Source organism: Erpetoichthys calabaricus, chromosome 8 (assembly GCF_900747795.2).
Source record: "Erpetoichthys calabaricus chromosome 8, fErpCal1.3, whole genome shotgun sequence".
NCBI classification, from domain to species: Eukaryota; Metazoa; Chordata; class Cladistia; order Polypteriformes; family Polypteridae; genus Erpetoichthys; species Erpetoichthys calabaricus.
The window spans coordinates 2,898,061-2,970,149 of record NC_041401.2 but is presented as its reverse complement, the minus strand read 5'-3'; the positions used below and the strand labels follow the sequence as shown (position 1 = coordinate 2,970,149).

The 72,089-nt window shown below is 43.5% G+C and overlaps 2 protein-coding genes across 2 annotated transcripts in view; one reads left to right on the top strand and one right to left on the bottom strand.

The window, feature by feature from the left end:
- LOC114655300 (transient receptor potential cation channel subfamily M member 2-like) overlaps positions 1-8,611 on the bottom strand; it is a 74,679-nt gene extending 66,068 nt beyond the window's left edge. Inside the window, 1 exon segment of the mRNA XM_028806193.2 lies at positions 8,111-8,611. The gene's annotated coding sequence lies outside the window, so the exon portion shown is untranslated.
- A 45,423-nt stretch (positions 8,612-54,034) lies between these two features.
- cfap410 (cilia and flagella associated protein 410) lies at positions 54,035-71,226 on the top strand. Its single transcript, XM_028806191.2, has 7 exons — positions 54,035-54,198; positions 59,650-59,668; positions 61,976-62,022; positions 62,145-62,374; positions 65,866-66,043; positions 68,136-68,232; positions 70,497-71,226. The coding sequence occupies exons 1-7, from the start codon at positions 54,122-54,124 to the stop codon at positions 70,641-70,643; spliced, it is 795 nt and encodes a 264-aa protein (XP_028662024.1). The 5' UTR covers positions 54,035-54,121; the 3' UTR covers positions 70,644-71,226.
- Positions 71,227-72,089: the final 863 nt, after the last annotated feature.

Below are 72,089 nucleotides of genomic sequence, written 5' to 3'. Positions count from 1 at the left end.
ACAATGAAAAAGCAGAACCAGTAAGTTCTCGAGTTACATTTCGCATCGCAAGCGCCAGTAAGCCGGAAACAACTGCCGAAAAAAAATCGGCTTTTAAGCGCAGCTGTCGATATGCTGCAAACACTGTAAAAAATGTTAGCAAAATTGATGGTAAAAATACTGTAAACGGTCAAAGTAAAATACCTTTTCTGAAAAAAGGAGTTTGTGTTCTACTGGAAAATCACCTCTATATCTTAAACAATACATTTTTTTTTTTTTTTTTTTTTTTTTACAGCCATGTTCTGTAAAATCGATATTTTTATACCTTCAAAATATGCTACATACATTTACTGATGCGTTACAATTGCACTGAAAAAATCTATTAATTTGACATAAAACTGTTAAATAGCGAAGGTAAACAACCGTAAAATGTAAAAACAGTGAAGCGCTGCTTCAGTAACACCGAAGTTAAGATATTTGCATAAGGACACGCCCCCTTTTACCGTACTGTTCCTGGTGAACCGCACGTCTTTGAACAAGAAACTTTGACATCGTTAGCGCAGTTATTTTTTTCCCTGCGTGCTGAAGGTTTTTTAAAATTATGGAAGCTAATTTATGGTGGGTTGTATTCGATAAGCTGGCACACCAGTAGGCCACCAAACACCGCAAAAACAAACTTTACTTGCCCACCGGACAATGTGCCGTACCTTCCTTAAACATTGAATGGTTTTCAATGTGTATAATTAAATGGTACCCGTTTGTTATTTTATTGATGCAAACTGCGTGCAGGGCTTTGACCCTAATAGTACTTTCTAATGGTTAGTTGATTGGCATATTTATTACAGTGCATGGATTTCTGGTTATGGTTAGACAATTCCCTTCGTTTGGAAATGTGTTGTAAAGAAAAAAAAATTTACTACAAAGTTATACCGTAGACCTAAAAATATTGTCACCTTATTTTATTACAGTATTATAGTAAAAATAACACTATTTATATATTTATTTTTACAGTGAAGGGCTGGTAAAAAAGAGGCAGACAAGCTCAAAACAATAGCTCTCTCCCTCTCTCCAGTAATATGATCCAAAGATGAATAAGTGATACAGTATGGTAGAAGTTATTTATAAAACTTGATTTTTGTTCGACTTCAATTAACAAAAAGGACATGCAAGTAGTAAAGGAGCGTCACTATTATACATCATAAAATTTTGACAGGTGTATGTCCTGCCCCCCTGGCATTTCTGGTACCCACGGTATGCCACCTGGTTACTGGTTAGTTCCCCCACACACACTGGTCTCTGCCCGTTGTCGGGTGCGTTGTTTGACTGGCATCAGCCCTTTTGTCAGTCGTGTGTAAGGAAAATGGTCGGCTGATCTTAGCCTTGATCCTAAAAACTGGAGTCTGTTGATCTTTGTGATTTGAGACAGACCTTCGGAAAGCTGTAAGGTGACAAAAAGGTAAATCAGCAATTGGGGCAGAGCAGGCATCCTGCTCCTGGCTGTGTACAGAGAGTACTGAGATCTCGAGTCACAGACCAGAGAGAGGAGGTACAAGAAGACTTTAGAGAGAACCTACTACACACCCAAGGAGCCTGGCAGTGCATTCCAAACACGCCTTGGGCATCCCGTTACCTCGCCCACCGTGTAAAACCATGCCCTTTATAAAGCAAAGGCATATAGTAGATGATACCAAGGTGTTTTAAAACAATGGTTTTCAGAGTGGATGTACAAGAAAAGTTTTAGAGAGAATCTATTACACAGACAAGGAAAGCTCAGTATTATTGAATTACTGGTGAAAGACGGATCAACTCCTATGAAATTCTGAAGTCTCCCTTGAAGCTCTACCAGGAGGTGACGAGAGCAGCAAAATCAAATTACAGGATCTATCGGACTTCATTGCAAATGTCTGCCTCAAGAACTGGAGTGCTTTTTAACACCATGAACACTTTCTTTACCCCACCGGTCAGCAGCTTCTCTGTGAGCTCACCTGAGAACTGCGAGTTATTCCTGAACTTCTTTCCTTCAGGCCGGTGCAGAGCCGCTTTATGTTGTTTCAATCAGTTTCCAACTCCCAGCTAACTGATCCAGTCAACCATTTCAAACTTCCACTCATCCTCTTGATATTTAACCTGCACATCTGTTTAAAGATTATTTTGGAGACATCGGTACACTTGCCCTCGCACAGAATTAATCACCGTTTACAAGTGTGGGCAAATGCCGGACAACTTCAAGCATGCGATGGTTCAGTCACTATTGGAGAAGCCTACTCTGGACCCCACAGGGTTTTCAAATTACAGGCCTATCACTAAGCTCCCCTTCCTGTTCAAAATTATGGGAAAAGGTGGTTAGTGTGCAATTACTGTCATATTTGGAGGAAAACAATCTATAGGATGTACAGTATTTCAATCTGGTTTTTAAAAAACCTCACAGTACAGTAGTACAAAAACTGATGGAGTGTAAAGATATTAAACTTTGGATGGTGCAAAATTAAATATTGAATTTTGCTTCAATAAAATGTGTTGTATTTAAGACACTTTAGTATCTACTACATTATGACTTACATATAAAGGACATGGTTTTACAAGGTGGGCGAGGTAACGGGGTGCCCAAGGTGTGTTTGGGCTGTACAGCCAACTTTCCTTGCCCGTGTAATAAATTCTCTCTAAAGTTTTCTTGTACATTCACTCTGAAAGCTATTGCTTTAAAACAACTTGGTATCATCTACTACAGGGGTCCTGGAGGGCCGCAGTGGCCACAGGTTTTCATTCTAACCCTTTTCTTAATGAGTGACCAGTTTTTGCTGCTAATTAACTTCTTTTGAATTCATTTTGGGCGGCACGGTGGCACAGTGGGTAGCGCTGCTGCCTCACAGTTGGGGGACCTGGGGACCGGAGGTTCGCTTCCCGGGTCCTCCCTGCGTGGAGTTTGCATGTTCTCCTCGTGTCTGCGTGGGTTTCCTCCCACAGTCCAAAGACATGCAGGTTAAGTGGATTGGCGATTCTAAATTCTAAATTCTAAAGGGCGGAGTGGTGGCTCTGAGGTTAGGGATCTGCGCTGGCAATCGGAAGGTTGCCGGTTCGAATCCCGTAAATGCCAATATGGACTCTGCTGTGTTGGGCCCTTAAGCAAGGCCCTTAACCTGCAATTGCTGAGCGCTTTGAGTAGTGAGAAAAGCGCTATATAAATGCAAAAAATTATTAAAATTATTAAATTGTCTCTAGTGTGTGCTTGGTGCATTTGTGTGTGTCCTGCGGTGGGTTGGCACCCTGCTTGGGATTGGTTCCTGCCTTGTGCCCTGTGTTGGCTGGGATTGGCTACAGCAGACCCCCCATGACCCTGTGTTCAGATTCAGCGGATTGGAAAATGGATGGATGGATGGACTCAATGTTAAAATTGATAGAATATTAAAAGTTTGGAACAAAGAAATGAAAAGCAGGAGACGCAGAATGTAAAATATCTCCATGCGTACTGAATCACAAAAAAAGAAACATCCACCATATGAGCGGCAAGACTCCAGTCTTAACTCACCCAGCGACCCTGCTGGCGGTAGAGAGTGTCCAGTGAGTGGACTGGGATTGCTTAGGAGATGACTAAGCCCCTCGTCTCAATCCCTTCAAGTCCCTGTCACTGTGAACAAGACTTGTGCCGTTGAGCCAGCACTGGGTATACTGGTCTGAGATTTCTTAAAAAGATTTATAACCAGTATATTTGACTACTGCGGTGGGTTGGCACCCTGCCCGAGATTGGTTCCTGCCTTGTGCCCTGTGTTGGCTGGGATTGGCTCCAGCAGACCCCCGTGACCCTGTGTTCGGTTTCAGCGGGTTTGTAAATGGATGGATAGATGGATGAATTCATTTTCTTTGACTTGCTCTTGGAGACTCACTTGCTCTTTGGAGCAGCCAAACAATAACGAGACACAAAATGAGACAAAACAGGCCCAGCAAACTGTGACCATCATACAATATCTGAAAATAAAGAAAGGTGAAGGTCTCAGGAATGCTGATCTGCTCTTAGAAAAGAGAAAATCCCTTAATTTTGGAAATGTCTGCTATTGCACAATGAGAGCGGCAACAAGCCATGGAATTAAAGAACGGGTTTAATTAACGACGAGACTCAGCGCCTCATTAAGCAGCTGGTTGGAGTGAAATTGGTTGGAGTTCGAGGCCCTGACTTAGCTGGCCTTCTGTTGGCTCACTCACTTCACATATCACTTCACAGTTGGTGCCATTTAAGGAAAGAAATCAAGCAATTCAGAGGAACGACGAAGAAATTCAGGGAAACATTTCTTAAAAACCAAGTCAATTAAACTTAATCCAAAAGAAGTTAATTAGCAGCAAAAACAGGTCATTAATTAAGAAAAGGGGTAGAATGAAAACCTGCAGCCACTGTGGCCCACCAGGACTGGAGTTGGGCACCCCTGATCTACTATATGCCTTGCTTTATAAAGGGCATGGTTTTACACGGTGGGCGAGGTAACGGGATGCCCAAGGCGTGTTTGGGATGCACTGCCAGGCTCCTTGGGTGTGTAGTAGGTTCTCTCTAAAGCCTTCTTGTACCTCCCGTCTCTGGTCTGTCACTCGAGATCTCTGTACTCTCTGTACACACCGTGGCGCTATACACAACCAGGAGCGGGATGCCTGCTCTGCCCCAATTGATGACTTACCTTTTTGTCACCTTACAGCTTTCCGAAAGTCTGTCTCGGATCACAAAGATGAACAGACCCCAGTTTTTGGGAACAAGGCTAAGATCAGCCGACCATTTTCCTTATGCACGGCTGACAAAAGGGCCGATGCCAGTCAAATAACGCACCCGACAACGGGCAGAGACCAGCGCGTGTGGGGGAACTAACCAGTAACCAGGTGGCATATGGTTGGGTACCGGAAATGCCAGGGGGGCAGGAAATACACCTGTCAAAATTTTATGATGTATAATAGTGACGCTCCTTTACTACTCATGCGATTCATTCCGGTGCACTCAAGAGATCATGGGAAACGTAGCTGCACTGTAACTAATAATAATAATAATAATGTTGAATATACGGTAAAGTGCTGGTAGCTGTGGTTGCCAGAATTTTACCGTAAAAAAAAAAAAAAAAAAAAAAAAGGTGACAATATTTTTAGGTCTACAGTATAACTTTGTAGTAAATAACTGTTGTTACTTTCCCTATACTTCATACACGAGAAAGTATTGGAATCCTCCAAAAACTCCATTTGGAGATTTTGATGAATCTCAACGTTTTAGACCTCCGAGTCCGTCCGTCTGTGTAAACTCGAGAATTTGAGTACGTAATCACTTCGGTCAATCAAATTTTGCATACAAGTATTTGGTAAACGTAGATTCTGATCAATTTTTGAGCTATTTCTGCTAACCGGAAGTGCTACTTTTTTTTTTATTCATACAGTTGCCGAGTCCAATGTCTTCAACTTTTATAATAATTGTCAAGTATAATCATTAATTTGTTGTTGCTGGTTCTTTAATGTACATAATATAAAAATATAATCATTGTCTTGCAGTTTACTCCTCCTTATATCCATCCCCATATCGGAACATATGAGAAAGTCGAGGGGGGACCATTCCCGATTTTTTTCTTTACAGTCACTCAGTCATTATCTGACCCGCTATATCCCAACTCAGGGTCACGGGGGTCTGCTGGAGCCAATCCCAACCAGCACAGGGAGCAAGGCAGGAACAAATCCCAGGCAGGGCGCCAACACACCGCAGGACACACACAACACATTCTAATTGAAGTGAACGTTTATTCATGCACTATAATAAATATGCCAATTAATAAACCCTTCGAATATACCGTCAGGATCAAACCCCTACATAGTTCGCATCAGTAAAATGATAACAATCGATGGCAAACATGTATCATTTAATTATACACATTGAAAAGATTTCGATGTTTAAGAAAGTTATGGCGCATTGTCTGTTGGAGAAGTAAAGTTTACTGTTGTGGTGTTTGGTGTCCTACTGGTGTGCCAGCTTATCGAATACAACCCACCAGAAATCAGCTTCCATAACCTCAAAAAACCTTCAGCACGCAGGGAAATACAAGTCCGCTAACTTTGTCGAAGTTTCTTTCCGTACTGTTCAAAGGTATGCGCAGTGCAGGATTTACGTATAAGCTACACAAGCTATAGCTTAGGGCCCCCGCCTTCTTGGGGGCCCCCCAAAACAAATTGTCTGAGTGAGCAATTGTCATATATACTTAAATATACTACAGCATTATTTGTCCCAATCAGGCCCGGCCTTAGGCATAGGCGAAGTAGGTGACCGCCTAGGGCCCCGGCGTCCAGGGGGCCCTGGATTGACTTCTTGGTCTAATTTTCATGCATTTCACAGTTGCTTCCAGGGGGGCTCTGCCCCCCCTCAGGGAGCCCCTGGACCCCCCTTTCGCCTAGGGCCCCATAATACCTAAGACCGGGCCTGGGTATGCGGTTCACTAGGAACAGTACGGTAAAAGGGGGCGTGTCCTTATGCAAATATCCCAACTTTGGCATTATGCAGCAGCGCTTGACCGATTTACATGTTACAATTGTTTACCTTCGCTGTTTAACAGTTTCACACGGTAAAATTAAGATTTTTTTCAGTTTAATGTATCAGTAAACGGTATGTAATAATTTTATTGATAAGGCACTTTACATTTGTAGTAAACCTCAAAGTGCTACATAAAATTTAAACAAAAGGCACAACAAGATAAAAAACAAAGATAAAACAATTATAGGTAATTTTGTTAATATGCTTTCCTAAATAGAAAAGTCTTTTTTTTTTTTTTTTAATTTGCTGTATTCTCTGGTAGGTCAGTCAGAGACGTGGAGCAGCGACTGTATATAATTTGAAGATAGAAAAATATGGATTTTACAGAACTTGGCTGTAAAAAATAAATGATACATTTCATTAAGATATACAAGTAATTTTCAATAGAACACAAGGTATCTTTTTCAGAAAATGTATTTTACTTTCACCATTTAAACCAGCGTTTCTCAACCTTTAAAGTATTTGCGACCCGAGTTTTCATAACAGTTTTAATCGCGCCCCCCCTAACTTTTTTTTTTTTTTTTTTTTTTTTAAGGAACCCACTAATACCAATTTGTTCTTTTTTAATTAATGATATATCATAGATGCATATTTTATTATACCTACTTTTATCGACATTTATCCAACTATATTTATTTTTCTAGTATCAGAATGTAGTTTAAGTTCATTTGTTTTGGTTTCAATAGATGGATTTTCATGTTTTCGATTCTTGTTTTCTTTTTTTTTCCACATCTTCGCGCCCCACAGTTTGAGAACCACTGATTTACAGTATTTTTACCTTTAAATGGACTGACTTTTTGTTCAGTGTGTGTTTTATACGGTAAATTCCGAGCTCGCATTGTGCCGTGTTAGCCCGAGCCTCTTCTAGCAGCTTCCTCCGTACGTATTGTGACGCGCACTTGTTGAAGAGCCCTCGCTGATTCGATGGTCTCCATCGCCCTCGAACCCCCAGTCTTTAGCGGCTTGCCCGAGCCCTGTAACCAACCGTTGAATAGCCTCACCTTGCTTTTGTGTCAGTTAGTCGAAGGCTTGCCTTTCGCAAGTCGCGTTCATCTGCATGGAGCACCACCGTAAGTGCCGAACGCAGCTAAAGCGCGGTCGTAATCCGCCGGCCCACCGGTATTTTCTAAAGTAGAACGCGCATCCTGCACATCCGAATCCGCGTGGTACAAAAGTAGTGCCCGCCTCCGAGCTCTTAAAATAAAGTTCTTTGCCATCCGCGAACGACTCAAACGCGGCTAGCCGTCTTGCCCAACGTAGTAATCGGATTTCAGTTCAGACGTTTCCATCTCGAATAAGAGCTCGACTCGCTTTTTAGTGCGAAACACGACCATTTAGCAAAATGCTCGTCACCAATGTTCAGTCCTTGTCTTTGCCCCAAGACTGCCGAATTAGACAGGACACCGCTTCATACTTGAACGCAATGCTTCTTTTATATAAGGCGTTAATACACGCCTTCATAAGGCATTTGTGGTTTTATTTTAGAAATCATGTCTCGAAACCCCCGGCTCTTTATTGCGAACCCCCCAGATGAAGACGGCTAGCACTTCGGACACTCCAGTATTTCAACGCCCCCCCCCCGGTGACACTCACTTCAGGTGGCTGCCGGGATTTCCTTCTTCAGCACACCGCTGCTCATTCGGGGTTTTATGTGTTGCCTCGGGTGTCCGACTTTGCCATCCGGAGCCCGCTTCTCACCAGTAAACTTTAAAGGACAGACTGAGATTTGCTGCCGAACTTTTTAGCTTTAGCCGGTTGCTGCGGTCGATGCTTCAGAGAGTCGTTTCTATTTCAGGAACCCGCGTCCCTCGTGCGTTGGTTCGTTTTTCCTTTGGGTCCTGCGGCGTTTACGAGCGCATCATCCGAGTTAAAGCGCCCCAAGCATGGATGTCAGTGAGGCGCAGTTGGTCGAATACACGCGGGGCTTAGACGCAGCTCTCCCGGGAGGGATTGTTACCGGGCGACAGGCGGCAATCGGAGCACTAGAATAAAACACCTTTCGGAGAGACCGCAGGCGTGACGTCGACTGTTAGCCTGGAAACAGGACAGGTCGGGGAAGTGCATCCAAAACCAGGGGGAGGCGCTGTGCCCGTCGCGGATTGGTGGAAAGTTATTGCAAGCGGCGATGAAGAGTGACGGAGATGAGCGGAGCGCACGCTCGCAATTTGAAGTGCATATAAAGCACCGCGCCGCCTATAATTAGCGTTGCTTCAGGATACCCAAAGCTAAACAAACGTCGAGATTCCCACCTCCACAGCAATTACAGAATAATGTGTATTTTAAAATCAATTTATTGACGCAGTTCGTCCGTTTGGCCCCGCTGCCCGATACGTACAGTATGTCCACGTACGCTGCAGGACGGATCGCCCCCGTTCACTTTGTGGTACGCCAGCAGCGCTTCTGTCACTCGAGGACTGGCTTCTAAATTACCTGCTCGTCTGTCTTTACCTGTCACAGTCCGTTTGTTGACTTGTGGTACTTTGGCGACGCTTCTTAAGTCCTACCTGTGAAGCCACCTTTCACTCGAATGACTCGCCGCTCCCTCTTCAGATCTCCCCTCTCTATTCCATTTCGCAACTCCCCCAAACACGCAGAAAGGAGTGTCCCCTTTGTTGTTGTCCTTACTGGTTTTAAATTGACATCGTCCTGCAGGGTTTTCCTATAAAGCACCAGAAGCATTGTGCGCGGTCTCTTATCTTATCGGGACTTTCTTGTGTGCTTTCAATAAGTAGCGAGACTGGCGCCCCGTGGAGAGCAGATTGGACCCCGTGCCCACCTCTCATTAATGGGTGAAACGTGATCAGAAAATGGATGGATGAACTGATTTACCGATGAGTCAACCTCACTTCATAATCTTCATAAACTAGTGACACCAGCGATCACCCCTCATATTCATAAAGACCCCGACACTCAAACTATTGAGCACTTGGCTAACCAGCTCACTACTGACGGTGCAGCCATCGCTCGGGAATTCGAATTCTGGTGCGCCACACGCTTTACTGCCCCGTAGTTCGATCCTAAAAATACGTTAAGCCCCCACTCAGCCTCAGCTCGTCGGATTTCCGTACCAACTTGCTACCAATGGCTTGTTAAAAGTGGAGCATCATCGTTATTTACTGCATATAGCGCCTTTCCTGTGGAATGAGGTCTAATCATATCATCTAGGCGATTAGCTGTCGGACACTTTCAACGCCCCCTTCTCTCTCCAGTGACGTCGGGATTCACTTGATCAGATATACTTCATTAATCCCCTCAGCACACCGCCACTGATTCGTGACTCGTGTATCGCCTCGGGTGTGAATTGTGCCCGATTTTCCCATCTGGAGCCAGTCCTCGAAATCGGAGGCCGCTTCACACGGCTAAACTTTAATAACAGTCGAGGAATGGGGAACGGAGAACTGCAGCGGAACCTTTTAGCTTTGAGCTGCAGTTTGTGGAAGTCACTTCTCGTTCATGAACCCACGTCCCTCGTACATGCAGACACATCGGCAGCTCATTTCCGCCTTTCGGTTAACACTTTTCCTCACTTCGGCCAGTAAGTGAGGAGAAAATGATGAGAGACACACGCTGATCTGCCATAAAGAAAGTCCGCTTGGCCGATCGCTCATCTGCTTTAACTACCTCAAGTGACCGGGGTGCGCGGGCCCGTGGTGACACTTGGTGACAGCGCTAGCAGCGGATCGCATGCCCCTCTCTTGGCTTACTTTATTCTCCGATTGATGAAAATGACAGCCCGTCTCCGGGCGCATTTTCAGGAGCTGAGAGATGAGCCTCGCACTCCCGCGGTCATCGCCTTCACCTCGTGTACTCACCCTCCGATGACTCGGCCTTCCTGCTCTCTGCTTTGACGCGGTGGACCCCAAATTCAAGTGTGTGCTCTCGTCCTTCAGCCAGCATTCACGCCGTTTGGATTTCCACACTTGACACAGTCCACTCGGTGCTCACTCCCGCTGACCCTAAACCGTCTCACACCCTGCACACGACCACCCCACGTGGGCTCCGCCCACCTCACTGGCCCGGGGATGGACGCGCTTTTCAAGTTCTCTTTCTAGGAATATTCACAATGATGAAGGAAACGCACGCCAGCCACCACAGCAAAGATCGAGCGCGTCTTGTAACCTGAGCAGTGAAGGAGGAGATCCCAGGGTGTGGCCGCGTTCAGACACCATTGTGAGGGGCGACCCGGCCAGGGTTGGGGTGCACAGTACGAGTCAAAAAGCCTGGAAACACTCCGAACATATTTTTGATCCAAGTGGATACCCTGTTTGTGAAGATGTTGTCAAATTGGTTTATAAATGCTAATGGGATAGTGCTGGGAATGATTGACTTGTAATTTATTATTCACGTCTGACTTCAAAGCCCCAGCCGGTCCTAATGGTCAACTCCCTTCACTTCCCTCTTTAATTAGCCATCTTTAAAAGCTAACTGGTTACACTGCACAACAAAGTTTTTGCTTCTTGAACACAGTTGGGTGTTTCTTACAGATTTTTGGGTGCTGATCACGAATATCACATCATAATTTACCCATCACGTACCGTTTCAATTTTGTCATGATTTTTTCTTTTATTTGTATCCAAACGTTTTCGCTCCCGTAAGTGACTTATCAACAACGGTTTGTGCAGCCTGGGCATGTCCAGGTTGGAAGCTGTTCTGTGGAAGTGGACATCCTGGGCAGGTCTGAAGGAACTTGACGCTGTCTCACATGTTATAAAGGTGGCTGGCATACACCGATCCTGCTCCTTGGGATAATATCGGTAGTCAGTGTGTATGTCGAGTATCAGTACAGTTGAAGAACTGAGGATATGCAAAGCCACCTCTCCCTCCAAGAGGGGTGTTAATGTGACGTTTGTTTTACTGCAGCCCTTGGCAAAGCCCCCTCCTTGAGGACAGGCCTTCAAAGATGGGGACCACGTCGAGACTGCAATAACTTCCATCAATCCATCCATTTTCCAACCCGCTGAATCCGAACACAGGGTCACGGGGGTCTGCTGCAGCCAATCCCAGCCAACACAGGGCACAAGGCAGGGAACCAATCCCGTTCAGGGTGCCAACCCACCGCAGGACGCACACAAACACACCCACACACCAAGCACACACTAGGGCTAATTTAGAATCGCCAGTCCACCTAACCTGCATGTCTTTGGACTGTGGGAGGAAACCCGGGAAGCAAACCCAGATCCCCAGGTCCCCAGGTCTTCCAACTGCGAGGCAGCAGTGCTACCCACTGCGCCACCATGCCGCCCGACTGCAATAACTTGTAAAAAGTAATAGAATGTGGAACACTATATTGAATGTAGTGAATAACCAAATGTTATCATGGCTTATAAGATTGTAAAGGATTTTTGTTTTTTTTCATATATGTGAGCAATGTATATGTAAATAAGGTGTAATAGGAATGGGGTAGTGTAAGACTGTATTAGACTACAGCTGAATACAGTTGTTTCTAGTTGAATTAGTAGATAGTTATAGGTTGTAATTGTACTAGATTGTGTTTTATATATACTGTATCACCCAAACATATATGGAAATAAAGTATATTTTTTCAAAAAAAAAAATCAGTATAGTATCACAATATAACAGTAAGTACGCTTGATGCTGTAGACCAGTGGTTCTCAATCTGTGGGGTGGGAAGTAACAAAAAGGGGGGCGCAAAGAAAACAAGAATTGAAAATATGAAAATCCATCTATTGAAACCAAAACAAATTAACTTAAACTACATTCTGATACTAGAAAAATAAATATAGAGTTAGATAAATGTCGATAAAAGTTAAGTAGGTATAATAAAATATGCATCTATGATATATCATTAATTAAAAAAGAACAAGCTGGTATTAGTGGGCTCCTTTCAAAAAAACGTTGGGGGGACGCGATTAAAACTGTTATGAAAACTCAGGTCACAAATACTTAAAGGTTGAGAAACGCTGCTCTAGATGTTTTGGTGTCTCGTCAATGTCGTAACAGTCGCGATACATTCTGCTCTATCTGTGTGTAGTGAATATCCACTTGTTCCTCAGAGACGTTGGATGACTGTTCCTGTGAAGAAAGCTTATCATCTGTATTTCGGCTGGTGATCAAGACAAGGAATGGGCGCCTCACATTAGCTGTGTAACATGTGCTGTCAGTCTGAGAGCCTGGCTCAGAGGCGCTTGAAAGACGATGCCGTTTGCTGTTCCGATGATATGGCGAGAACAGAAAGACCATGTGATGGACTGTTACTTCTGTTTGACTAATGTGTCTGGTTTCTCTGCCACAAACAAGAAGTCAGTTGAATCTCCTAATCTGCCTTCAGCAATGAGACCCGTGCCACATGACTTACAACAGTCTTCCAATTCCGAAACCACCAGAGGATTGGACCTTAGACGAACAAGATGAAGAAACTGCAATGCAGGGTACTGACAGTGACATTCACGTGGATTTTGAACCGTGCTCATCAGGCGATCCACATCTGCTATCACAGTCCGAATTGAACGATTGGGTCAGAGATTTGGGTCTGTCAAAAGCAAAAGCCGAGCTGCTGGGTTAGAGACAGCAGGAATGGTGTTTGCTGTCACCAGGTATGAACATTTCTGTGTTTCGAGGCAGACATCGTGATATAACCAAATTTTTTGCACAAGTCGACAGTCTCTGTTTCTCTTGTGACATTGAAGGATTGTTCTCGGCCTTGGGTTGTGATCACAACCAGGAAGAGTGGCGTCTCTTCATTGATTCATCAATGTTAAGCCTGAAAGTTGTTCTGCTACACAATGGCAACGTTTATCCTTCAGTACCTGTTGGCTATGCAGCACACATGAAAGAAACGTATGAGAATATGGAACTGTCACTGAAGCACGTCCAGTATAGCAGGTACAACTGGAATATCTGTGGAGATCTTCAAGTCGTTGCTCTGTTACTAGGACTGCAGCTCAGCTCTACAAAGTACTGTTGTCTCATCTGTGAACGGGACAGCTGTGCCAAAGAGTCAACAGAACTGGCCACTCCGTAAAAAATTAGTTCCAGGACACAAAAGTGTGGCCCATGAATCACTTGTTGACCCGGCAAAGATATTTTTGCCTCCTCTTCACATAAACCTGGGACTCATGAAGAATTCTGTGAAAGCACTGAACAAGGAAGGCGAAGATTTTCTTTATTTAAGACAGATGTTCCCAAGAATAACTGACGCCAAGATCAAAGAGGGCATTTTTGTTGGCCCCCAGATCAGACTTGTTATGAGTGACAAGCAGTTTGAAGATCTGTTACTTGGGCCTGGAAAGCCTTCAAAGACGTTGTTGATAATTTTCTGGGCAATTACAGAGCCCCAAACACCATTCAGCTGGTAGACAAACTTCTCAAAGCATACAAGACCATGAAGTGCAACATGGCACTCAAGATTCATTTCCTCCACTCACACTTGGACTTTCTTCCCCACAAATCTTGGTGCTGTCCGTGACGAACACGGTGGCGCAGTGATAGAGCTGCTGCTTTGCAGCAAGAAGACTGTGGAAGATTGTGGGTTCGCTTCCCAGTTCCTCTCTGTGTGGATAGCGCTTTGAGTACTGAGAAAAGCACTATATAAATGTAATGAATTATTATTATTATTATTAAAGGTTTCACCAGGACATTGCTACGATGGAGAGACGATACCAGGGCAACTGGAATCCATCAATGCTTGCTGACTACTGTTGGACACTGCAACGTGATACACCAGACATTGAATACAAAAGAAAATCAGGTGGAGAACACTTTGAATTCTGTTGAATTTAATAGCTTACGTGAAGCATAAATGTGACTAAATACGTTACTGTCAGTAAACATATAAATGTCTATTTCTCAGAGTTCCTACGTGATGCAGTAAAACCAAAACTAGATTTATGTACACCCAGTAGATCACAATCAGCAAAAACTGTTCAGGAAGCACAACTTTTTTAAAAAAATTGTTGTGCAGTGTTAATAGAGAAACCGTTCTAAAGCTGCCACTAGCACCACTGAATCCTGCTATTCTGTTCACTTGGATTGCAAGGTCCTACCATCTCTAAAGTTCAGTTTTGGGTTCAAAAATGGGACAGCTTTCTCTAGAAACACATCAGTGTACTGCTTTTGTATGCAGAATGAAAGTTTTTCCTTCCGTTCTTTCAGCTTAAGGCAGAATCGCACACTCGAGGACATCAGTGGAAATGAAGGGCAAGTGCATTTAAAAGTGAAGCCAGGAAGGTCTTCTTTATGCAAAGAGTTGTGGGAATTGGGAACAAACTACTGAGACATGGAGCTGAAGCAGTATCCTTGACAACCTTTAAGAAGAATCTGAATGAGATTTGGGGACAGCCAAGCTATTAGCTACACAAACAGTCGACAAATGGACGCAGTGATCTCCTCTCGTTTGTCACATTTCTTATGGCCTTATGTTCCTTGTGATGGATTGCCAAGAAACTGAAGATTTCAGACATACTCTGATGTCCTCATTTCTAATCCTGTCCATCCTCATCACACCCAATCTTAGCATCTTTAACTCTGCCACTTCCAGCTCTGTCTCCTGTGCCACCGTCTCCAGCCCATATAGCACAGCTGGTCTCACTACCGTCCTGTAGACCTTCCCTGTCACTCTTGCTGATACCCGTCTGTCACAAATCACTCCTGACACTCTTCTCCACCCACTCCACCCTGCCTGCACTCTCTTTTTCACCTCTCCTTTTTTTCTTGTACTAATTTCACTTTATCGTTCATACTGTACAATGTCAACATGTCGACTCTTCAGGACGGCGGCACATTCGCGACTGCGCCCGGTAAGTGTACCGATGTTAATGGTCATCCGCCAGTCGTAATCATCGTCGTTCTTGGTGATGGTGGTGGTGGTAGTGGACTAACTTCTTTGGCCTGCCCCATCATTGAGCAGGTAGCCCCTCGCACATTTCCCACATCATTCAGGCGAGGATGACATGCGTCGCCTACGGGGGGTGCCCTAGCATTTAAGGTCGAGTTTTCAATGGGCATGGCATGATTGATGTGACAGAAAAATACCTCAACTGATGGGTCACACCACCTGTCATTGGAAAACCCCAAATGTTTGCCAAGTTACTTTGCTTCCGCCCTGCCCCGTGTGGAGGTGGTGGTGGGATTTTGGCAGCCAGGTTTAAGAGAAGACATGCGGCACATTGCTGTCACCCCCAAGTAGCAGCCCCAGCACTAAACCTTCATAAACACCACATGTAACGTCACTCAGTTCAAACAAGGTGCCACCCACCATAACCGTTCCTTCCCTTCTCCACACTTCTTTTTGTTTCTTTTAGTTAGATTAGACGAGATTAGGTAGAACTTTATTTGTCCCCAGGGGGAAATTTGGCTTTTTACCGAAGCTCTTTAAATAAATAAATACATAAATAGGTAGGCAAGTAAGCAAATAAATAAACACACATACTTTGGGCTGAACACACACAGGAATGCAAGAAAAAATCAAAAGGAAAAAAAAAGTTCCGACTTGGCTGTCCCGGTCTCAGTGAGGTGCTATGTAGACGTATTGCTGTTGGTATAAAGGACCCCCAGTCACGTCTCTTCACCCACTTGTGCTGAATAATTCGTTGTCTGAAAGTCCTTAGTGTTGCTGTGTCACAGAGAGGATGTGCAGCGTTGGTCATCATGGCACTCAGTTTTGTTTTAATACGACCTCCAGGGGGTCCAGAGTGTGTCCCATGTGCCATTTTAATGAGCTTGTTGATCTGGTGGTCCTCTCTTGAAGTGACGTTACCAGCCCAGCACACCACACTGGCCATCACAGGTGGTATTGAAGTTGTGAAGGGTGTCACTTCCCACCGTCTGTCCTTTCTTATGTAGTCGCTCTGTGTTCTGAGACCAGTCCAACCTGTCATTAATGTGAACCCCCAAGTACTTGTGCAAGTGGACCACCTCTACATCCACTGCTTGAATAGCGGTGCGGCCAAAGTCAACAACCAGTTCCTTGGTTTTGCTGATGTTAAAATGCAGGCACTTCTCTTGCCACCCCCTCCGCCCCATGACTCCTTTTCTCTGTCTCATCCCCTTTATCAACACACCTCAAAGGTGGAGAATCATCTGAGAATTCCTGCAAGTGATCTGACCTGCTGGTCTGCCTGTCGTCTGAGAGTGAAGATTAAAGCAGACTGACCTGTTCCTTGTGGTGTTCCTCACACGGTCCTCAAGCCTCACACATTGTGGTCTGCCTGGCAAATGGTTCTTCATCCAGGACACAATCCACCTGCTTATCTCTGAGCTGAACCATTGGAAGGGATGGCTGGATGGTATTGAAGGTGCTGGAGAAATCAAGAAACATAATCCTCGCAGCTCTGTCCAGGTGAGAATAATTCCTTGAGGTGCAGACAGATCATTGCCTCCTCCACTCCAATCTTTGCCTGATAGGCAAACTGCAGTGGGTCCAGGTGGTCTACCACAAGAGGACTCCTATAGTCCAGGACCAGCCTCTCAAATGATGTGAGATGTAAGTGCCACTGGTCTGTAGTCCTTAGGCTGTAGCAGTGCTACAACTTGATGGACTCCATTTCCCAGCTGCCCTGAAGGGTATTGTCCTCATTGGACATCAGCGACTGGCGCTGGGGCTGCTGGGGACAAGAAGGGGTGGTGGGAACTTGAAAAGAGAGCCAGCCAGTTGAACTGAGTAGGAGCCCCGTTGTTTGTTTGTCAGCACTGTCACCGTTTGCCGGTGTGGAGATTACGCGGTTAGCCTGCATCACTGTTGCATTGGATTCAAGTTTCGTCTTGTGCTTCCTCTGAGGGAGCGTCTCAATACAAACCGCTTTAGAAACGGTGGGACAGATTTCATATTCACCTCCGCAGTTCAGCTTCACTTGCATCCATCACATGGGACTGCTTCATGGATGTTGTCGTGGATGTTTATTGTCGTGATTTGTATTTGTTCTCGCCGAAGGAGAAGGGGAAGGTTGTCTGATTTTTTGCTGTTTCCATTTAATTTCCATTTAATATATTATTCATTCATGATTTTGACTCGTGTCTCTGTCTGTGAGGGAGTGTGAGTCGGGCCAAGGCTGGGTGCGCTCCTGGAATCCCCACTGTGATACATGGCCGGCAGTTTATCCCGGCCAATACCTCCAAGCCACCAGATGGAGCCCTCCCTGCAACATGGAGGTGCCCCAAATTCCAGCAGGGCATCATGGACCTTGGAGTTTTAAATCACAGCCCTGCTGGATACCGTGGGGGCTGCCAGGGGACGCTGCAGGGAGGCTCAGGAACTTTTATTTTCTGTATAACCCGGAAGTACTTCCCAGTCACGGGGACAGGGGAAATGACGTACTTCCGGGCTGAAGAAAAGAACGAATTTTCATCTGATCCGGAAGTGCTGGGAAATCACACGGACTGAGGGGGATAGAAGCACTTCCGGGTCAAGAGATATAAAAGGACTGTGGGAAACTCCAGCAAGTTGAGCCGAGTTGGGAGGAAGGGTGACTGAGCTTCTGGGAGTGGAGGATTTGTTTATTGATTATTGCACTGTGGATTATTGAGTATTGTGGTGGTGGAGGTGCTTTGTGCACATAGATAGATAGATAGATAGATAGATAGATAGATAGATAGATAGATAGATAGATAGATAGATAGATAGATAGATAGATAGATAGATAGATAGATAGATACTTTATTAATCCCAATGGGAAAATAATAAATTTAGTTTTGGGACTTTTACTTGGGCGGCACGGTGGCACAGTGGGTAGCGCTGCTGCCTCGCAGTTGGGAGACCTGGGGACCTGGGTTCGCTTCCCGGGTCCTCCCTGCGTGGAGTTTGCATGTTCTCCCCATGTCTGCGTGGGTTTCCTTCCACAGTCCAAAGACATGCCGGTTAGGTGGATTGGCAATTCTAAATTGGCCCGAGTGTGTGCTTGGTGTGTTTGTGTGTGTCCTGCAGTGGGTTGGCACCCTGCTTGGGATTGGTTCCTGCCTTGTGCCCTGTGTTGGCTGGGATTGGCTCCAGCAGACCCCCGTGACCCTGTGTTCGGATTCAGCGGGTTGGAAAATGGATGGATGGACTTTTACTTGGTGTCTGATGTGTGGTCTGAGGGTTCAAGGGGTCGACAGCGCCCCCTATCTGTCACACCACCAAAAAATAAATAAATCACTGTCCCATTGACGGTGTGAATCTGAACACCTATCTTTGTAGGAACAGGAACAACTCAGGACGTTTTCCACGGCAGTGGCACTTTCTGAAGCCTTAGGGACAGATTAAAGAGGTGGCACAGAGTTGGTCAGCACAAGATCTTGACAAATGATGTCATGTGGTCCTGCAGCTTTTCTTGTGTGCTGCTTCCTCAGTTGTCTCCTTACTTGCTTTTCAGTTATGGACGCTCTCAAGAGACTTTTGAAAATCCAGACCATTATTATCACATGCGTCTCTCTGACCATCTGCTTTGTTTCTTCCTCCTATAACTCCAACATGATAGTGACACACACTTGTTCTTGATGTCTTTTTCTTAATAATTTCTTCCGTGATTCCACCCATGTTGCACGTGTAGCTTACTGGCCTACAGTTCTTCTGATCAGCCCAATCACCTTTTTTTTATATAATGTGATAATGTTAAGGACTTTTGATCCTTTGGAGTTTCCCCAGGGTGCCATGATTGTCGAAAAATATGCATCAAGGATTTCTATGTGCACTCAGTAACCTCGTCAAGTCCTCCATGATTAACTGTTATCTGGTCTCAATAATTTGGTACATTTCGGCCATTTTAATCCAAGCAGCACTTCTCCCTCTCCAATTTCCAAGTCCCTTAGGACCTCCTGGGCAGTCCGTGTTACTTTTCAAGCTCATCCACTTCTTCACATGTCAAAACCTCACAGCAATGCTGGTTCAGAGCTTCTCCTGTTTCACTATCCACATATCCTGGTCCACGCTTACCGCTGCTTAGACGCAACACCTCCTCTTTGTCTGTTTTTTTAACTGCTAATTTACTTTCACCCACCTTTTTGACTTTTGTTCAGTCATCTTCTCCTGCTGCGTTTCATCTTTTCTAATATCCTCTGTGAAATAATCCGCCTTGACACGCACAAAAAAAGGTTTGGGGCTGCCATCCATATACTTGAGATTTGGCTGCAAAAAGAGAAAATAAGCTGCACAGTTGTGGACAGACTGAGTCCAAAACAGAACTCACTAACACAGGAAAGATGGCGGGGTTTTAAGGGCGGTCAGGGGGAGTGATGTCATCAGGTCCAGAACTGGAAGTGACGTCATCAGACCCAGGCAGAATTTCCCATGTTTGATCTGCACAAATAATAGAGAAAAGGATTATTGCACTCTGCCACCCCCTGGCCTGGCATGGAATTACCTTCTTCGGAACCCTTCAGCTGTCTCCCATGCACACGTGAGTGACACGTCTTTAACTTGAACACTGCATTGGCACTGATGACTTCCAGCACCTTCAGCAAGTTATTCAGACCCTTCACCTTTTTTACATTTTGCTGTGTTTCAGCCTTATGCTAAAATCCATCCATCCATTTTAAAACCTGCTGAATCCGAACACAGGGTCACGGGGGTCTGCTGGAGCCAATCCCAGCCAACACAGGGCACAAGGCAGGAACCAATCCCGGGCAGGGTGCCAACCCACCGCAGGACACACACACACACACACACACACCAAGCACACACTAGGGCCAATTTAGAATCGCCAATCCACCTAACCTGCATGTCTATGGACTGTGGGAGGAAACCCACGCAGACACGGGGAGAACATGCAAACTCCACGCAGGGAGGAAGCGAACCCAGGTCTCCAGGTCTCCCAACTGTGAGGCAGCAGCGCTACCCACTGCGCCACCGTGCCGCCCCTATGCTAAAATCGTTTAAATTATTTTTTTTTCCTCATCCAGCAATACTCGGCACCCTAGAATGACAAAGCGAAAACAGGATTTGTGGAATTTCTGCAAATGTATTAAAAAGTTAAAAACTTATGTTAGGGTTAGTTAGTTATGGGAAAGAGTAGTGGAAACTCGGTTAAGATGTGAGGTGATGATTAGTGACCAGCAGGATGGTTTCATGGCAAGAAAGAGCACCACAGATGTGATGTTTGCTCTGAGGATGTTGATGGAGAAGTAGAGAGAAAGACAGAAGGAGTTGCATTGCGTCTTTGTGGACCTGAAGAAAACAACTGACAGGGTGACAAGAGAGGAGCTGTGGTATTGTATGAGGAAGTCGGGAGTGGCAGGGAAGTACGTAAGAGTGGTACAGGATATGTATGAGGGAAGTGTGACAGTGGTGAGGTCTGCAGGTCTGCAAATGTGAATTTCCCCTTGGGATTAATAAAGTATCTATCTATCTAGTCTGCGGTGGGTTGGCACCCTGCCCGGGATTGGTTCCTGCCTTGTGCCCTGTGTTGGCTGGGATTGGCTCCAGCAGACCCCCGTGACCCTGTGTTTGGATTCAACGGGTTGGATAATGGATGGATGGATCTATCTAGTAGGAGTGATGGAGGTGGGATTACATCAGGGATCGGCTCTGAGTCCTTTCTTATTTGGAATGGTGATGGACAGGTTGACAGATGAGATTAGATAGGAGTCTCCGTGGACTGTGATGTTTGCTGATGATATTGTGATCTGTAATGAGACTAGGGAGCAGGTTGAGGAGACCCTGGAGAGGTGGAGATATGAGAGGAGAGGAATGAAGGTCAGTAGGACCACCAAGACAGAATACATGTGTGTGAATGAGAGGGAGGTCAGTGGAATGGTGAGGATGAAGGGAGTAGAGTTGGCGAAGGTGGATGAGTTTAAATAGTTGGGATCAACAGTACAGAGTAATGGGGATTGTGGAAGAGAAGTGAAGAAGAGAGTGCACGCAGGGTGGAGAAGAGTGATAGGAGTGATTTGTAACAGATGGGTATCAGCAAGAGTGAAAGGGAAGGTCTACAGGACGGCAGTGAGACCAGCTATGTTATATGGGCTGGAGACGGTGGCACAGGAGACAGAGCTGGAGGTGGCAGAGTTAAAGATGCTAAGATTTGCATTGGATGTGATGAGGATGGACAGGATTAGAAATGAGGACATTAGATGGTCGGCTGAAGTTGGACGGTTGGGAGACAAAGTCAGAGAGGTGAGATGGTGTTGGTTTGGACATGTGCAGAGGAGAGATGAGGGGTATACTGGGAGAAGGGTGCTAAGGATAGAGCTGCCAGGGAAGAGGAGAAGAGGAAGGCCTAAGTCAGCGTTTCTCAACCTTTACGTATTTGTGACCCGAGTTTTCATAACAGTTTTAATCGCGCCCCCCTAACGTTTTTTTGAAACCCTAATTAAATGTATTCCTATATTTTTTGCTGCCGAGACACCACTACAAGATTAAAATTTCCCTACGAATAGCAAAGTTATGCCACATATGGCAACATTCGCGCCCCCCTTTTTTGTTATTTCAGTTTGAGAACCGCTGGCCTAAGAGAAAGTTTATGGATGTGGTGATAGAGGACATGCAGGTGATGGGAGTAACAGAGCAAGATGACGAGGACAGGAGGATATGGAAGATGATGATCCGCTGTGGTGACCCTTAACAGGAGCAGCCGAAAGAAGAAGAAGAACATTAAAAATAAAAAAACTGTAAAATCACATTGACACAAGAGCTCAGACCCGTTGTTACGACGTTTGAAATGTGGCTCAGGTGCACCCCATTCTATTGCTCGTCGTTGTGACATGTGTGGAGTCCACCTGTGGTCAGTTCAATTGACCAGACCGGTGCATCCCAAACTCGGTCCTGGGGACCCTCACGGTGGCTGCAGGTTTTCGTTCCAACCAACTTCTGTTTTGAGTTGGACTCCTAGCCTAATTAAGTCAGCTGTTATTTCCCAGTTTCTCTGTTTTGGAGTCAGTAGAGAAATAAAACAACTACTTTTTTTAACTTTTATTAAAATGTACTAAGGGGGTAGTTTTGTTTTATTTTTCAACTTTTTAACAATTTTCATCCTGATTTTCATTCTGCTCTTCCAGGTGTTCTGATTGTTTTATTTTATTATCTATTAATTAGTGGGTCGGGTGGCACGGTGGCGCAGTGGGTAGCGCTGCTGCCTCGCAGTTGGGAGACCTGGGGACCTGGGTTCGCTTCCTGGGTCCTCCCTGCGTGGAGTTTGCATGTTCTCCCCGTGTCTGCGTGGGTTTCCTCCGGGCGCTCTGGTTTCCTCCCACAGTCCAAAGACATGCAGGTTAGGTGGATTGGCGATTCTAAATTGGCCCTAGTGTGTGCTTGGTGTGTTTGTGTGTGTCCTGCGGTGGGTTGGCACCCTGCCCGGGATTGGTTCCTGCCTTGTGCCCTGTGTTGGCTGGGATTGGCTCCACCAGACCCCCGTGACCCTGTGTTCGGATTCAGCGGGTTGGACAATGGATGGATGGATTAGTGGGTCTGACGCTAAAGTCACTGCGGCCTTTCATCATGGAGTGTCGCTTACCTGGCTGTCAGTTCTCTTTGTTTTACTTATCATTATTAGGATACAATGAAAGGCGCACAAAAGTAACAAAACAATAGGATAACAACAAAAGAGAGGTAAGCGTTTCTCATTTCTAAATGTCTCATAAATGTAAAAATCAAACCGCTGGGCTTTTCTAAAGGCAGAATAAGAGAAGAGAAAAAGAGCATCTAAATAAATGAGACCAATTAATATCACTAATGGTGAATTGGCTGGAATAAAAACCTGCAGCCACTAGGGGTCTTCAGGACCAAGTTTAGGAACCACTGGACTAGACTGATTAGCTGACTGGCTATAGATGGTCCCACAGGAGAGCAAAACCCAAGCCATATGGTCAAAAGAATTGCCTGCAGAGACAGAATTGTGTCGAAGTGCAGATCTGAAGATGACATTGAAGGTTCCCAAGAGCACCGTGGCCTCCATAATTCTTAAATATGTGGAACAACCCTGACTCTTGCTAGAGCTTGGCTACCCAGCCAAACGTAGCAATCAAGGGAGAAGAGGTGACCAAGGACCCAATGGTCACTCTGGCTTATCTCCAGAGAACAGGAGAAACACCAAGAAGGACAACCATCACCACAATACTCCACAGATTGTTCGGCTTTGTGACGGACTGGCCAGGCAGGAGCCTCTTCATAATATAAGAAACATGAAAGCAAAAGGCACCTAAAAGACTCTCAGACTGTGAGAAAGAAGATTCTCTGGTCTGATGAAACCAACATTGAACTGTTTGGACTCAGTTCTAAGTGTCACGTCTGGAGATAATAGACACCACTCGCCACCTCTGCTATACCAATACCAGCAGTGAAGCATGATGGTGGCAACATTAAGGACTGGGAGACTCGTCAGGGTTGAGGGAAAGCTAAATGGATCAAAGTACAGAGATACCTTGAATGACAACCTTCTCTGAAAACTCTGGGCCATGGACTGGGCCGAAAGTTCACCTTTCAACTAGACAAAGCAAAGAGCAACACAGGAATGGCTTAGGGACAACTCTGGGAATGCTTTTGAGTGGCCCTGCCGGAGCCTGGCCCTGAACCCAATCAAACATCTCAAGAAAGACCTGAAAATAGCCGTCCACTGACGGTCTCCATCCAACCAGACAGAGTAGGAGGAGATCAGCAGAGAAGAATGGCAGAAAATCCTCAAATCCAGGCGTGTGAAGACTCCGTGCTGGAATGGCTACCAAAGGGGCTTCAAAGAAATGCTGAGGAAAGAGTCTGTTTACTTGTGTCAGTAGGACCATTCAGTGTTTTTGTTTTTAATAAAACTACCAAAATTTCTCAAATCCTCTTTCTGATTTGTCATTTTGGGATATCGAGTGATGCTTGATGAGGGAAAATGTGAATTTAAATGACTTTAGATAGATAGATAGATAGATAGATAGATAGATAGATAGATAGATAGATAGATAGATAGATAGATAGATAGATAGATAGATAGATAGATAGATAGATAGATAGATGTGAAAGGCACTATATGATAGATAGAAATGAAAGGATGTATATAATAGATAGATAGATAGATAGATAGATAGATAGATAGATAGATAGATAGATAGATAGATAGCTAGATAGATAGATAGATAGATAGATAGATAGATAGATAGATAGATAGATAGATAGATAGATAGATAGATAGATAGATAGATAGATAGATAGATAGATAGATAGATAGATAGATAGATAGATAGATAGATACTTTATTAATCCCAATGGGAAATTCACATTTCACAAGGAGTCTGAAGACCTGCTAATTGGCACTGTATTCTGTGTGGTGGTCGCAGCATCACTGACCCATCGCCACACCAGGGGGCTGAACTAACATGGTTGTCTCACTTAGGAGGTCCAAACTCCATGTGGCAACCCCCTTGTGTCACGCATGGCACCCTGCTGTTCAATGTAATGGCAAGTTCTTTGGCTCTTTATTGGAAAACTTGGGTCTGAAGTTGTAGGGACACCTGGGGCCACTAGGGGGAGAGTACGGGAATAGAAAGGAGCTATGTGGAGAATAAATGTTCAAACTCATAATACTGATCTAGAGTGGTAGTGGAGTGATGTACCGTGTTAGCCTTTTGTGTATGCCATGAGAAGTCAAGCAATTGGCTAACTGAGTAGATTACGACATTCAAGCTTTCAAGGCAGCTCTGGAACCTTCTAACGGCGAGGTGTAAACCACAAACTGGAGTTACCTCAAGGTGGTGTCCCCCCTGCAGGAACCAGGGACTTTGTAGAAACTTAGGACCTCTCATAGCGTTCCCACCTCAGGAACTTGGGTCAGTTGTTGCTCCTGGTCGGTCGTTCCTGGTACTTTTGTGAGCACCTACTCCGGTGTATGTACTTTTTGTCATGGGTGGGGCTCGGACGATGAATTGTGCTGATTGGTTGACAACAAGCACTGGTGCTGTCTCACAAATCTGTTTGTAGTTTGGACTTTGGAGAGTAATTGATGAAGATGGAGTGCTGCACTTTGCACCGCGTCACTCTTCATAGCCACACACTGCATCAGAGCAAAGCAAAGCAATGTGATTGTTTCGAAACAATAAGCTGGGGGGTCACCTGTGAACTCCAAACGCGTCTCACTTCACTCTTCTTTGTACAACTCATACTTTGCATAAAGGTTACAGTTCCTGTTGTATGGTGGAAACGCAACACACAAAAGTCTCCCAAGGACTATAACTGGCCCAAAGCTTACATCCTATGGGAACTCATTGGGTCCTGAAAACAAAGTTCTTGAGGTGGCAAAGCGCCTTTTGTTTATACAGAAAGACAGAAACACAATTCTGAAGCCCTCCTTGTTTGTCAAATATTAACAAACCTCTTCAACCTAAGAATCATTCAGCAAGAGAGGACAATAATGCATGATCAAGATCTTCTGGTAAGATAACCATCCAATAAAACCTTTGGAAATTTGTGATGAGATTTCCTAACATTGTGGATCTGTAATCAAATTAATCTTCTGTGTCAGTCAGAGATATGGAAGTGGTCCTCAGATCTGCTCTCTCGTGTCTATTCAAGCCGTGATGGAACTAGTTTAACCAGTTTAACTTCCCATTTCTTTCTGTCCCGTTGTGTCGTGAAGTTGCCCAAAAGCACTGAGACTACTGAAGTGATCTCCTACAAGAACATCTCCACTGCCATGCTGAACCTGAAACCTGTCAACTACGAATTGAGGGACACTCACCACAGGAGAACTTTGACAAAGTCTTCAGGATGGATCGACTGGCTGCTGCCGCTGTTCTTCGGGCAAACTCACCGCTTGACGTGGGATTTCGGCCCCCAGACGACTCATTGACTAGCATGGAGCCATCATAGACTCAAAACTGTGAGGCGTTGATTTAAACTCTAAATCTCTTTCAAACACACACAACATGCTTAAACAAGACGCCATTTTAGCTGTGGTAATCTTTGTGTGATATTTTATATCTTTTAGCTTAATATCAATGCAAACTGCTAGATATTTGACCTCAACCAATCTTCGACTTTTTTGCAATGAGCAGAATTGACTTCATTTATTAACTCCGGGATAATTAGAATGAGAGCAGACAATCAGTCTGCAAAAGCAAAACACTTCTCGATCATTCATGCAAGTCTACGAGTCAGTCTGGTGTTCGCCACTCATAGACACAAAGCCAAATGACGGAAGAACAGCAAAGACCCGACGTCTGCATTCCCAAAGAATCCGACGAGAAGTCTGCAGACTGAAGAAAATCCAAAGCGACTCTGAAAAGACTCATCGCCTACCCCCTGTATTTCTACATAAGTATTTTGAAATGTCTTTCCTGTTTTAAACTACCTTCTTCCTGGAGCTGACTCTCGGAACTGTGAGTGAAAAAGGAGACAGTGATAGTGACAGCGCCCCCTCTTGTCATGGGGGTTTGGGGTACTGCTTACCTCAACAGAGCCAGGAAGGTAATCTCCAGGTGCACGTGTGGGACAGTGTTTAATGTATTTATTGATTTTATTCTGAAGTTTAGGGCGGCATGGTGGCACAGTGGGTAGCACTGCTGCCTCGCAGTTAGGAGACCCGGGTTCGCTTCACAGGTCTTCCCTGCATGGAGTTTGCATGTTCTCCCCGTGTCTGCGTGGGTTTCCTCACACAGTCCAAAGACATGCAGGTTAGGTGCATTGACGATTCTAAGTTGTCCCTAATGTGTGTGCCCTGCTGTGGGCTGGCTCCCTGCCCTGGGTTTGTTTCCTGCCTTGCGCCCTGTGTTGGCTGGGATTGGCTCCAGCAGACCCCTGTGACCCTGTAGTTAGGATATAGCGAGTTGGATAATGGATGGATGGATGAATTCTGAAGTTTATGTTGTGGCTAAATGTGCTTGATACACCCTGTTCACTGTGGACGAAAAAGGCACACTGGAAAGCAGACAGATAATATTTTCTCAATTCACTTTATTTATTCATTCGGAGTCGCAGTAAGTAGAGATTCAAAAGAGTATAACTTATTGCCGCAAAGCTCAATTGAACCCTGATCAAAAGCCAGGAGGGGTTTTTTTATACTTCAGCATCTCATGATTAATAAGACAGAAAGAACATCCTTATCAAACCAGTAAAGTTAAACAATATGTCTGTTGAGCTAAGCATTATCTGTGTTTTGGAAGCTAAGCACAGGAGAGACGCCTTTGCATAAACTACATGTACTTTCTGCAGCCTTGTGACCTTGTCCCTGAAACATTCACTCTGAGAAAGGGAAAAACAAGAAACAGCTTACATTTTATTCATCTGGACACTATTTCTCCTGAACCCTGGAATAACATATTTTTGTTAGTTCATAAGCCAAAGCGCCTCTCACTGGCAAGTCACAAAATAGTTATTATAAAGATTCTAATTTACTAAACACAAAGAAATACATGGTGCTGAGGAGAACATTCTTCTTCTACATTCCCCCCTTTTTTGAACCAACAAAAATATGGGTGACACAGGAGTAACAAGGGAGAGAGTAGGAGAAGGGGAAGGAGTGGAAGGAAAGGAGGAAGAAATGGGAAGCATGCATTCTTCATGTAACATAAAAGCCTTGGCCACGGAGGCAGTGAAATACTGGGACACAAGATATCTAATTAGGGGGACTACACAGCAGGCCACAAGCAACAGAATGATAAAAGCAACGGCCAGTGAAATAAAAACTGACCTGAGCCATCAGCCCCAGGGGCTAGAAATGCCAGAAGTGGTAGCTAATTCATTTGAAAGGGCAGTTAAACCTGTCAAAGCACGGGTGATTGATCCATCGGGAGGCGTATTATTAGGGATGTAAGTGCAGCACGCATCACCAAACATAGCACATACAACCCCTTTTCAGCAAGGAGCATATCTAATGCTAATCGATTTTGCCAAGTCATAAGGGATGTTCTATCAAGCTGTTCATGTATCCCTTCAACAGCCTCTTTAGTAAAATTCAGGAAACGCTGTTGGTTGTAATATAAGTAATTAATCCAATCTACATTTTTATTTATTGTAATTTGGGGGAAAATAGACTCAAATCCGGCAGCAACTTGATCTCGCGCTTGAAATTTATCAGGGCCTCCGCGAGGGACACCAATGGAATCAAAGTAAACGCCAGGGCCGTGAAGAGAGAATGTGGAGGGGTCAGCAGAGCGGGATGGACGACGTCGGCCAGAGCTGGACGACATGCGAGGAGAATTCAAAGGGAGGAGGCGGAATGGCATAACAAGTTGGGTTAATGTGCATGTGCCAGTGCACACAGGGGGAAGAATATCAAGTAATTTTAATGTACTGCACATCCACCAAACATCAGCACGCGGAGTGGACTGTGTCAACAGGAAAAGTGATAATGTAGAATTAAATGAGGTGGAGTTAACCTGGAAAGTCTGGGAACAGAAGGAAGAAGGGATATGACCAACATCAGTACCTCGGAAGGGGGAACTATAATTACTAGAGAAGCAGGTATAATCGCCTTCATGAGACTGGAACATCGGGGGAGTCATCTGAGGAGTGGGGGGAAGAGGAGAGAAAGTGTAATGCAGTTAGAGTCTTTTGGTGTGGACGGAGAGGTAAAAAGGGCAAGGAGACAAGGAAGACCAACAGGGTAAATATTAGAAAGAGGGAAAGGGACGGTAGCCAAATGTGGCCTGGCCGTAGCACAGGCGTAGCAATCAGATTGATTTACTTACTTAGCCGAATATAATACCCACTGTAACCAACGGTTCTGATCGCCATAGCCAGTTTCAATTGAAAAAGTGGATGAGAGGGTGGAAATATTCATAATCTTAACAGGAGAAAAGTCTGAACCAGAAGTTGGGGAGACGGGTGTGTGTGCAGGAGAATGAGAGGTGTTAGTAACAGGGTTGTCAATCTTAATTTGAAATCTCCCTAAAGGGTCTGTTCCAGATACATATGCCCCTAATATATAGGTTCCTGAGTCATGTAAAGAGGGGTTCTTCAAAGTGATGATCAAGGGGTTACAATGGTTGTCAACACATTTATGAGAAGCACGTCCTTTTATGATAGAAAATCGATTTTTCAAACCGTATTTTTGGGCCTCAAAAGGTTGAGAACCCCAGTCCTCAGTTCCAGTGTTAGCAAAAACCCATTGCCAGGTGTCACAGTTACCCCCCTAATAATACTTCGTAACAGTCATACACACGTATTTGTCAGACCAGGTCCACTGGGCTTGTCGACCAGTCCCACAGTTGATAATAAAGCAGAAACCAACCTGCACTGATGTGGTGATTCCTAACGGGAAAGTCAAGGTGACCAGGGCAGTAGACAAGGGAAAAGAAAGCATAGTAGCACAGCAATCAAGGGTGCCATCTCTTGCAATGTGAGGCGTGAATTCAGGCGGGCAATCCTTCCATTTTCACTGCATGTGGTGTGGATAGAAGAACTTGGAACGGTCCTCTCCACCTCGGCTGATGCCAATGTTTCCTCCGAGTGTCACGGACGAGGATCCAAGTGCGTAAGGGAATCGGCGTGTCTTTAGATGGAAGATTAGTCCTCCAGGCCTGGTTAACCTGCTCGTGGACTTCTTTCAGAGAAGCTCGCAGACCTGTAAGACAAGAGAGAAGATCATTGTCCACAGTGTGCAGGTTAACATTTGTCATCCGGTCAGAATTTCAAACGGCGACAGTCCTAATTGCTGGTGTGTTCTTCCCCTCAATCCCATTAAGGCCAGAGGCAAAGTGTCCGGCCAGGATAAATTGGTCTGCTCACAGATTTTTTTTTTTTTTGCTAATTTAGATTTTAGGGTGCCATTATCAGTTTGCAATTTCTGTGGTATGCCCCACCTAGGAATAATTTCTTTGATTAAAGCTTTGGCTACAGTTTTAGCATCAGCGTGTTTAGAAGGAAAAAATTCTACCCATCGGGAGAACACATCAACAATTACCAGACAATAACGGTAACCTTCAGACAGAGTTAGTTCAATGAAATCCATTTGGAGGTGTTCAAACGGACCCATTGGATTAGGTGTAACGGCGGGACTTACCTGGACTTTCCTACATTAGACTTTTGACATAATGCACAGTATCTGCAGAACTGCTCTGCAGAGAAGCCTTTGGGAGGAAAGGTTTGTTAGTTTGCCTATGGGTCCAGACTCCATAAGAGAGGGACCATTCTTTGGACTATTGTCTTTTTTCTCTGTCCGTGGCTGCACTCTGTAAAGAAACAAGTTGATTATCAGGGTCCTGGCTGTAAAAGAGGGCTTGGGGTGTGAAGTGTGGCACAGGAGCTTAGGAATGGAGCAGCAAAAATCCTTTGTCAGGTAAACAAAATTGAGACTGACAATTTAAGTCATAAGATCCCATCCCAGCAGTTTCACAGGACACAAATGATTTAACAGAAAGCAACGAGTCAATAATGAAACTGTTAATGCTGAGCTGTAATTGCACAGGAACCTCCTTCAGCGCATGGCTCCTGTGTCCATTTCAAAGGCAGTTTCTTTGCCATTAAAGTCAATAAAAGATCAGTTTCAGCATGACGAGTAAGCAAAGGAAACTGGAAAAAGTGGCTGGGGTCCCTGATATTTCTTAGGACCAAGGAATGTCATTAGGCTCAGGGAGAGGGGGTGACGGAGGCGCTTGTGTGGGCAGTTGCGTCTGAAATGTCCAAGTTCACCGCAGACGTAACAGGCATATGACGCTGGCGTCTGCTCCGAAGGGTTAGGCATCTGAGCAAAAGGATTTTTAGGGTTTGATAAATGGAACCCGCGTCCTCTTCCGTGCCGTCGCCCTCGACCTCCAAAGAATTTTCCACGTCCTCTCCCCCTAGCCAGGTCAGTTCTTCCAGTATAGTAATTTATTTGTGCAGCCAAAAGTTTGGTCTGTGTCTCTGACTCTTTTAATTTAGTCTGACTGTCAGCATGCTCTGCATGACGCTTGTCTTCCTCGAACGTTGCGGTCTTCCAGCCTTTTTGCAGGACGTGCAGACTTTGCTTTGAATGGCACTTCTCAGTCTCGAGATGAAAGGAGGCACTGCAGCACGAGTTCTAGCCCAGAGTGATTAGCCATCAGATCTTGCAATCGGTGAGCCGGCTGAAAGTAGTGACCAGTTTGTGCCCTTTTTATATTTTTCTGCCAGGGCTCCTTTCAAAGGCTCTCACTGGGCCTTCATTCCAACGCCAAGGGACACCGTTATGATCACCGTGATTTACAGTTGCCCATGTGGTGCTCAGCTGTCGACGGAGCACCTGTGTCCACTCTGCAGCATTTGTTTTATACATGTTATCCAGCTGCTGTAACAGCTCCACAAATTGCAGTCCACGGACTGCTCGTGCGCTGGGAGACTCTTTTAATTTCTGCCATTGCAATCCATTAGCACCTTGTGAATGATCTGAATTATCTTCCTCAGGGTCAATATGTGAGGATGGGTCATAATGATATTGTTCATCGTAAAAACCTGCTCCAGACGGTTTGTCTGTTAACAGGGGTGTTGTTGGAGAAGAGGGTGCAGGAGGTGGAGGTGGGGGGAGTTTTGGTAAGGAGGGGGTGGACAGATTACGGGGTATAGGGGGTCTTTCTTTTCAGTCTGCTTTCTTTTACTTTCAGGCTTGGGCGCTGTCTCTATCTTCACTTTCTGCAACACTAGCAATAATTCTTCCTTGTCTTTTTTGTGTTTTGACTTCAGCAGCCAGCAGGTTGTTACGCCTCTGCTTATTCCACTTCTTCCATGCCTTTTAAAATCCAACCCAGTCTGCTTCTCTATTAACTGTTTAGGGGACCCGCTTTCAATCCCGACGGTGTACTAGGAGCCTGGTGATTCTCTGAAAATAATCCTTCTAACATTAAGTTTTGAGGACCCTGGGGGACCTGTTTGACTGGCGTGCCATTATAATTTCCCATAGTAAGCGGCAGGCCTTCAACAGAGAGCAACTCAATCCCCGATTATTTCTCGTCCCACTTGTCGTCCCCGGAATCAACCAGTCGACAAGTGGAAATCAACCTCCCCTCTTCCAAATTTCACACGTACTCTAACTGCCCCTTTCACCCCTATTCCTCTTAATATAGGAACGTGCCACTCGGTCCTTTCTACTCGAATTCTTAAGGGATGACTTACTAGCATTCACACTGTGCCGTCACTCTCTATGAATCCCTAAAACCCTTCTAGGTCTATACGGTATGATTCTCTATTCTTTCAGCATGCTTTTATTTTTTATTCTCTTTTATTATTATTTTCTTTTTTCTTTTCCCCGTATACGTCTATTTCTTCCAGCACACCAGTCAAACCAACGGGAATCCCCCGAATCTACTCACCGCGACTCCTTCTGCCTGCCTGGAAAAATCCCATCCAGTTGCTTTTCGTTTCGGTCAGGAGGAGGTCAGCGACTCCCCACACAGGAAAACGCCCGAGGTTGGCCAGTCCTGACTTTTACCGGAGCTGGTCCTCGATCCGCGGAAATCGGTCCACTTGGACGAACCCGCCCAGGGAGTCGTCTGCCCGTCTCCTGCCCCACGTTCGGGCGCCAAAAACTGTGGACGAAAAAGGCACACTGGAAAGCAGACAGATAATATTTTCTCAATTCATTTTATTTATTCATTCGGAGTCGCAGTAAGTAGAGATTCAAAAGAGTATATCTTATTGCCGCAAAGCTCAATTGAACCCTGATCAAAAGCCAGGAGGGGTTTTTTATACTTCAGCATCTCATGATTAATAAGACAGAAAGAACATCCTTATCAAAACAGTAAAGTTAAACAATATGTCTGTTGAGCTAAGCATTATCTGTGTTTTGGAAGCTGAGCACAGGAGAGATGCCTTTGCATAAACTACATGTGCAGTTCTGCAGCCTTGTGACCTTGTCCCTGAAACATTCACTCTGAGAAAGGGAAAAACAAGAAACAGCTTACATTTTATTCATCTGGACACTATTTCTCCTGAACCCTGGAATAACATATTTTTGTTAGTTCATAAGCCAAAGCGTCTCTCACTGGCAAGTTACAAAATAGTTATTATAAAAATTCTAATTTACTAAACACACAAAATACATGGTGCTGAGGAGAACATTCTTCTTCTACATCACCCACGACTGTGTCGCCTCCCACAAAGATAACAACATCCTAAAGTTCACAGACAACACCGCAGTGATAGGACACATCACTGGTGGAGATGAGGTGGCCTACAGGAGAGAGGTGGGCAGTCTGGTGTCAGTTTGCATACCAGGAGAAGGTGTGAGCAGAGGATGCCATCATCTACATGCTACACCGATCCCTCTCCCACTTGGACAGAGGCAGTGGTGCTGTAAGAATTATGTTTCTGGACTTCTTTAGCGTCTTCAACACCATCCAACCTCTGCTCCTTAGTGACAAGCTGACAGAGATGGGAGTAGATTCATACCTGGTGGCATGGATCGTGGACTATCTTACAAACAGACCTCAGTATGTGCGTCTCGGGAACTGCAGGTCTGACATTGTGGTCAGCAGCACAGGAGCGCCACAGGGGACTGGACTTTCTCCGGTCCTGTTCAGCCATCGGACTTCCAATACAACTCGGAGTCCTGCCATGTGCAAAAGTTCACTGACGATACTGCTATGGTGGGCTGCATCAGGAGTGGGCAGGAGGAGGAGTATAGGAACCTAATCAAGGACTTTGTTAAATGGTGTGACTCAAACCACCTACACCTGAACACCAGCAAAACCAAGGAGCTGGTGGTGGATTTTAGGAGGACCAGGCCCCTCATGGACCCCGTGATCATCAGAGGTGACTGTGTGCAGAGGGTGCAGACCTATAAATACCTGGGAGTGCAGCTGGATGATAAATTAGACTGGACTGCCAATACTGATGCTCTGTGCAAGAGAGGATAGAGCCGACTATACTTCCTTAGAAGGCTGGTGTCCTTCAACATCTGTAATAAGATGCTGCAGATGTTCTATCAGACGGTTGTGGCGAGCGCCCTCTTCTATGCGGTGGTGTGCTGGGGAGGCAGCAGAAAGAAGAAAGACGCCTCACGCCTGGACAAACTGGTGAGGAAGGCAGGCTCTATTGTAAGCACGGAGATGGACAGTTTGACATCTGTGGCAGAGCGACGGGCGCTGAGCAGACTCCTGTCAATCATGGAGAATCCACTGCATCCACTGAACAGGATCATCTCCAGACAGAGCAGCAGCTTCAGAGACAGATTGCTGTCACCGTCCTGCTCCACTGACAGACTGAGGAGATCGTTCCTCCACCACACTATGTGACTCTTCAATTCCACCCGGGGGGGTAAACGTTAACATTATATAAAGTTATTGTCTGTCTGTATACCTGCATTGTTATCACTCTTTAATTTAATATTGTCTTTATCAGTATGCTGCTGCTGGAGTATGGGAATTTATTAAAGTATCTATCTATCTATCTATCTATCTATCTATCTATCTATCTATCTATCTATCTATCTATCTATCTATCTATCTATCTATCTATCTATCTATCTATTATATAGTGCCTTTCATATCTATCTATCTATCTATCTATCTATCTATCTATCTATCTATCTATCTATCTATCTATCTATCTATCTATCTATCTATCTATCTATCTATCTATCTATCTATCTATCTATCTGCTTCATTCCTGTTGTAAAGTGTGAGCATCTGCACTACTTGATCAATGTGCTTATGATGAAAGGTGCTATATTGAGTAAAGAACCCGTGGCGGAGCTGACATCCAGCATTTCATTCCACTTATTTTGGAATGCTGTGATTTGTTTCTAATTGTGCAGACAATGAAAGGCGCTATATAAAGTTTAATGAAGGACAGGCTCAGAGGCAAAAAGCCGACAACTGCACCTGAAATTCAAGGCTTTTCATTTTTCTTTGGTGAGGGGGGCACTTTGTTCCTGTGCTCCTGATGAAAGGCGCTATTTGAAAATGGTTGATGGAGTGAATGAGGGCCCTTGACTAAGGGATAAGGAGAGGGTTGTGCAACTGTGAGGTTACGGCTTCCAGAGAGGTCTGTAATTGTGCTTATGATGAAAGGCGCTCTATAGAGCACTGGCTGAAGGAGGGAACAGCCTATGGCGGGACAGACATCCAGCATTATGTTTCATTTTTCTTGGAATGTCCTGATTTTTCTATCTATCTATCTATCTATCTATCTATCTATCTATCTATCTATCTATCTATCTATCTATCTATCTATCTATCTATCTATCTATCTATGGTTTTGAACACCTCACCCTCAACACAGACAAGACGAAGGAGATGATAGTGGACATGAGGAAGGAGAGAAGACCTCACCGGCCACTGTTCATCCGAGGGCTTGAAGTGGAGAGGGTGAGCAGCATTAAATACCTGGGCGTCTATATCAGTGAGGACCTCACTTGGACACTAAACCCCACACAGCTGGTCAAGAGGGCTCAACAGCGGCTGGACTTTCTGAGGAGGCTGAGGAAGTTTGGTATGTCAACTAAGATCCTCGGCAACTTCTACAGCTGCATTGTTAAGAGCATCTTGACCAGCTGCATCACCGTGTGGTATGGCAACACTACTGCTATGGACCACAAACGCCTGCTGAGAAGATCGCCTGGACCCCACTGCCCTCTCTGCAAAGCATCTATAACTGCAGAGTCCGCAGGAGAACTGCCTCGATCCTCCGGGACCCCCAACACAAACTGTTCACACTTCTACCCTCAGGCAGGAGGTACAGAGTATGAAATGCAGGACTTCCAGGCCAAAGAACTCTTTCTTTCCCAAGGCCATTAGACTCCTAAATAACTGACTGGAGTTTATAACTGTGGTCCACCTCATTCTATCGACCTCACACAACAGTATTGGACTTGTCCATCACACACCTATCTGCACATTACACTTTATACTTCTATTCTGTTTTTATACTTTATGCTGCCTCCATTACTTTTTATCTATCTGCCACTTATTATTTATGTTTATCTTTATATGTTGGTTTGTTAACCATTGGCATTTGGTGTGGACAGTAAAGAAAGAATGTTCCCATGGCACATTTCATTCCAACTAGTTCCTTAATCACAAGTGTAAGACCCCGAAACCCGCCCCCCCACCTCTCCCCCACCCACTAAATCATTATTTTTGTTATCTGTCACATCTTACAAACTGAGCAGCACAAAGCGTCTCCGAGGACTCGTTGAAAGATCAGTTGCCATTTCAACTGGCACCCCCTGTGGCTCGGACCCAGAAGGTGAATGAGGGGCTTCTGAAGACAGACAGTCATGCAGCCGTACGCTCTGATCCCTCCATGTTGAAAGTCATAAGAATAAGGAGTGCAGGAGTTCAGATGATGGACGGACAGATAACTGTAATGACCTTCCTCCCCGAGGCCATTTTCACAGCAGGAGCAGCGGGCACCACAAGCCACATAACAACAATGACGTGAACCCTTGATGTCCCAAATGGGCATTTCATTCCAACTGGTATCTCAGTCAGAACCCGAGATTCGCCTTCATCTGTTCCAGTCATTTTTATCGGATCAGAAGGCAGGGCACCAATGCCTCTGGGAGGGATGGTTTCCATGTTTCGGCCGGGCACTGTCTGTATGTTGTGTCAGGAGTTGGCACAACACCTCGGACCCCATGGATGTTCTTCCGACTTTCCAGTTCTGATGGCTCGCCTGTGAGAAAGTGTCACCTATCCGGCGTTGATGGGCCTTCAATGGTGGCATCCTTACAGAACAAGAGGTCATCTTGCCGTGCTGCCCACTGTGTGCCCCTTTGTCTAAAAAGCAACACTCAGGGCCACAGTGCCTCCTTGGGCTGAATATTATTTGGCATTGAAATTGTGTCCCGGGTTCAAGGCTGCTCCCCAGTGATGCAGATTGAAGCGCCACGTCGTGTCACCATCGTGTTTGCCATCTAAAGCGTCTGTCACAGCAGCGTCTGACAGCCCTATAATCAGAGTAATTGCGTCCACGGCCCGCTGGCATTCACAAGGGCTTGGCTCGTGGCGATTGGGTTACGCGTTCTTCACATGCAATCACCTGCAGACAATGGCAGGCCTCCTGAATGTTTCATGTTTCTAAGGAGGACTTCTATGGCAACACACAACACCAGAGGGGTCCTGAGCGGCGACCTCGCCGAACCCTGAGGGGTGCGTGGGTGAAGCGGCCGCTCCCTGTGTGGTAGGTGGATGGCCGCGAGACCAATTAGTCCATCTTGGTTCTGTATAGCGTCTTTCACCAGGAGCCTGTTCAAATGGAGTGCTGGATTTCAGGCTCTGGACTCCTTCAGTCAGAGTTTCATGATAAGGACAACGGCAGAGCAGCCTGTAAGCTGCCACTTAACAAAATTAATGAAGTCATGTGCTGCGCTCTAATCCTCCCTGAGCCATTTTCATATAGCGCCTTTCATCCTGAGCACAAGAACAAAACGCCCTACACAGAAAACTACAGAAGACAAACCAAAGAGAAGATCTGAGTTTCAGAAGCACAACTTTATATAGCGCCTTTCATTGTCATCACAATCACAAACTGCTGTGCAGGGAAAAAATCAGGACATTCCAAGAAAAATGAAACATAATGCTGGATGTCTGTCCCGCCATAGGCTGTTCCCTCCTTCAGCCAGTGCTCTATAGAGCGCCTTTCATCATAAGCACAATTACAGACCTCTCTGGAAGCCGTAACCTCACAGTTGCACAACCCTCCCCTTATCCCTTAGTCAAGGGCCCTCATTCACTCCGTCAACCATTTTCATATAGCGCCTTTCATCAGGAGCACAGGAACAAAGTGCAACCCCCCCACCAAAGAAAAACGAAAAACCTTAAATTTCAGGTGCAGTTGTCGCCTTTTTGCCTCTGAGCCTGTCCTTCATTAAACTTTATATAGCGCCTTTCATTGTCTGCACAATTAGAAAATCACAGCATTCCAAAATAAGTGGAATGAAATGCTGGATGTCAGCCCCGCCATGGGTTCTTTACTCAATATAGTGCCTTTCATCATAAGCACATTGATGAAGCAGTGCAGATGCTCACACTTTACAACAGGAATGAAACAGATAGATAGATAGATAGATAGATAGATAGATAGATAGATAGATAGATAGATAGATAGATAGATAGATAGATAGATAGATAGATAGATAGATAGATAGATAGTGTAGAAGAAAGATGTTCTCCTGAGCACCTCGTACTCTGTGTATTTGGTGACTAAAAACTTTCATTTCAGCAATGCTTGCAAGCTCTGGCTATGAACTGACAAAAATATATTGTGCAAGGGCTCAACAAAATCAGTTTCTATATGATTCAAACTGTTTTCTAAGTTAACTTCCTCAAAGTAAATGAGACAGGGTGAAGAAGTCACAAGGTCGCAGGGGGTACGTGACATTTGTCTTTGGCTAATATTGGAGACTGTAAGAAAATGCTTAGTTAGAGATATAAGAAAAAGCTTAGCTTTTATATATTGTTTTAAGGAACTAACCGTTGTTGTTGTTTTGCAGTACTTGTGTAATTAAAATCACAAGACAAAGCACTATAAAAACTTTGGGATACCCTGGCCGGGGGGCAGATGAAGGGCGGTGTCCTAGGACTGCGCTTCTCTGTCATTTTACCTTTGCCTGATGTGTTTGAATAAAAGATTTTTTACTAACTTTAATTATATCTCTCTGTCTTCAGTCACGAGAAACGACACCATAGAAAAAGTGTCCACAATAGATAGATAGATAGATAGATAGATAGATAGATAGATAGATAGATAGATAGATAGATAGATAGATAGATAGATAGATAGATAGATTTGAAAGGCACTATATAATAGATAGATAGATAGATAGATAGATAGATAGATAGATAGATAGATAGATAGATAGATAGATAGATAGATTTGAAAGGCACTATATAATAGATAGATAGATAGATAGATAGATAGATAGATAGATAGATAGATAGATAGATAGATAGATAGATAGATAGATAGATAGATTTGAAAGGCACTATATAATAGATAGATAGATAGATAGATAGATAGATAGATAGATAGATAGATAGATAGATAGATAGATAGATAGATAGATAGATAGATAGATAGATAGATTTGAAAGGCACTATATAATAGATAGATAGATAGATAGATAGATAGATAGATAGATAGATAGATAGATAGATAGATAGATAGATAGATAGATAGATAGATTTGAAAGGCACTATAATAATAGATAGATAGATAGATAGATAGATAGATAGATAGATAGATAGATAGATAGATAGATAGATAGATAGATAGATAGATAGATAGATAGATTTGAAAGGCACTATATAATAGATAGATAGATAGATAGATAGATAGATAGATAGATAGATAGATAGATAGATAGATAGATAGATAGATAGATAGATTTGAAAGGCACTATATAATAGATAGATAGATAGATAGATAGATAGATAGATAGATAGATAGATAGATAGATAGATAGATAGATAGATAGATAGATAGATAGATTTGAAAGGCACTATATAATAGATAGATAGATAGATAGATAGATAGATAGATAGATAGATAGATAGATAGATAGATAGATAGATAGATAGATAGATTTGAAAGGCACTATATAATAGATAGATAGATAGATAGATAGATAGATAGATAGATAGATAGATAGATAGATAGATAGATAGATAGATAGATAGATAGATAGATTTGAAAGGCACTATATAATAGATAGATAGATAGATAGATAGATAGATAGATAGATAGATAGATAGATAGATAGATTTGAAAGGCACTATATAATAGATAGATAGATAGATAGATAGATAGATAGATAGATAGATAGATAGATAGATTTGAAAGGCACTATATAATAGATAGATAGATAGATAGATAGATAGATAGATAGATAGATAGATAGATAGATAGATAGATAGATAGATAGATAGATAGATAGATAGATAGATTTGAAAGGCACTATATAATAGATAGATAGATAGATAGATAGATAGATAGATAGATAGATAGATAGATAGATAGATAGATAGATAGATAGATTTGAAAGGCACTATATAATAGATAGATAGATAGATAGATAGATAGATAGATAGATAGATAGATAGATAGATAGATAGATAGATAGATAGATAGATTTGAAAGGCACTATATAATAGATAGATAGATAGATAGATAGATAGATAGATAGATAGATAGATAGATAGATAGATAGATAGATAGATTTGAAAGGCACTATATAATAGATAGATAGATAGATAGATAGATAGATAGATAGATAGATAGATAGATAGATTTGAAAGGCACTATATAATAGATAGATAGATAGATAGATAGATAGATAAATAGATAGATAGATAGATAGATAGATAGATAGATAGATAGATAGATAGATAGATAGATAGATTTGAAAGGCACTATATAATAGATAGATAGATAGATAGATAGATAGATAGATAGATAGATAGATAGATAGATAGATAGATAGATAGATTTGAAAGGCACTATATAATAGATAGATAGATAGATAGATAGATAGATAGATAGATAGATAGATAGATAGATAGATAGATAGATAGATAGATTTGAAAGGCACTATATAATAGATAGATAGATAGATAGATAGATAGATAGATAGATAGATAGATAGATAGATAGATAGATAGATAGATAGATAGATTTGAAAGGCACTATATAATAGATAGATAGATAGATAGATAGATAGATAGATAGATAGATAGATAGATAGATAGATAGATAGATAGATTTGAAAGGCACTATATAATAGATAGATAGATAGATAGATAGATAGATAGATAGATAGATAGATAGATAGATAGATAGATAGATAGATAGATTTGAAAGGCACTATATAATAGATAGATAGATAGATAGATAGATAGATAGATAGATAGATAGATAGATAGATAGATAGATAGATAGATAGATAGATTTGAAAGGCACTATATAATAGATAGATAGATAGATAGATAGATAGATAGATAGATAGATAGATAGATAGATAGATAGATAGATTTGAAAGGCACTATATAATAGATAGATAGATAGATAGATAGATAGATAGATAGATAGATAGATAGATAGATAGATAGATAGATAGATTTGAAAGGCACTATATAATAGATAGATAGATAGATAGATAGATAGATAGATAGATAGATAGATAGATAGATAGATAGATAGATAGATAGATAGATAGATAGATTTGAAAGGCACTATATAATAGATAGATAGATAGATAGATAGATAGATAGATAGATAGATAGATAGATAGATAGATAGATAGATAGATAGATTTGAAAGGCACTATATAATAGATAGATAGATAGATAGATAGATAGATAGATAGATAGATAGATAGATAGATTTGAAAGGCATTATATAATAGATAGATAGATAGATAGATAGATAGATAGATAGATAGATAGATAGATAGATAGATTTGAAAGGCACTATATAATAGATAGATAGATAGATAGATAGATAGATAGATAGATAGATAGATACTTTTAATGTGCTGCACTCTGTTCCTCTCTCAGTCTCTTTGCCCAACGGCCCCCACTCATTCAGCCTACCACTCTAATATAGCGCCTTTCATCACAAGCACAAGAAGAAGGTGCACTGCCCAGAAAAATAATGAAGACTAACAAAGCAAAAGCCTTGAATTTCAGGTGGGGGTTTCTCCCTTCTGCCTCTGAGCCTGTCCCTCATTAAATACGTCACAACTTTATATAGCGCCTTTCACCATCAGCACACACGCAAATTGCTGTGCAGAGAAAAGTCAAGTGAAACGCTGGATGTCAGCCCCACTACAGACTTGTCACTCCTTCAGTTAGTATTTCATATATAGCGCCTTTCATCATAAGCAGACATGCTGTAAGCAGTAACTTTACAAGATGAATAAAGCTGGCGCCCTGCCCGGGGATTTGTTTCCTGCCTTGCGCCCTGTGTTGGCTGGGATTGGCTCCAGCAGACCCCCGTGACCCTGTAGTTAGGATATAGCGGGTTGGATAATGGATGGATAAAGTAATGTGCTGGACTCTCGTCCTCCCATTTATCTTTCTGCTCATGGGAATTCACTCTGTCAACCATTATGATTTAGCGCCTTTCACCATGAGCACATTGGCAAAGTGCCCTGCACAGAAAAATACCAACATGTCACCCATTAACTAAGTCACAAATTTATATAGCGCCTTTCAACCTCACACTGCTCAGTGTGGTGCTGAGGTGTCACCCGTTGAGATCTCAATCCGGGCGGTGGGTGCGGCGACGCGCTGTTATCAGCGCATGCGCCCAACCTCTTTCATTATCAGTACAATCACAAACGGTTAAGCAGGAAAATGTTACGACATTAAAAGATGAGTCAAATGATATGCTGGGTGTCAACCCACTCCTAATTATAATAATCATACACTTTATTTATAGTGCCTTTCCCTTGCTCAAGGCACTCCTAAACCTTCAGGAAAGCAACTATTTATATAGCGCCTTTCATCATTTGCGCAATTACAATACACTTGTAACCTGTAACTTTATAACATGAATGAAGCAATGCGCTGGAATCTTATCCTCCGTTTATCCCTTTGCCCCCCATATAGGAGCTCTCACTCATTCAGTCGATCATTTTAATATAGTGCCTTTCATCATGAGCGCAAGAACAAAATAGCCTGCGCTAAAAAAAACAGAAAAGCCTTGAATTTCAGGTGGGATTTTTGTATTTCTGCCTCTGAGCCTGTCCCTCATTAAACAAGTCACAACTTTATATAGCGTCTTTCATCGTCCGCTATGAGGTGCTGCATGTGAAAACATCCACCGTATCCCCCCACGCAAAACCTTCAGGAATTCACCCCTTTCTATAGCGCCTTTCATGCCGCGCTCATTCATAGCCAGGAATATGGAGCCAGGAAGGACTAAAACACCGATATTTAAAGTCAAATGCTGATTAGGTCTTCGGGTCCCGGGGCTGTGAATTTGACGTTTTCATGACAGACTGTCATTTTAAAGCGCGTCCTGACCTGCGGGGCTCCTATACAAGACCTGTCTGCTAGAGGGCGCTCTCAACGGGCCGCCGCTCTCTTTCGCGCTCGTTCAGGCTGACGATGGCCGCTGGGTGGCAGCACCACAGCACGAGTTGTCCGACTTGAGCCGTCAGTTCTGCGGAGGCGGCAGCCTGTCTGGATTCGGGGGTGTCGGGCCAGCGGGTCTCCTGTGTCTCCATTTGTGGTCGTTTCGCGTTGTTCTTGTTGAAGGTGACGTCTCGGCTCGGTTCTCAGCCCACAACCACCGCTCTTACACTTCCATGTAAAGGTTTATGGCTTTCAAACCCACAGACGATAAAGGTCCACATCCCCCAAGATTTCCCCGGACCCCCAAATTCCCTCTGACTTGTTCAGGCTTTCTGCTATTTTTGTTGCTGCCGTTCCGAAAAGCGTGGGAAGCAAATTGTGACTAACCGGGCTGGCAGTGGAGGAGTGATGGGAATTATTATTATTATTATTATTATTATTATTATTATTATTATTATTATTATTATTATTATTATTATTATTAAATACAAAGATGTCGGCCCGTCTGGGTTATTCATAGCACCTTTCATCCTGAGTTTATCCGAAGAGGATCAAGCAGATAAAATGCCGGATTTCAGTCGGTCACAAGCTCTTCATTTATTCAGTCAGTGTTCTGTATAGCGCCTTTCAAAATGAACACAATTATAAAGCACTCCATAAGCTGCCGCTTTACACAATGAGTGAAGTAATGCGCAGCACTCTGTTCCTCTCTTTATCCCCTTTTTCCCTAGGGCCCCTCACTCATTCTGTCACCCATTTTGATATAGCGCCTTCATCATAAGTACAAGAAGAAAGTGCCCCGCAGGGAAAAAACACAGAAGATTAACCAAGCAAAAGCCTCGAATTTCAGGTGCAGTTGTCTTCCTCAAGCCTGTCATTCAAAGAATAAGGCACATCTTTATATAGCGTCTTTCATTGTCAGCACAAACTCAACCTACAGTGCAAAGAAAAAAAAATCACAGCATTCCAAGGTGAGTCAGATGACCTGCTGGATGTCCGAAACCCCCCTCTCCCCACCACCACCACTGGCTCTTCACTTTCTCAGTCAGTATTCTATATAGCGCCTTTCACCATACGCTCAATTACAAAGTGCTCCATAAACTGTCACTTTATAACGTAAATGAAGTATTGAGCTGGGCTCTGTTTCTCCCTTTATTCCTTTTCTTTAGGGTCCTCACTCATTCAGTCACTCATTTTAATATAGCGCCTTTCGTCATCAGCACAATGTCAACGTGCCCACCATAGAAAAATACAGAAGGTTGACATCATCAGCACAATCACAAACGGCCGTGCAGAGAAAAATCGTGACATTCAACTGTAAATCTGATGATATGCTGAACGACAATCCGCCTCCAAACTTTGGGGAAATCAGCATTTTATATAGCGCCTTTCATCATAAACACAATTACAAAGCACTCTATCAGCTGTCACTTTACCAACTGAATGAACTAATGCACTGCACTCAAGTCCTTCCTTTATTGATTTTTCCCAAGTGCCCCTCACTCATTCAGTCCACCATTTTGATATAGCGTCTTTCATCATGAGCATGTCAGTAAAGTGCCCTACACAGACAAATACAGAAGACACACCAAAGAAAAGACTTGACGCTCATGTGCAGTTTTCTCCTTTCTGCCTCAGGCCTTTCTCTCATTCAATAAGTGGTGACTTTATATAGCGCCTTTCATCATCAGCACAAACCCAAACTGCATAGCAGAGAAAAGCCACCACATTTCAAGATAAGCCAAGTGAAACGCTGGATGTCCGCCCCACCACAGGCTGCTCACTCCTTCAGTCAGTAATGTATGTAGCGCCTTTCATCATAAGCACAATTACAAAGCACTGCAGAAGGCATAACTTTACAACACGAATGAAGTAATGGGCTGAACTCTCATCCTCCATTTATCCCTTTGCCCTGAGCCTTCACTCCGTCAACCATTTTGATATAGCGCCTTTCACCATGAGCACAAGTGCCCGGGACAGAACAATTACAGAAGACACACCAAACAAAGCTCTTTAAGCCTGTCACTCCTTACAGTTGTGCTTGAAAGTTTGTGAACCCTTTAGAATTTTCTATATTTCTGCATAAATATGACCTAAAACATCATCAGATGTTCACTCAAGTCCTAAAAGTAGATAAAGAGAAACCAGTTAAACAAATGAGACAAAAATATTATACTTGGTCATTTATTTATTGAGGAAAATGATTGAATATTACATATTGGTGAGTGGCAAAAGTATGTGAAGCTTTGCTTTCAGTATCTGGCGTGACACCCCAATAACTGAACTAAACGTTTCCGGTGAGTGTTGATCAGCCCTGAATTTTCGCCCATTCCTCCGTACAGAACAGCTTCAACTCTGGGATGTTGGTGGGTTTCCTCACATTAACTGCTCACTTCAGGTCCTTCCACAACATTTCGATTGGATTAAGGTCAGGACTTTGACTTGACCATTCCAAAACATTCACTTTATTCTTCATTAACCATTCTTTGGTAGAACGTCTTGTGTGTTTAGGGTCGTTGCCTGACCCACCTTCTCTTGAGGTTCACTTCATGAACAGATGTCCTGACATTTTCCTTTAGAATCCTCAGATATAATTCACAATTCATTGTTCCTTCAATGAAGGCAAGCCATCCTGGCCCAGATGTAGCAAAACAGGCCCAAACCATGATACTACCACCACCATGTTTCACAGATGGGGTGATAAGGTTCTTATGCTGGAATGCAGTGTTTTCCTTTCTCCAAACATAACACTTTTCATTTAAACCAGAAAGCTCTATTTTGTTCTCCTCCGTCCACAAAACGTTCTTCCAATATCCTTCTGGTTTGTCCACGTGATCTTCAGCAAACTGCAGACGAGCAGCAATGTTTTTTTTGGAGAGCAGTGGTTTTCTCCTTGCAACCCTGCCATGCACATCATTGTTGTTCAGTGTTCTCCTGATGGTGGACTCATGAACATGAACATTAGCCAATGTGAGAGAGGCCTTCAGTTGCTTAGAAGTTACCCCGGGGTCCTTTGTGACCTCGCCGACTATTACACGCCTTGATCTTGGAGTGATCTTTGTTGGTCGACCACTCCTGGGGAGGGTAACGATGGTCTTGAATTTCCTCCATTTCTACACAGTCTGTCTGACTGTGGATTGGTGGAGTCCAAACTCTTTACAGATGGTTTTGTAATCTTTTCCAGCCTGATGAGCATCAACAACTCTTTTTGTGAGGTCCTCAGACATCTCCTTTGTTCGTGCCATGATACACTTCCACCAAACGTGTGTTGTGAAGAGCAGACTTTGATAGATCAAAACTCAGGGTGCCCACTCACACCTGATTGTCATCTCATTGATTGTAAACACCGGACTCGAATTTCACCTTCAAACTAACTGCTAATCCGAGAGCTTCACATACTTTAGCTACTCACATATATGTGATATTCCATCATTTTCCTTAATAAATAAATGACCAAGTATAATATTTTTGTCTCATTTGTTTAACTGGTTTCTCTTTATCTACTTTTAGGACATGAGTGAACATCTGATGATGTTTTAGGTCATATTTATACATAAATATAGAACATTCTAAAGGGTTCACAAACTTTCAAGCACAACTGTAAATTAATCACAGCTTTATATAGCGCCTTTCACCATGAGCACAAGTGCCCTGGACAGAGAAATTATAGAAGAATAGCCAACCTGCCACCCCTTCAATAAGTCACAACTTTATAGAGCGCCTTTCATTGGCTGCACAATAGCAAACTGATATGCAAGGAAAAATGCCAACCTACCCGAACGAGTGAAATGAACTGCGGGACATCGGCCCACTCACAGACCCTTCAGGAAACCTACATTTCATAGAGCGCCTTTCATCGTAGGCACAGTCAGCTGTCACTTTACAAGACGAGTGAGGTAATGTGCTGCACTTTATCCCTCATGTAGCCTCTTTGCTCGAGGGCCCATCACTCACTCATTCAGTCACTCACTTTTATATAGCGCCTTTCACCAGCAACACAATAGCAAAGTGCCCTGCACCGTAAAAAAGAGGACAATTAACAAAAACAAAAGACTTGAATTTCATGGGCAGTTTTCTTCTATCTGCCCAGTCTTTCACTCATTAAATTAGTCCCAATTGTATATAGCGCCTTTCATCTTCAGCACACTCAGAAACATCTGTGAATATGAAGTGCAGGCCCGTCACAGGCTGCTCACTCCTTCAGTCAGTGCACATCTGAACCAGAGGGGCATCAACGCGTTGGGTGGGCACATGAGCGGGTTACTCCAACATGGCACCGTAGCCAACTTGCTGTGTCCGTCCCAGATGTCCTGCTCTTTGCTTAGGTGCCCTGATGTCCTCTCCTGGCACACCTGCCCTGGTGGTCTCGTCTCTGCAGCCTCTTTCTGACTCCTGCAGTTTGACTTCCATAGAGCCTGGAGGTCCCGTGATGACATTTCGGGCTTCTTGAGTACTTCATTCAGGTTGCTTGCCTTCTGTTCTTGCTGGAGCGGCCTGGCCTGGATGAGCGGGTGCTTGTTTGAGATCTTCTACGCTTGTAGTTGAACATCCGGGCAGTTGACTAATTGGTTTCCAGTTGGTCAGCGGTCTTTTGAAAGCCCCTCACAGGACTCTTTTGTGAAGGCCTCAGAGAACTCTTTTGATCTCCGCATGGCCATAACACACACACAGACAAGTCAACCCAAATTGAATGTGTGAGATGAGATCCTCCATAGTGAAGTTCAAATCACCTGCGCCTGATTCTACAGCAACACGCCTTCATGCACAGGGTGTGCTTCATGAGACGTCAAAAAGGAAGTTACAAGAAAGGAAAAACAAATGAAATTAGGAAGAATGGAATAAAACTGAATGAGTAAACTCAATATATATAAAATCCTATGTTTTCACCAGAGATCAACTTAACGGGTTTAGATCGTTTTTTTTCTAGAATTTGCTTGAACATTCCCGTTGATTTTGTGACTTCTCTCAGTATCACAGTTCGCTTGCGGTTCCGATTTATTTGTGCAAATCTGAGAGAGAGAGAGAGACGCAGCGGGCCGAGTGAAGGGGGCGGGGCCTTCCTCATTCACATGCCAGCCTCCATTTGAGTCGCTCTACCTCTTGCCACGTGTTGGAGCGCACCATGCCTCTGCTTAGCTAGCGAATGAGAGAACTACTTAACGGGTTTAGATCGGTGTTTTCTAGAATTTTCTTGAACACTCCGGTTGATTTTGCGACTTCTCTCCTCACGCTAAGAATCACAGTTCGCTCGCAGGAGTGATACGTTCGCACTAAACTGAGACAGAGGCTGCGGGCCGAGGGGAGGGGGAAGCGTGACATCAGGAGTGGGGAGTCAGTCTACCAATGCGTTTTGGAGTGTACCCTGTCTTCACCTAGCTACCAATACCCGTTTGCTTATTGATTTTTAAAGTTTGTCCCGTTTCACTACCATGTGGGTGAAGCCACAGGGGACGGCTTGGAAAAAGGAGCAAACATAACACAGATCTACAATCAGTGGAACAGCCACAAGCATCCTTACTGTAACTTGAGGTTGTGATAAATGCAGGGGTGCACTTACTTTTTCCCAATGCGAAATCTGCATTTTATGACTCTTAGAATTGTAAATCTTCAGACCCCCAGCACGTTCTGAAAGGGAATTCAAGCAAACAGGAGGCACCGTGTGGAGGGCTGCAACAAAGGGTCCGCATACTTCTGGGGAATCACAGATTTCAGGTTTTGACTTTTAATAAAATTGCACAATTTTCTTAAAGCGTGTCTTCAGTTGATCATTACAGGGACTTGAGTGGAGTCTGAAAGGCACAAACAGAGAATTTCTACAATTTCAAATGAAATCAACAGCACGATGAAGGGTGCAGAAGCTCACTTTGTGAATCCACTGAAGTCCACAAAACACCTCGCTGTGGTTCCTCCTCCACCCTCCACCGCCATCATTATTAAGGAGGACCACCTGACCGCAAAACGTCCATCTTCCTACCCTGGAAAATCTCAGCACGCAATCCTCATAAGCCTGTAAGACGACCGGGGGTCTCATTTATAAAGCACTGGCTCAACATGTGGAGATGTGACTTCCCACGCAAACGTCAGGATTTATAAAAGAAAACGAGACTGGCAGGACGTGCGTATATTTATGTCAGTTCTGACCCAACATTTCAGAGAAACTGGGGAAATGGCGACCCCCTCTGGTCCAGCAGGGCAATGCAGGCAAAGCAGCTGAACGATGACTCCCATGAGCAATAATTCATATCACGGGGCCATCGCGGACATGATAAACATATGACACCTCAAAAGTGATGAATATGACATGCTGACTATAATTCAGTTTCCATTTAAGGGGGCCAATGATGCGTATTTAAAAATTAACAAAAAATTCTTTGCATTTTATTTATTTATATCGGCTTCCTGTTGTCACTTTCAGTTGACTGGCCGACAGGTCAGGAATATCTCAGCCAAACTTCATAGCCGCTGTGTTGAAAGCCATTAACCGATCGGTGAGGCACTGTATCCTCTTCTCATATGTTGTGGGTGCACTTACGGTACATGAAACGTGACATGCTTTGCCAGCATAAAAAGTCAATCTGCCGCCGTGTCCGGTTCTCCTAATGTAATCGGAACGCGTTAATACATTCGTATTGCAATAAGGTCACCGGGCAAGAACGAACCTGCTTTTGTAACCGGGAGCAGAGACATTCCATTGACGCACAAGTCACATGTGATGCCAACATGAGACTGGCAAATGTGTCTCGGTGGTCTGGGTCAGCCCGTGGTTCATTTATTCTGAGGTGATGTACGAGCTTTGACAGACATGAAGGTGCTAGACGTGGTGATCGGCTTGTTGGTGAGGTGACTGGCTGAGCCCTCGGTGCTTCATATACAGGCCCGGTCTTAGGTATTATGGGGCCCTAGGCGAAAGGGGGGTCCAGGGGCTCCCTGAGGGGGGCGGAGCCCCCCTGGAATCAACTGTGAAATGCATGAAAATTAGACCAAGAAGTCGATCCGGGGCCCCCTGGACGCCGGGGCCCTAGGCGGTCACCTACTTCGCCTATGCCTAAGGCCGGGCCTGATTGGGACAAATAATGCTGTAGTATATTTAAGTATATATGACAATTGCTCACTCGGACAATTTGTTTTGGGGGCCCCCAAGAAGGCGGGGGCCCTAAGCTATAGCTTGTGTAGCTTATACGTAAATCCTGCACTGTTATAAATTGTAACAGCATTAGCGTCATCACATGTGCCAGGTTATAACGGCAACCCGCGCAGACGAAGGAGCCTTAGACTTTTCCCAGAGCAAAGAGGACAGGCGCTATATTGCGGTGTATGATTTTGCATTCTCAGTTGCGGAGCACAGGCAGATGCTTTTAAAGGCAGGGGGCGGAGTCTCGGTGTGTCAGGCGAGAGCGGCTCTATCGGCCAATGAAGTTCTGCAGCATTGTGATTGCATATACATGAGGTTGAGCAGGATGCTCCATATATGGATGTTTCAGGGCGGAGTTCAAGGCGCGCTCACATACTCATATTTACGAAGTGATTGTGATTTATAAAGGAGGGGAAATTGCGTAGAAATGTGTGTGCGCCAAGTTGTATACATCGGATTTTTTATTTATATTTTTAACCTGCATATATTTTTACGCTCAAATCCATACAGATTTTTATAAATAAGACCCTTGGAGCTAAAAGGGCAGTCAAACCAAACACATGTCGAAACCGAGGGAATAAAACCATTGGCAAAGCCTAATCACCAATTAAGGTCGGGGTGGGGGGGCGGTTTGATTATGAAAACTCAGAAACTAGAAAGTCAAGAGAGAGAAACTCGCACCACCGTAAATTTCAGTTTTCTCTCCAAATCCCAGAAACGAAGGTATTTAAGGGGTCCCGCTGATGACGTAAGACGTGGTCTGGACTGAAAGCATCAGGAACTGCGTGCTGGTAATGGGAATGCTAACGTGGCGAAGGCAAAACGAAACAACATTGCGCTGAAATAAACTATCACCTTGATTAGGAGCCATTCAAACGCAAAAGTAACTGTGCTGAAATGTCCAAGAATTAAAGAAGCCCCAATTCCCAAGTTTAATTCCGCTTGGAATCTAAAAAGATGCGCGTTAGTCAAGTGATCACCGCCTAACAGAGTGATTCCCAACCACTGTGCCGCATGGTGTACCGTGGAAAATGATCCAATTTCACTTAATTGGTCTGAAATTATCATTTATTTACTGCAAATAATTTGTCTTCGTTCGTCTATGCGACAGTGACAGGCAGAACAATTAAATACTCTTCCGCTAGGTGGCAGCAGATGGTTAATTAATCTGTGTATCTACCTATTGCCATTCAAGCAGTAGAATTAATGATGGTTCGGCTGTGACAGCAGTGATAGATAGATAGATAGATAGATAGATAGATAGATAGATAGATAGATAGATAGATAGATATGAAAGGCACTATAGATAGATAGATAGATAGATAGATAGATAGATAGATAGATAGATAGATAGATAGATAGATAGATAGATAGATAGATAGATAGATATGAAAGGCACTATATAATAGATAGATAGATAGATAGATAGATAGATAGATAGATAGATAGATAGATAGATATGAAAGGCACTATATAATAGATAGATAGATAGATAGATAGATAGATAGATAGATAGATAGATAGATATGAAAGGCACTATATAATAGATAGATAGATAGATAGATAGATAGATAGATAGATAGATAGATAGATATGAAAGGCACTATAGATAGATAGATAGATAGATAGATAGATAGATAGATAGATAGATATGAAAGGCACTATATAATAGATAGATAGATAGATAGATAGATAGATAGATAGATAGATAGATATGAAAGGCACTATATAATAGATAGATAGATAGATAGATAGATAGATAGATAGATAGATAGATAGATAGATATTAATTTTACCATAGTGGGCAGGATTAGATAGATAGATAGATAGATAGATAGATAGATAGATAGATAGATAGATAGATAGATAGATAGATAGATAGATAGATATGAAAGGCACTATATAATAGATAGATAGATAGATAGATAGATAGATAGATAGATATTAATTTTACCATAGTGGGCAGGATTAGATAGATAGATAGATAGATAGATAGATAGATAGATAGATAGATAGATATGAAAGGCACTATATAATAGATAGATATAGATAGATAGATATGAAAGGCGCTATATAATTAAATCACATGATCTGGGCGGCCAATTCTGATCACCAAAATAGGAAATTACACGACCAGGAAATGACTCATGCAGTAATTGAATTGTTTTTTAGGGCTGTATGGCGTGTGGCACCGTCTTGTTGAAACCACATGTCGTCCACATCCATATCTTGCAATTTAGGCACAGAAAGCTGGATTATCATGTCGCGATAGCGAGCACCATTAACTGTTATTGCCTTACCAGCCGCATTTTTGTTTAAGAATGGTCCGATGATGCCTCCAGCTCACAATCCGCACCAAACAGTTACACGTTGTGAATGCATTTGTTTCTCAACAACGCGTTGTTCTTTCATGTAGCGCTCCATTTTTAATAACCCTGAACTGTGAGCTGTCACGCTCTCTTTTTTTTTTCGTTGGCAACACTTTACCGCACAAATGGTGCCAAATTCAAACCTTGCGTGAATTTTGGGACACCCATTAGTACTAAATTAAATTACTTTTGTCATTCCAGCAGATGGCTTACTACATTGCACTTGTCATTCCAACAGATGGTGCATCAAAGACATTAATAATAATAATAATAATACTGTGGTGGGTTGGCACCCTGCCCGGGATTGGTTCCTGCCTTGTGCCCTGTGTTGGCTGGGATTGGCTCCAGAAGACCCCCGTGACCCTGTGTTCGGATTCAGCGGGTTGGAAAATGGATGGATGGATGGATAATAATAATACATTTTATTTATAATAATACATTTTATTTATATATCGCCTTTCCCATGCTCAAGGCACTTACAGAATATAATAAAGAACGGCAGCGTATACAGTATATAGCATTGTACAAACCAGATAAATAAATAAAGAAGATTAAGACATTAGCACAACTTTTATGAATAGCAAACAGAGACATAACATAACAGAGATGTATGTATTGCATGGTGCATTGTAAACGTTAATACGGAGGTCTACATTGATTACTTGGATTTCAACCCATTTTAGACCGATTCCATTTCATCTGAACTAGTGTGGTGCTGGGGTGTCACCCGTTGCATGGCTGCACTCAGGTCCTAATCTGGGATCCCGAGTTGGTTTGTCACGTGGTGGGTGCGGCAATGCGCTGTATCAGCGCCTGCTCCAAATCTCTCTCTCTCACTTAGAGTAATGGCACAGCTAGAGATCCCATAAACATGTAATTCCCCACTGCCTGGGTTATCTTCATTTAGGTTATAAAAAAGCAAATATATTCTGTGACATGGTTATGATCTGTGTGCTGAAATTAAGCGTAAATTCAAACAATTTCATTCACTGACTGGTGCCCTCATCGTCCTGTTCGCTCATCCAAATTCACTTCTAATAATAATGTAAACGGAACTAAATTTCAATTCCTCCGTAGTTTCCCCCGGGATCGTTTGTGAGAACACCTGCCCTGAAAGCATGGCATGGTAACAGTTGCCTAGAACGCCTCGCCTGCACGCCATCCCCCAAACGCCCGGGTGGCGTCGCTGATTGGCTCGCGAGCTCCGTCGCGTAGGTTGCTATGGTTGCGCTGTAAGGCGGGAGAGGAGGTGAGGGCATCCGAAACCAGAAAATCCGGTGCAAGATGAAACTCACCCGAAAGCTGGTGCTGGCGAGGGCCAAGGCCTCGGAGCTGGACAGCGTGAAGAAGCTGAACTGCTGGTAAGCGACCCGTGAGACGGAGGACGGCGGGCGTACATGGGACCGAGTGCTAGGAACTGGCAGGACTAGTGCGGGGGCACTTTGTTAAGGAAAGGCCGGGGCGTCGTGTAGGCCGCTGCTGAAAGACTGGCTTTCTGTGTTTAGGATGAAGACATTCATTTGCGAAGTCTGCGTCCGTTTTAGCAACCGCTGAACATGTTTGACAGGCCGAGCGGCGAATGGCATACGCGGTCAGTTTTAATTAAACGATAAGCGAGCGTTTGCGTCGGGTCGCATCTTTCTCGTTGGGGCTTTTTAGGACCGTGGAAGGTCCGATTAGGGCTGAGCCCTGCTCGATGGCTACCGCTGCTGCTTTTCATTCTGGCTGGTTATTTCTTTGGAGATCACTTCTTCTTTCGATTTGTCCCCCATTCGTTCTCAGCCTGCAAATATGGAAATGGACTGCCGTGTTTTGCTTCAGGATCAAACATTTCAGCTGTTAAAAGTGTATTCTCTCTTTTGGTACATCTTCATATGGAAGGGGGGCATTTTCAGGTTCACGTTGATGTGTTCAGCACATAATGAAATTCGTAGCTGCTTGCCTTCCAGACTAGTGACAGTAATGATGTACTGACAACAAGGTTCTCTCTCTCTGATATAGTAACAGGTTCTGGGTGCTGCCATGTTCCTCAGATGGTGGCAGTCTGCCTGAGAGGGCTGGAATACCTGAAGAAGCTGCCAATGAGCAGCAGGTCAGGGGGGCAAAGACACAGCAGTTACTTAGGACAGCACTTCAGTCGCATGTGTTTCTCGGTTGTTGAAGCCCATTGGCTCTGATGTGTTCCTGCTAGTGAGCTTCAGATTATACCCTGGACTTAGGGTGGCTCACAGAAAGTGGGGAGAATAGTGTGGCATACTAGGGGGCTCTGCCCCCGGGTTTGGTTAACCGGATATACAATTTAAAGAGATTGTTATTTTCATGGGAGTTCTTACATACTCTTTCAATTCTATGTTGCATCGCTTCTCCGTGATCATAAATATAAACCTGACCGAATTGTGCTTCAAAATTAAACTTGTCGTTGCTTTAATTGTTGCGGGACCACAGATTCTCATAATACTAATAATAATAATTCTTTATTTATCCGTCACATACATAGTTGTACTTGAATGTTAAGGGCCTTGCTCAAGGGCCAAGCAGAGTAGCATCTCTTTTGGCAGTGACGGGGATTCGAACCGGCAACCTTTGGGACCATAGCGTATGGCTCACTTATGGTCCACTATTGTGTTAATAATCTACATTTTGAGCATTGAATGATGCAAGTTTATTGTAGACTTGGACATTTTGCCTGTAGTGTTTGTGGATTTCACTTTCACCAAACAACAAAACTTTTAATTCTCGCAGATACACCTCTTCATTGGGAGGCAACGCTACTTTTCCCTGAAGTAGACGATCTACAAGTCTCCGACTTAAACTTTAAAGCCTTACAATATCTCCATACTTCTGTCATATCACCCATGTCCATATATTCAATCTCTTTTTGCTGTTCCATTATTTCACCGAGTAATAATTTCCATTTGTTTGTGCTAATGCAATCTTTACTTTCTTTTTTTTGATACTTTAGAATTTTACTACTTTAATATTTTTAACTTGCTGTGCATGTGTATGGCGCCAACATTTTTGAATGTCTTTATGAAGTTTTAGAACGTATTTAAAGCACTTTGATCTACATTTTTGTATGAAAATGTGCTATATAAATAAATGTTATTGTTGTTGTATAACATTTTTAAGAGCTGAGAGCACATGAAGTGTGTCTGCCAAAAGCATTCCAACAACTGAGAGGTTAGATGTCCGTGATCTTGTTTTAAATTGTTTGTAAGTCGGGCATGACGTGCAAAAGTCACCTTCTCATGAGTCTTGCTTCCAAAGGTTGTAAAGTCTAGTCTCGTGGGACGTCAAAGTGTCTTTCCGAGAAGATCACGTCTCGACACAAGATTTTTTTATTATAATAGAGAGATGTGTTGGTGAGGCGGAGCTGGGCAGCGTAGCGTGCATGAAAACACAAAGGGACAAGAAGCTCGGAGCAAGTGCCACTGCTGAAGATGCCAGCGATCTTTTTTAGGGCTACTCAGCAGCAATGGGTATTATGAGACTAATTCCATTCCTCCACAACCTCGGGTTCTTACGTATGGCACTTATGTATGTTCTCAAGAGAGAGGACTGGTTTAGCCGTAATGCAGGCAGACCCCTCTATCACACTCACAATGGCTTGCTTCGTCCTGCCATGTTAAACCTCAAGGCCATGACTTTTCAGGGGAAAAGGCAGTGTAATGAGCTCTAGGTCCAAGTCACAGAGGGATCTGCTCCTCGGGTGGCAGTGGACTGTGTGAGAGGATGGGAATTCCTGGAGAAGTCGGCCAAAAATTAGCCCTTGAGCAGCAGGTGGAGGTTGGGGGGTACAGACAGTGCAATAAGAAGAGCACTTTGATTAGACGTGTCTCTGGGCCACTGAAGCCCATTGGCAGGGCCGTTCTTAGCAATTTGGGGGCCCTACGTGTTTCAGAAATGTGCAGGCCCCGGATGGGGGGGGCCTAGCCCCCCCTAGTTCAGGAAGGTGTTCTAATAAAACGTCCAGAAAAGGCCTTAGATGACCAGTAGGCCTACATGTACGCTTGTGTGTATGCAGAGTGGTAAAATATTGATTTTGTTCTGGATCTGGTAAAGGCCGGTAATATTGGGATATTTCATGATTTTATGGGGATCTCTGAATGAATCTGAAACGAATCTCTAAAATTAACATTTGCTATAGTGCAAAGTTACGACGGCGTGACAATATTATTAGGGATTTAGGTGAAGATTGCAATTTGGATAATAAATTACCATTGTTAATAAGACTAAAAAATGCACTGAACTGAATTTCCTGGGACTGGCACAGATGGCTGCAGTGCCAGGGGCATGACAGGGTCCCCAGGCCCACAGCCCGACCAAAAAAATTGTAGGTCGGGATGCATAGTTCGCGTATGCCTAAGAACGTCCCTGCCATTGGCTTGTATGCGTTGCCACTGGTGAGCCTTTGGATTGGACCTTTGATTTGGATCAGCTTGCAGAAAGCTTAGGGGCCGGTGAGGGGTAGCGTGGCATATGGGTTGCCTCTGACCCCAGGTGATGGGTGGCTTGAAGGAAGGAACAAAGGGACAGGCAGCTAGGAGTGCGTGGCGCCGCTGAAGACCTGAGCAGCAGGCAAAAGCAGTGCGTAAGATGCCAACAGTCCTTTTTAGGGCCACTTGCTAGCAATCAACATTAAAAGGCTAATCCACTCCTCCGTCTCTCGCTCCCCTGGTCATTCCAGTATGTGTTTGGTAAAGCTGACTAAGTGACTCACTCACTCACGAGTTCTCATACAGTTACAATCCTGCAGTTTGGTTGGACATCTAGGGCTGTGGGTATCTGCTAAGAAGAGGGATTTTAAGGGATAAACCCCCCTCCCATAATATAATACCGAAACACCCCAAAATCTCAAAATTGCATTGACAGATTTGATTGAAGTTTGGTGACATTGTTAAAAAAAAAAAAAAGAATTGTCAATATTTATTAATATTATTCTATCTTACAAGCTCTGCCCAGGTCGTGTGTTTTATGCAAATGAAGGGCGGAGCAGAAGTAATTGGCACTCAAGTAGCACCACTAATCAATAGGGTGAGCAGATGACTGGAGATGGGGTGGCATCCTGAACAGGACAAAAAAAAAAGAGATGTGACGTCACTGTCAAGTGGAAGAGATGTGGATTAGCAGATAATCTGAAATCCGTAATATCATCACAGAATGACTTGGGCTGATTTGTGGACAATGACACTTGATGTCAGTAAATGTAAGGAATGACACATAGGAAGTGAAAATGTGAGGTTTGAATACACAATGGGCGTTCGGAAAATCGAGAGTACACCTTATGAGAAGGATTTAAGAGTCGTAGTGGACTCTTAAGCTATCAACTTCCTGACAGTGTTGAGAAGCCATTAAGAAGGTTAAAAATGTCAGGTTATATAGCGCCTTGATGTGTGGAGTACAAGTCACAGGAGGTTCTGCTCAAGCTTTATAACATACTGGTGAGGCCTCATCTGGAGTACTGGGTGCAGTTTGGGTGTCCAGGCTACAAAAAGAACATAGCAGCACTAGAGAAGGTCCAGAGAAGAAGCAACAAGGCTGATTCAGGGCTACAGAGGACGAGTGATGAGGAAAGATTAAAAGAGCTGAGCCTTAAGGAGATGAAGAGGAGACCTGACTGACTGAAGTGTTTAAAATTATGAAGGGAATTAGTCCAGTGAATCGAGACTGTTATTTTAAAATGAGTTCATCAAGAACACGAGGACACAGCTGGAAACTTAAGGGAAAATTTCACAGAAACATTAGGAAGTTTTTCTTTACACAAAGAACGATAGAAACTTGGAATAAGCGACCAAGTAGTGTGGACAGTAGGACTTTAGGGACTTTCAAAACTTGACTTGATGTTTTTTTGGAAGAAATAAGTGGATAGGACTGGCGAGCTTTGTTGGGCTAAATGGCCTGTTCTCGTCTAGAGTGTTCTAATGTACTGATGGAAAGAGAAAGTTCGCCAAAGCTCGGAAACATAAGCCACGGTCAGTTTAGGAAGATTTTTGAGAGAACAGCTGAACTTCAGTCCTGATTGCTCCATTGTGTTTGCCTATCACCGTTCAACAGGAAGTCGTCATAGATACCTGTGAAAAGTGGTCAGAAATTGAACTTCCAATGCAAAGCGAACAACGGTGTGCTGACCTCCTCATCGATACGACAAGTCAGAAGAGGAGAGTCAGTTCAAATCCCACATGCCTTTGTTGTGGGCCTGACTTTATAAATGTGATTCAGTTTAAAATGTGGGTGTGTTGTTATCGTAATTCAATGTAAAATGTTTCTTTTTTGTTGCATTATTTGATTATTTATTTCTGTATTATTATCAGTGCCACCTGTCAGTCAGCAGCCATTGCCACCCTCAAGTACAGATTTTTGGGAGGACGCCCTGTGCCGTGTTTTTGTCTGTTCATTTGGATTGTAACCCAAGCTCTCTTGCTCCACCTTCGATGTTCTCCATACAATTACAATACAATACAATTTATTTTTAGTGTAGCCCAAAATCACACAAGAAGTGCCGCAATGGACTTTAACAGGCCCTGCCTTTTGACAGCCTTGACTCTCTCAAGAAGACAAGAAAACCCCCCAAAAAAATCCTTGTAGGGAAAAAATGGAAGAAACCTCCGGAAAGGCGGTTCAAAGAGACACCTCTTTCCAGGTAGGTTGGGCATGCAGTGGGGGGTCAAAAAGAAAGGGGATCAATACAACACAATACACAGAACACAAGTAATCCTCAATACAATATACAAACATACATATTACATGATGATATCACATAATGGGATACCACCTCTGCCTAATGTTTAACGTTTCTCTTGTTTTTTTTATAGGGGCTGCAATCTCACTGATGTAAGTATCCCGTCTTCTTTGGCTCATTTGGTTTTTCTACCTTTGAAGTGTTTAAATGCTCTTCTTTAGTTGAGCGGCCCTCTGGGGGAAATTTGGGATCCAGAAAAGTCTTGTGCAGGTTTTTGTGTGACGAAGATGAAGGACATCACCATTGAACTCAAAGTAAAAAATAAAAATGTAATGTAGTGTAAAAGTAGCCTGCATGGTATGGGCGTTCAGATTTAAGAGCCCCACAAAGTAAACGATTCTGACGATGCAGGGTTAAGCACAAGAAAATGTTTATGTTATGCGATATGTTTGTTGGTGCATACACCCCACACGTGGGAAGACTGAACAGATTCACCAATACGGTGGCGTAGCTGGCCCCCAATCCCCCCAGACACAACTACACCACACACTCCTGTCTTCACATACAAGATCTTATTTGTTCATTTTTTATCTCCACCATAACACAATCATCAGAACAACTCTTTTTTTTTCCTCCTTCCACACTTCCCCTGAACCGTCATCCATACTTCCTCCTAACAGATTCCTTGTGCTCATTGCACACTGGAAACACTTCCAGGTCAGGCGGATGTCTGTTAAAGAGGTCATATCAGTCCCTTGTAGCTCTTCTGGCGGCCCCCTAGAACCCCAACATGGCTGTCCCATAAGACTACAATTCCCAGCCTGCCTTGCGGTGAGGTACTGCCACCTCATGTACAGGGAAGGATATCACTTTGGGTAGCAGACAGCTCTTGTCCTTCTGTTGCGGCTTCCTTTTCTAACTGAAAGCCAACCTTCATCCTGACTGGGATGCCCGTCACTCCCCCACGACACCCACAAAGGAATCAGTCAATTATTTTGTGTTTTGGAAGGAAATAATGAACTGCGAAATAAAGAATAGGGGCCTCTGGGTACTCTGGTTTAATTATCACAACAATTAAAGAAAAAAGAAGATTGCAGGCAGCAAAGAGAACAGAAAAGAAAAGAAATGGCTCCATCGTCCAGTATATTGGTACCTCGGCTTCAGTTGGAGTGCATGTGGGACGGGGTCCATCTCCTCTAGAGACTGGCTCTGGAATGAATGGTGACTTCCAGGTTTGGCTCCATTTATATGGCCAATGGAGCGGAGGAGGTGGGGTTTCTGGGCTTTTCCCGGAAGTGAGGTCACTGCTCCTCCCATGCCTGAAGGGAAGTGGAGAACACTTGAACAACCGAGTGTCCCTAATCTCTCAAATGTAGCCCCGAAGGCACGTGCTGGACGATGTTTAATTATTTGTAATAAGTTTAGATCAATTTGCAGGGTTTGTTTTCAGTTTCGTTTTCTGATGAGCAGAATCAAAAAGGCCCAATTAAATCCCTTGGGATTCAGTATTGTAACACAGTAAAATGTCCAGTAAAGTTCAACAAAGTGAATGATTTTTTTATAGGCACTGGCAGTGTTTACCCATCATGCTTTTCATTTTGGATGTACTCTTCATTTGTGTAATTCAGATATGTATTTTTTGTTGGTTTGCTGTGGCAAATGTAAGGGCAGCACATGAGGTGGTCTTATAGACAGAGTTGAGCCCACTCGTATCTCGCACCATCTTAATTAAATATACATCTGTTATATCTCAGCTGAGGTTTCTTCTCCACCTGGAGTTCAAAGTCTCTTTTTTTTTTGTTTAATTTTGAGTGAGTGTGGTATGTTAACGATACTTTTCTTTATTGTCTGCTTTGTTTTCTATGCCTGTGTTGTGTTCCATGTGTTTTGTGGGTGGTCCCTCCAAGAGGCAGGACCACCTGCCAAATCTGCCATCCACCCTATAATTCACAGTTACTGGCAGTTCATTTTGCATGTGTTTTGGGAGTTTTACTGAGTTACTGTGTTTCTCTGTGCTTATTGTGAATTATCGGATTTTCAACTTGTATGGTTCTGTCTTGTGACTACTCTTTGGATTCTTGTTTTGGGAATCTGAGTTTACATTGGATTGCTTTATTGTTTTAGGCAACTCCATTTTCTGTCTTTGTGTTCTATGAAGCTGTTCTTGTTGACCATTTTTGTGAGAATAAACCTTTTATTTTATAAAGATTGTTCGTGTCCCTTTTTGTATCTAGCCAGGGTTTTTGACAGGATTTCCCCCTCTAGTGGTCATTTATTGGAAGTGTTTTTAGAACTTTTGTGGCCCTTTAGTACTTCGAGACTCCACGTCATAACAACATAAAAGTAGATGCATGCAAACTGTAAAATGTCTTGTATGTTATAAATGAAAATGAACAAAACAAACATGAGTAGAAACAGTACGTTATTTTATCGATATACATTCTTTTTTCTTTCCCCAGATATCGATTTTCAACGAAATACCAAACATCGAGGTTCTGACCTTAAGGTAATCATCGTAGTTCTGTTCACAGATCACACAGTGGAGACATTTTTACTGTCCTGACACGATTCTGCATTATTATTTTTTTTTTTTTTTGTAATCAATTTTTTTTATTGTGTTTGTTTCAGTGCAAATAGGGTCGCTTCACTGCAGCCCATCCTCCATTGTCACCATTTGGCGGAGCTCTACCTGAGGAAGAACCAAATAGAAAACATTGCAGAGGTGCATCACCTGAAGGCGCTGCCCCATCTGCGCGTCCTGTGGCTGGCGGAAAACCCGTGTTGTGGAGAAGACCTCCATAAATACCGCATGACTGTGCTACGTAACCTGCCTGGTCTGCAGAAGCTCGACAATCAAGGTGGCTACTGAGTTTGACTTACATTTTTTTTGTTATATAGTGCGTTTCAAAAGATTACGTCATAATAGGGTACATTTGGAGGGCTAGACGTAAATGGGGTCTGGTTTGGAGCCTCAGAGGTCCTCATAACAATGAAGTGTTTAGAATAATGTGAGTCAGAAGTTTGGCCAAACATCCACGTCTGTTCCTAATATTCATAAGCCGGGTTCTGTTTGTCCGCAGTAACCCTATCATTGTCATTCCCATTAGCGAAAATAAAATGAAACATGTCGTTAACAAGAAAATAATCATTTCATAAACTAAAAGAAAAAATGTCTGAAAACTCAAATTAAATGACAATGAGAACATGAAAAATAATGAAATATGACTTCAAACCAGAATGGTGGCCAATTATAGAGGCCTCTTGGTGCTGCAAATGTTGAGTTGAAGCCCCTTGATTATGGGAAAGGCCCTATATAAATAAAATGCATTCTTCTTATTATTAACGAGATTGTCAGAGTTCTCTCCCTGACTCCTATACTCGTCCCCATTGTCAATACGCCCGTTCAGTGCAGAACCATCAGAGAATTTCTGCAAGTGACATTGAGACCTGCTGTTACATTTCTAGTCGGCAGGGTGAAGAGAAAAGCAACCACAGTAACCGCTATTTCTTTAAAATAACAATCATCTCTCAGATAATAAATAGAAGGACCCCCATGAGAGAAGGTGGGCTTAATATTAAAGCAAAACACAAAACATACCGAGCAGGGCCACCATTCCCTTCACGTTTCTATGGACCACCAATTAAACAGGCAGTCGTGTAGTTCAATGTACTTCATTTACAAACAGCTCCAGGAATGAAATGGAGGTAAATAGGAGAGGTCCGTGTCATTGTGGTGGGTATCTGTTATAATAAGTTTGTTATAATATTAAGTTTAATGTCACTGTCTCTGTGCAGACATTTTAAATCTGTTTTTCTTTTCTTTGTACATGCATAGCTGAGCCAGATTTAGTACAAAGGGGCTCCGCATTTAGAATTGCTGGGCCAAGCATAGGACAAGATAGACTAAGACAGCTGGAAGAATGTATAGTCAGCCTAAAGACAGATGTATACTATTTTGTCCCCTGTTAAAAGTCAGCACAAAATTTTCTTCCCTTGTTTGGAACCTAAGTAAGGGCCTACACGTGGAGAAACCAGTATAAAAGACTTGGACAGCAGCCAAACACTTTGAAGCCGACGGACGGGTGGGTGATAACGTCATCTGTCCTGAAAAGCCTTCCATCGCAGCGACAAAAAATGGCAGACTATATACACTGAGTTCCCACCTGGGTAATTGTCTGGCTTTGGCTTCCTTCGTCTGTAATGCCGCGTAAATCGTCATTAAAGAAAGCTAAGTTATTTTCTCTTATGTGATTTCTTACCGCCATATCACTATGGGAGGGACATCGCCTTTTAATATCATATCTATATAGTTTTAGGTTACTTAAAACGCCGCAATTACAAAAGAACGTATTCCAACTAGGGATGTATCGCCCCCTACAGGAAACAGTATCCAGAGGGGTTTTTCTGAATAGCTGAAAACTAATGGTGTATTTTAAAAGTAGAACATACAATATGAATGTCTGTAAATACCGAAGTCCAGCTGAACGTAGTTGCCAGGCCTGGTATCTGATCTACAAGAGTTTGGTTGTTCCTACAACTTTCCGTTTTTCTTCTCACACCCTCAGCCTGCCCCACATATCTTTGTATGTTGCTGTTAGAGTTCCGGCTCTTGTGCGTTTTTTCTTTTTAAAGTATTATTTTTATATGACGTGTTGCTGCTGAGGCAAGTGCATATTTCTGTCTGCCTAGCTGCTGTCACACACAGAAACTGGAATGACAGCCATGATGCAGTTGAAGAAGATCTTGAAAACACAAGATAAAAACACAACGTTTACCTCCATATTGGGGGGTCCACATTAGTGACAAGCTGGAATCAGAACTCAGAGGGCCAATATAAATAAGGGCAGGGCAGGCTCTTTCTTCCTTAGGAGACTGTGTTCCTTTAACTTGAGCAGTGACATCCTTTCCATGGTTTACAACTCTGTGATGGCCGATGTGGTGGGCAGGGCTGGTAACGTCACTTCAAGAGAGGCCCACCAACTCCACAAGCTAATTAAAAGGGCAGGCTCAGGTATAGGATACACTCTGGACCCCCTGTAGCAAAGAGGATAGTTAAGACAAAACTGAGTGCCATTAGGAACAACGCTGCATATCCTCTCTCTGACAAACCAACACTGGAGACTTTCAGGTCACACATCATTCAGCAAAAGTGTGTCAAGAAACACAACTGGTGGACATTTACACCAACAGCAATACACATATATAGCGCCTGACTGGGACTGCCAAGGCAGATGCTTTCTTCCTTTTTAGTCATTCTGATGTGTGTGCAGACCACAGTGTTGTGTTTGTTTGTGTGTGTGTGTATACTGTATGTATGTGTGAGTGTATATATATTTTGAGTGGGATGCCTCCATAGTGGATGGACCAGGGGTGGAGAGCGTGCTCAGGGTATTATCTCTCCTTGAGAGAGAGATGACAGCCCCCTGCGTTGCAGCAGTGCCCCAGATTCTAACAGGGCGCCATGGGAGTTGTAGTTCGGCACAGCCCTGTTGAGTCCTGGGGGTGCGGCATTGGCCCTACTACGCTAGGCTTCCACCTCACCTGGCAGTATTTCCGGATCGTGCTAATGGGCCACCAGAAGTGCACCCAGGTGCGTTATAAAAGGAGCCCACTGCCACTGCACCAGGAGCCAGAGTCGGGAGGAAGGGAGACGAAGCACGCTAGGAGCAATGGAGGCAAAAAAAGAGAAGGCAAAGTGCTTGCTGCTTTTATTTGTGCTTGTGTAACTGTGCTGCATTTGGTGGGAAACGATTTGGGAAGCAGTTCCCACAGGAAAATAAAAAAAAACGTGTGTGTGGCTGAACTTGTCTTGCATATATAATAGATAGATAGGAAAGGCACTAGATTATAAAGTTCTATCTGTTTGTCTAAGGTGCTCGCTGCAAACCCCCTTTTGAAATTTGTGTCTTCGAACATCTCATCATTCTGTGTCATTTGCTGCCATATCTACTCTGCATCTTGTCATTATTAGTGTGCAGTTATAACGTGAACAGTTGAATTAATGGGAAAACAAGAAAACAGAGTTTAGAACTTAAGCTTCTGTCAATAATTCCAAATATTTCTAAATTTCTTATGAATGTAAATCTCACACTATTGCCCTTTTATTCAGGTCCAGTTAATTAAAAACTAAAACCAATTAGAGGAGTAAAAAAAATGATTGACTGGTTGGGCAAACTGAGGGGCACAGAAGCCTGCTGCCACATCAGGGTGTTGGGATTGGAATCGGAAACCACCACACTCGACATTGGGGATTTCGTTTTATTTTTCCTACTTTATGTATTTTTGTCCCAAGACCAAAAGCAGTTTGACTCTGAAGTGACGCCATCTGTCTGTCTGTTTGGCCCAACAGCAGTTACTGAAGAAGAGTTGGCTCAGGCTCTGGAGGAAGGCGAGGAGATCACAGTGCCTCCTGTCTCCTGTGCCCCTGAGAAACCCGAAGAGTCGGTGAGTAACGGAGATCACGTCCAGAAGGAGCGGCCGGCTGAGGCGGAGATGGACCCACTGCACTTCAGTATGGAGGAGACCAAGTGAGTGAGTGTGCCTTGATGGCAGCAGGTTTGGTTTTCTGTCATGTCGGTGCACCCTACGATCACAAAGCCATTTTACTTTCAGGTGAAGGCATCTGCCTTTTGTGTTTGGGCCAACTTAGTGTGCCCACATGGCAGCTTTGCCCATACATGTAGCTGTAGGTGCTGTTGCCCCGTCATTTTTGCACGACTGTCATGTATAATTGAAACTCGGAAAGGCAAGCCAGATGTCCATCTATGTGCAAAAATCGCTGAATTATGCACAGTATGTAAGATAACATCTATTGTCCTGTTTACAGCCTAAAAAGTGATTGAAATTATTCAGCGCAGCATCAACATTGCAACGTACGACCAACAGTGCAGGGTCAGGTTAGGGTTTGTAGAGATATGTGTCCCCTGAAGGGGACAAATGCATTGGTACAACGCCTCTGGTTGTATAAAAATACTTTATTCCCGTGCCTCGCCTCTTATTACTATGGGTAAGTAAGCTCTTTATAAAATACTTAAAACATCCCAAACAATTACTTCACAATCTCCTTAAAATTTCCTATATTATAAATTAAACCGTCTAAAATTTACATAAAAAATTATCAAATATTTAAATATGCATAATAAAGACAATAATATTTTTTTTCTAAAAAACTTCCTATGAGATCTAAAACAACAAGTAATCAAATCGGGATAAAATAAAGTATATAAAAAAGCCGTAAATTTACATTAAGAAAAGGGAAAATAATACTAAAACACCTAAAACTAACTAGCGCTCTAAGGGTTTAAAAATCTTAAAATCAGGGTTTAAAAGGGTTATTAACCTCAGGGACTAAAAAAGGAAGAACAAAATCCATGGTGTCAGGGGTTCAATTTCAGTATGGGATTGTGGGTTCGGGTGGCACAGTGGTGCAGTGGGTAGCGCTGCTGCCTCGCAGTTGGGAGACCTGGGGACCCGGGTTCGCCTCCCGGGTCCTCCCTGCGTGGAGTTTGCATGTTCTCCCCGTGTCTGCGTGGGTTTCCTCCCACAGTCCAAAGACATGCAGGTTAGGTGGATTGGCGATTCTAAATTGGCCCTAGTGTGTGCTTGGTGTGTGGGTGTGTTTGTGTGTGTCCTGCGGTGGGTTGGCACCCTGCCCGGGATTGGTTCCTGCCTTGTGCCCTGTGTTGGCTGGGATTGGCTCCAGCAGACCCCCGTGACCCTGTGTTTGGATTCAGCGGGTTGGAAAATGGATGGATGGATGGATTGTGGGTTCTGTTCCTATTATTTCAAAATCCAAAGCGGTTCAACTTTCAAGAGAAAAAAAGCCTGTCGGGTTTATTTCATTATGGAATTACTTTGATGATGCGGCCAACCAGCTGTCAGGTGCGGTCATTATAACGCATTTGAGTGAGTGGGAATGATGACGGTGAAACGCTTAACTCTTTTAAAAAGCAGCAAATGTAGCTCTGATGAAGGAACGAAGGCAGGCTTCACATTCATCCTCCATTTGTTATGGACATGGGTAGAGTTGTCCATCCAGCCCCCTGTCCATTTTCCAGTTTGGGGACACTGGGAGTCGAGTCGGTGTTCCTATCCCAGCAGCACTGGGTGTGTGAGACAGGATCCAGCCTGGGAAGGGGCACCACCTTCGCCCACATCCATCTACAACCCTGACAAACTTATCAATCCGTATGTTCATTTAAAAATGAAGTGTTTGTCTGGCCAGCGTGGACACTTTCATTTGTGTGGATTGACTCCTGATGCTTTGAAGTATGAGGAGCGTTTCTCTGGTGATTCGATATGTGTGTTATGTGTGAACTGAAGCGCCGAATTGCAGAGACTTGCCATCAATGGCACTACTAATACAGTGCCCTGCATTCATGAAAACCCTAAAGTTCACCCCTTCATTGGAGTCTGAAAGCCAGTGCAGCATTTGTTGGTATAACATCATGGTGAAGGCACAAATGACATGTATCTGACAGGCACAGGACTGAGCGCAGTTCAAATTGGAGACTCACTGGTCCTGCTGAGGTCCCCAAAGATGAAATGTTTATATCTGCAGTTCTTTACTATCCTATCCTAAATCCTAAATGTTCTTCCTTTTTTTTTTATTTGTTTCAGCAAAATCCGAGAGGAACTTGGAATGAAGCCTTTAAGCCGAGAAAAATTCCCTTCCATTACATCCCCCAGGGAGACAGGATCTGTGACCAAGAAGCAGGTGTGTGTGTGTTCATGGACTTTAGCCTCCTGCTGTGTTCTGGGGCAGTTAGTATTGGCATGTTGGCCTTGACACCCTCTAACCGTGCCTCTCCCAATGCCACCTGGGGCACTAAGTCTATTCTGTCCATCAGCTTTGTCAATTTGGGTATTGATTTAAAATGATGGGCATTTAGGTGAAGGTCCATTGTGGGTGTCATCTTGCATAGCTAGGACAGCATAGATATGGCAGCTGCTCAGGTTTTAAATCCAAGAAGGCAGAAGGGGTGGGTGTTGAATATTCATTTACAGAAGTTAAGAATGCTACCACCCAAGCACCAGTGCCCATACAGTGGTGTGAAAAACTATTTGCCCCCTTCCTGATTTCTTATTCTTTTGCATGTTTGTCACACAAAATGTTTCTGATCATCAAAACACATTTAACCATTAGTCAAATATAACACAAGTAAACGCAAAATGCAGTTTGTAAATGGTGGTTTTTATTATTTAGGGAGAAAAAAAAATCCAAACCTACATGGCCCTGTGTGAAAAAGTAATTGCCCCCTGAACCTAATAACTGGTTGGGCCACCCTTAGCAGCAATAACTGCAATCAAGCGTTTGCGATAACTTGCAATGAGTCTTTTACAGCGCTCTGGAGGAATTTTGGCCCACTCATCTTTGCAAAATTGTTGTAATTCAGCTTTATTTGAGGGTTTTCTAGCATGAACCGCCTTTTTAAGGTCATGCCATAGCATCTCAATTGGATTCAGGTGAGGACTTTGACTAGGCCACTCCAAAGTCTTCATTTTGTTTTTCTTCAGCCATTCAGAGGTGGATTTGCTGGTGTGTTTTGGGTCATTGTCCTGTTGCAGCACCCAAGATCGCTTCAGCTTGAGTTGACGAACAGATGGCCGGACATTCTCCTTCAGGATTTTTTAGTAGACAGTAGAATTCATGGTTCCATCTATCACAGCAAGCCTTCCAGGTCCTGAAGCAGCAAAACAACCCCAGACCATCACAGTACCACCACCATATTTTACTGTTGGTATGATGTTCTTTTTCTGAAATGCTGTGTTCCTTTTACGCCAGATGTAACGGGACATTTGCCTTCCAAAAAGTTCAACTTTTGACTCATCAGTCCACAAGGTATTTTCCCAAAAGTCTTGGCAATCATTGAGATGTTTCTTAGCAAAATTGAGACGAGCCCTAATGTTCTTTTTGCTTAACAGTGGTTTGCGTCTTGGAAATCTGCCATGCAGGCCGTTTTTGCCCAGTCTCTTTCTTATGGTGGAGTCGTGAACACTGACCTTAATTGAGGCAAGTGAGGCCTGCAGTTCTTTAGACGTTGTCCTGGGGTCTTTTGTGACCTCTCGGATGAGTCGTCTCTGCGCTCTTGGGGTAATTTTGGTCGGCCGGCCACTCCTGGGAAGGTTCACCACTGTTCCATGTTTTTGCCATTTGTGGATAATGGCTCTCACTGTGGTTCGCTGGAGTCCCAAAGCTTTAGAAATGGCTTTATAACCTTTACCAGACTGATAGATCTCAATTACTTCTGTTCTCATTTGTTCCTGAATTTCTTTGGATCTTGGCATGATGTCTAGCTTTTGAGGTGCTTTTGGTCTACTTCTCTGTGTCAGGCAGCTCCTATTTAAGTGATTTCTTGATTGAAACAGGTGTGGCAGTAATCAGGCCTGGGGGTGGCTATGGAAATTGAACTCAGGTGTGATACACCACAGTTAGGTTATTTTTTAACAAGGGGGCAATTACTTTTTCACACAGGGCCATGTAGGTTTGGATTTTTTTTCTCCCTAAATAATAAAAACTACCATTTAAAAACTGCATTTTGTGTTTACTTGTGTTATATTTGACTAATGGTTAAATGTGTTTGATGATCAGAAACATTTTGTGTGACAAACATGCAAAAGAATAAGAAATCAGGAAGGGGGCAAATAGTTTTTCACACCACTGTAAATGTCACTGACCCTGGCATTATGGTTGTTGGTGTTATTAGTAACATTGATGTGTCCAGGATGGACAAATGTCAGTGGGCAACACTTCCAATGGAGGCATTCACGTCACATGTCAAGCCCTTTCTCCACCACAGGCAGCTGTCCATGACCCTTAAGTTACTATATGATCCTCTTCTTATTATTTACACCTTCTCGCCTGAGAAATTTCTCAAATGCACTGCCGTCCTCTTCGTCGTGTCTTCTTGTACTAACCGTGGAGACTTTTGCCATACTTGTTACAGACCAGGCTCACTCATGCTTGTCTTCTTCCAACAGAACCACATTTTGCAGGCAGTGCTGCTGCTGCTGAAAGAGTTGGACTATGAAGAGCTACAAGTGGTGCAGAAAACCACAGAAGGCCTCCTGGAGCCAACGTGTACGAGAGAGGCTTCACAGCAGACGGCACAGATCCTCGAGCAGTGAGGAGGAGGTAGAGTAGTTCTTGGACCCCATTACTCCAGCGCCTGCCTTACCAGGACAGCTTATGTGCTAAGTTGGTGTGGACAGAGTGGGCCAACAGCACTTTGTCACCTTCTACCCCCTTCATTGCAACTGGTCAGCTTTTCTTGCCCTTCTGCTAGTCAAAGGCCTGCAATAAATTTCAAAAAGGAACCAATTTAGTGGGACGGCTCCTGACTTACCAGCTCTGTTTTACTTGATGTGATCATTTTGTGGGTTAATACCCCTAAAGACACATAATTTGGACAAACACAAGCACTAAGATGCAGGTCCATGCTGAAGAGGCAAATGTGGGACTCTGAGAATGGCTGGCATCTCCTGCATCAGGAGTGGACCTGAAGATGCAAATGAGCAGGAGGTCACGCTCCAGCATGGCTGACTGGTGGGCTTTGCACAGCTTGGGCTGCGTAGGTGATTCCATCCATGCTGATTTATTTTGAAGTGGCTAATTTCTCTTTTTGGATGCTCTTCATGTGATGTTTGCCTTCCCTTGATGTGTCTCTTCTGATTGGTGAGGAGACGGTTGAATATCTAAGATGACACCAAAAAATTCAGGTGGTGATGTTAATAAAATAAAGTGTAAGAATGTAAATTCAGAAACACAGCTGGTGGCATTTGACAGGGGGTGGGCACCTTTATAGTGTTGAGCACTGGAATCCAAAACAACTGCCTGAAAATACACCAAGTTTGTGAGCTCCTGTTTGAGTTTCCTGCAGGGATGGTGGTTAGTGTTACATTAGCTGGCCGAGTAAACCAAAGCTTGAGGTTGGCATCTTGGACATGTCGGCTCAAGCAGGCCTGGATGGACCGGTCATTGTGCTGCTGCCCCTCACGTCCAGCCCAGTGTGCAAAAGAGACTATGAGCAGAGATCCTTCACGATGGGGACTGCACCTTTAGTGGAAATTGGAAGATCTCCAATTTTGGGTTCATCTGATAGACTATGCTGACATTACAAGTGATGTGCTTACAGTGACCAGTGTGTCTTGAAGTGGGAAACCATGACACCACCTACTTGTGGGGGTCTAACCAGGTCCAAACCTCTTCTACGAAGAAGCAATAATCTGCAAGGAATAATCCAAACATATACATTCACTACCACATAAACAGGGTTGTGAAAAAGTATTTGACCCCTTCCTGCTACCCTCAGCTCTAATGTCTTCAGACCTTTAGACAAAATAAGTTTAGTAGAGAAAGGCAAGCAGCGTGAACACACAATTCAGATTTTAAATCATTATTCACCTTATAGAAGCAATAAAGTAAGCCAACACTCCATGTGAAAAAGTAATTGCCTCCCTACGTTCAATACATGCTTGCAGCAACTTTGGCAATAGTAATCACAACTAAATGCTTCCTGGCATTTGATGTCAGTCTCTCACATTCTTGTTTTGCAGAACTTCTTTATTTTGGAC

Coding starts and splice junctions, on each gene's coding strand:
- cfap410 (XM_028806191.2), top strand. CDS start 54,122: ATGAAACTCACCCGAAAGCTGGTGCTGGCGAGGGCCAAGGCCTCGGAG. Junction 62,023..62,144: donor ATCGAGGTTCTGACCTTAAG/GTAATCATCGTA, acceptor TGTTTGTTTCAG/TGCAAATAGGGTCGCTTCAC. Junction 66,044..68,135: donor TTCAGTATGGAGGAGACCAA/GTGAGTGAGTGT, acceptor TATTTGTTTCAG/CAAAATCCGAGAGGAACTTG.